The sequence below is a fragment of the Microcebus murinus genome, chromosome 2 (genome assembly GCF_040939455.1).
Source record: "Microcebus murinus isolate Inina chromosome 2, M.murinus_Inina_mat1.0, whole genome shotgun sequence".
Lineage (NCBI taxonomy): Eukaryota > Metazoa > Chordata > Mammalia > Primates > Cheirogaleidae > Microcebus > Microcebus murinus.
The window spans coordinates 94,422,921-94,490,045 of NC_134105.1; the positions used below are offsets into that span (position 1 = coordinate 94,422,921).

At 46.6% G+C, this 67,125-nt stretch overlaps 2 long non-coding RNA genes and 2 pseudogenes across 2 annotated transcripts; 1 reads left to right on the plus strand and 3 right to left on the minus strand.

Annotated features, from left to right (window-relative positions):
- Window positions 1-2,636: 2,636 nt before the first annotated feature.
- Window positions 2,637-2,723, minus strand: LOC142869733 (uncharacterized; annotated as a pseudogene).
- Window positions 2,724-12,332: 9,609 nt separating this feature from the next.
- Window positions 12,333-60,192, minus strand: LOC142869563 (uncharacterized). Its single transcript, XR_012918140.1, has 3 exons — window positions 59,981-60,192; window positions 16,848-16,966; window positions 12,333-12,522 (listed from the first exon to the last, which is right to left on the minus strand). It is a non-coding gene; the product is annotated as an uncharacterized LOC142869563 (long non-coding RNA).
- LOC105869845 (metallothionein-2 pseudogene) lies at window positions 29,405-29,590 on the plus strand (annotated as a pseudogene).
- LOC142876886 (uncharacterized) lies at window positions 39,622-54,448 on the minus strand. The gene is made up of 3 exons (XR_012923737.1): window positions 54,316-54,448; window positions 40,691-40,938; window positions 39,622-39,957 (listed from the first exon to the last, which is right to left on the minus strand). It is a non-coding gene; the product is annotated as an uncharacterized LOC142876886 (long non-coding RNA).
- Window positions 60,193-67,125: the final 6,933 nt, after the last annotated feature.

Sequence of the window (67,125 nt, forward strand, 5' to 3'; positions counted from 1 at the left end):
CCTTTTTAGGGACATAAAAGCACCCTATGTTGCCACTGGAGTAAAAACATACCCGAAAGCCAGAGACTCCCACACAACTAACATAAGCTCACGGATTCTTGTGAGTCCATACGCTTGGGCAGGCAGCTAGGTATACTTAGTCCAAAGCGGTAGTTAGTAGGTAGGTATCAGCAGCAACTCACTAGTTGTTCAATGAGCCCAACACCCTTTTCTTCCTGAGCACCCAGCATGACCACATTTCCCACCCTCCCCATGGAGGTGCAGCCATGTGACTATTCTCAGAGACGGAATGTGGCCTGACCTGACATATACATCCCTTCCAGGCCTGGCTTATAAACCCTTCCACATAAAATCAGTGTCTGTCTGCATCCACCACTGAATGGGGGAGGAAACAGTAAGGCCCTAAAGCAGTGGCTGTCATCCTTGGCTGCACGCTGAAATCACACATGGAGCTTTGAACATCCCCGTGCCCAGGACACATCCTAGACCCGTTAAATCAGAACCACTGGAAGCGGGACCTAGGCATCAGGATTTATTAAAGCTCCCCAAATGACTCCAATGTGCCACCAAGTTTAAGAACCATCGCTTTAGAGCAGTGGCTCTCAAAAGGTGTCCTCCCAACTAGCAATATCAACAATGTCTGGGAACTTGTTAGAAAATGCACATTCTCAGGCCCCATCCAGCTCTACTCAGTCAGAAACTCTGGAGAATTGCATTTTAAGCTCTCCAGGTGATTCTGATGCACACTGAAGTTTGAGAACCACTGGCCCAGAGGAAGGTAAGTAAGTAACAGGACTGCAGGAGCCTGGGTCCTAAGTTGCTGCTTGGAGGAGGCCATGCGGGACAGCCACTGTGTCAGGAGTATCCATGCTGGACTACTGGGTGAGCAGTCAGCTTTGATTGTGTTAAGCCATTCAGTAGGTAAGTATTTGGGTGGCTTCAGAGAGAATATGAAATATGAGAAGGTGGGAACGCAGGAACTGGCTATACCAGCTCATTTGTTAAATTCTCATGAATTTTGCAATCCAGTTGACGTCACATCAGTAACTTGAAATTGGCCAACGTTGGAATAGTTACACCATGGAAGTTGTCAAATGCTACAAACCAGGGCTTGTTTTCACGGAGAGCCAGTTGTTAAACATTAACCAGCACACGACTGGGACTAGGCGCGGGAGGGTGGAGAGGCAGGATGGTGCAACGGCCCTGGACTGTAATCAGCCAGCAAAGGAAATGCCACCACGTGAGACTCCCCAGGCCCGGCCAGCACTCAGGCTTCTCTTGACAATATCCTGTTTTTGCCAAGTCCTTGTATTTCAAAATTCCGGAAGCTGGGAGAGGAGGACTGTAAGAAGCAGAGTGTGTGAATGGTCAGCACTATCTTGCAAGTTAAGAATGATTGATAGGTTTACAGCAGGGTTTCTCAACCTTCCACTGTTAACATTTGGGTTGGGCAATTCTTTGTTTTGGGGTGCCATCTGGGCATTGTGCATTGTGGCATGTTTAATAGCATTCCCGGCCTCTACCCATTAGATGCCATTAGTCACTCTTCCCCCTCCAGTTATAACAACAAAAAGTGTCTCCAGACATTGCCAAATGTCCACTGGAGGGCAAAGTCATGCCCAGTTGTGAACCATTGATGAAAACTGCCTAGAAGGGGAAGAGAATCCCCCATGGTGGAGAGCTGGGCCTCAGCCCCATAACAATTTAGGGAAGATGTTTTCAGATTCAGCCACACTCACCTGCTGGCCCCCTGCAGCTGTTTCTATCAATCTCTTATCCTTTGTTCCCTGTCTCTCTGTTCCTGTTCCCTGTCCCTGTTCACTCCCTGCCCTTCTCAACCACGAGGGGCCCAGAGCCTGTACCACCACATTTAGCTCTTGGTTTGGGAGTATCTGATGATGCTGTCAAAGTGCCTTAGGTGTGTCAGCTTCTTTCGTCAACACCACTGGCCTTGATCCCTCCTTCAAGACAGTTCTGTGCAGCGATTGAGGATACTGGTTCTAACAGCAGCTGGTCTGTCTGCATTCTGGCTCTGCCACACTTTTGCTGTGTCACTTTAACCAAGTTTCTTAACCGCTCTGAGAATCCATTTCCTTATTGATCAAATAGGCAATGCACTATTTCCTACTTCATAGACTTGCTATGAGAATAAAATGAGATAATACCCAACAAACATCATCTATTGTTTTCCATTAAATGAATTTCACAGAGCGCACCCAGTGTGGTAGACCATGCCCCACACTGGGGACACAGTATGGAGCAAAACCAACACACAGGCCCACTCCGTTACTCACAGTCTGGAGGGGAAGAATGAGATGAGCAGGTGTTAAGACGACGTGTGATAAGTGTCAGAATAGGAAAAGCCCCCCAGTATGATAAAAAAAAAAAAAAAAAAAAAAGCACAGGAGGAACCTAACCATGCTTGGGGGGTGGGGAGGAGACTCCTTGGGAAGATGAAGATGGGAACTGGGCAGGCCCTGCTGGCTGCCTGCCAAACACCCCCCCACCCACACACACACACTTTGTCCTTACCCAGCCCACAGGTCAACGGCGGTATCCCGATTTTTCTAGGCCTTCCTGATGGAACACCAAATCTTTTCTCTATCTTCTTTTCCCTTTTTTAAATTTTTATTTAAAAAAATATAGAATGCTTCATGAATTTGCATGTCATCCTTGCACAGAGGCCATGCTAATCTTCTCTGTATTGTTCCAATTTCAGTACTCTTTTCCCTTTTTTTCATCATGTCCAGCTCCCATTCCTTTCTTCTGCCCCAGAGGCAACCACTTCAATGCTTATCTTTTTATTATATTTCCATGTTCTTGCAACATGGGTATTGTATGCGTGTGTGTACGTGTATACACTTTTAAACTATTATGAAAATTCTCTAAGGTACACAAAAGTAGCAATAACAATATAACAAACCTCCACATAGCCATCACCTAATTTGAACAATTACCAACACTTTGCCAATTTGGTTTCATCTCATCTCTCCCCTCCATCCCCACTTCTTTCTTTCAGTGTTTAAGATGATCTTAGACACTGAGTCATTTCATTCATTAAACATCTCAGAATGCATCTCCAACAGAAAATGACCTTTCATAAAACTCATAACCACCAAATAGTTTCTTTCTCTCTCTCTCTCTCTCTTTTTTTTTTTTTTTTAGCAAAACACTTTGTTTTTTAGGATCCACCCATATTGCTGCTGGTACTCCCAACCCACTGCTTCTAGACAGCAGTCTAGTGTGTTGTGCACTTCACTACATTGGCCAGTTCTTTTTTTTTTGAGACAGAGTCTCATTTTTTTGCCCAGGCTAGACTGAGTGCCATGGTGTCAGCCTAGCTCACAGCAACCTCAATCTCCTGGGCTCAAGTAATCCTGCTGCCTCAGCCTCCCGAGTAGCTGGGACTACAGGCATGCGCCACCATGCCTGGCTAATTTTTTCTATATATATTAGTTGGCCAATTAATTTCTTTTCTATTTATAGTAGAGACGGGGTCTTGCTCTTGCTCAGGCTGGTTTCGAATCCCTGACCTCGAGCAATCCACCCGCCTTGGCCTCCCAGGGTGCTAGGATTACAGGCGTGAGCCACCTCAGCCCAGCCTGACCAGTTCTTTTTCACAGTAACGGACACCTAGGTGGTGGGCAACTCCCTTCCCCCACAAATAAAGCTATATAATCATCCTCACATCTGGGGAGAATGTCCCAGGGGCAGAATTGCAGGTCACATGGTCTATGCATTTACATAATTTCATCAGTAAGGCCAGACTGCCCTTCAGAATGGCTGCACCAGTCTACAGACCCATCAGCACTGTGTGAGGGTTCCCATTAAAATTCATCTTTCTTTGGTGATTAACAATGGTTTTGAGTATTTAGTCATATTTTTGTAAAATTTTATAAATTGCATGATCATGTTTCTCACCCATTTTTCTACTGAGGTTGCTGTCTTTTTCCTGATTTGTAGGAATTCCTTGCACATTGTAGATATTAGTCAGTTTTAGACATTGCAAGCATCTTCTCCCATTCTGCCATTGTGTCCTTTCCATGGTCAGAACTTTCCTTTTGATCAGGTATCCACCCCTATCTCCCATCTCCAGCCCCAGAGGGATCTCTGTTCAGTCTCTTCTACTCGTGGGACTTATATAAAGCCGTGCCACTGATGAGTTTAGGAATGGTGTTGTGGCCGATTCTCCACTGAGATAGGGAAATCAGCCAGAGGACTTCCAGGAAATATTTTCTCACTCCTCAGAGACACAAGAAGATCTAATCTCTCCTCCCCTCCCCATCCCAGGTGGATATAACTCAGAGCTTCTGTGGCCATCTTGCTGCCAACCAGAGGATAAAATCCACCATGAAGTCTCCATATTCTTGGTGGCATGGTTGAGCCACTGTATCAGTGACCCTGCTGGACTTCCTTTTAAATGAGATAATAAATGTCCTTGTCTAAACTAGATTGAGCCAGTGTTTCTGATACTTGCAATGAGAAGGATATGGATAGATACAGCCTCTAAGTCAGAGATCTCTAAGCCAAATTTGGCTTTCAAATTTTTCTGAATACAATTACCAGTAAGACTTACTTTTTATATCATGATTCAACACACATAGCTAAAACAACGCTTAAGTTTATTATATCTAATGTGCTCAGATAGCTTCTAGTCTCTCTTTTCATTAAACACTGGATGTGACCTACTAAATTAATTATATAAGCTACTAATGGGTCATGACCCACAGTTTGACAAACACTGCTCTAGGTCTCAGACCCCTGAACTGAGGCCTGAAATTATAATGGGCTTTAGTCAATAAGAAAGGAGTGGTTAGTGAGAGTGGTAGAAAGGGTGTTTTCTAGAAGAGAACACTGTGCAGAGGCCCTCAGTGGGATGGGGCCAATCAGATAACTCCCTGCCCCAAGGGTGACCACAGAGTGAGCTCTTGATAAACCTTGGTTGATTGGCTGTGTCCCCTCCCACAGCTCTCCTCCCAGGAGGCCTTGCTCAGCCTTATTCTGTGAACAGATGAGACTACAGCTCTTATCTCCCCTGTGCCTGGCCCTTGGGACACTGTGGGCCTCGAAGCCTGCTAATTAGAGATGGCTGGGAGGATTACTAGGGCCCTACTCTGGCAGCTGTGCCCACTTCTAAATTCAATACCCAGTGCTCACAGCGTCTGTGAGCCCACAGAGTAAGGGCTCACCTTGATAAGCCCCCGAGACAAAGCAGGGAGACAGACAGGGTTTGTTCTCAACAGAGCACTCACCCGCTGAATACAGTTTTTGTTTAAGCCCCAAGGCTGGGAACATTCCATGGCCTGGCAACTCCCTGTCTCCTCAAGGTCAGTCCTTCCTCAGCATTCCTCTTTGGAAACGTCTCCCACGCTGGCCCTGCTCCTGCCCCCTGGCTTTAGGGGCAGTTATATAACTCTTAGGAAGACCTAGAAATGTGAGCATATGGTGTCCTCAATTCCCGGTACAGACTGGCTGCTTCACATTTTTAGCTGGGACTGAGAGACTGGCTTTCACACACACAGACACACATACACATACACATCCCTGACTCAGAACCACATTTCTGCTGCAGTTCCTGCAGATTTTTCAAAAATTAAATCCAACATCTGGAGCCGCAAAAAGGTGATAGCATAGGACATTTTGTCTCAGTAACAGAGGGGAAAGGGAAGTGCATTCATTAGAATAGGTGGAAAGGCATCTGAGGCAGGATGCAGGAGGCCAATATCATAGCACTACTGCAGAGCTAGAGGTCCTTGTACCCTTGGCCTTGGCTCTGAAAGTTTGCCTGAGCAGCAGGTGGCCTGCAGCTGAATTCCCTAACCAAAGTCTGTCAACCATGATGCCAACTTTACAAATTCAGCATGCATCTATTATGTATTTGTGATGAATACAAGTTTAGGTAAGGAAGCCTGTTTTTTTCTGGAGGGGGGAGGTTATTTAGAAAATATATTTTGCAAAATGCTTTACTAGAGGCCTTGAAAATTAAGATATGGAAAGCATTTTACTTAAGAGAATATTTGCAGAGGAGCACACTATTTAGAGTGTGGGTCAACCCAGATTCCCATTCTGGCTATGCTGCTTACTAGCTGTGACCTTTGACAAATCTCTCTTAACTCTGAGTGTTAGTTTTCCTTTTTTTTTTTTTTTAATTTCTTTTTCTCCTTCTTCTTCTTCTCCTTTTTTTTTTTTTTTTTTACTGAGTACATCTTTTAGACAATAGTTTTCCAATATGTAAAATGGACAGAACATTGTGAGGAGGGTTGTGAGGATTGAGATTACAGAGCATTCAGCACCGTGATTGCAAAGAGAAAGGGCTCTATAAATATAGTTGGTACTACAATTCACTTTAAATGTAAGTTAAATACCTTTCATTTGGACAATGGAATCGACTTAGGTCAATTTTCTTTTCCCTCTTATTTCATAGTCTTATTTCCAGAAGAAAGAAGGAGAGATTGACCTATGCAGGCCCTGAGTGGGCTATTTCCAAGAAGCTAATTTAGAGTGCTCCACTTATCTACAGGTTGCAAGCCCTGCAGCTGCCAGTAGGGCTGGCTTTTAGGGGTGCTACCGCTGGTGGGGGTTGCATTTGTTTTGCTTAGATCAGGACAAGCTGTTCTTTAGCCCCTGGCTTCAGAGCCCAGATGTAGGAACTGATGGGTGCAGCAAACGCAAAGGGCCAGCAGAGAGTAGATTGACTGAAGATGGTCCCGGTACAGTCCTATTGAGGCTTTGCTGGCTGCCTGGGTGTGGCTGGCTCCCCTCTGGCTCTCTGTACTTACACAGTCTCGGCCTTCTCTCCGTTTATCTTCACGCATAAGAAACGTGTGCCAGGGTATGTGTCTACCATAGCTCAATATGTGTATCATTTTAGTGAAGAAAGAATTGCTGCCATTTCTCAAGTCCTAAGTAAATGACAGGTTTGTGAGAGAGTATGTATTTTCTCACTGTATGTGTATTTTCTCACTTAATACTCACGACACACCTAACTCCAGTTTCAAAGGAGGGGACCTACTGGCAGACTGTTGCAGACTTCTAGTTGTGAAGGGCAGTGGTGGTAGAGAAAATGATTCATTTTAGCACCGGCCCCTGTGCTAATCCTTTTAGGGGAAAAAAATCCCATTTAATCCTTTTAACAACCCTGAAGCACCATCCTTATTCTAAAAGGACTTTGTTTCTCTCTGCAAGCCAAAGTATCTCCTGCGCAGTGCAGGAGTGTTGACGGGGACTGTTCCGTGGATGCAGTCTCCTCGACAGGTGTTCACCAGGAAACTCCTCTTTGGGTTGGAAAGGCCCCCACACTCACGGGCTGGCTGCTCACACTGGCATCGGGCACTGTGACAAACACTTTATTACTGCATATGCGCGATTTCATCCCGTCCTCACACAGCCCGCGAGGTAGGCACCGTTATGTCCTCTCTCACAAAGGAGGTGGCCAAGCCCCACAGGCACCCAGGATGTGCCGCTCAGGTGGGTCTCTTTGCGCAGCGCCCGCGACGCGGGGATTGGTCTCCGCGCTACGGCGGCTGCCGAGGGTCATCCCGCAGAGCCCAGCGCTTCGCGGCGGGTCCCCGGCTTGAGGCTGCCTGTAGCTGCCTGTAGCTGACCTTGACTTCAAACCCAGCCAGGCCAGGGCTGGCAGGGAGAGCAAAGGACCTCCTAGGCCGGCGAGATTGCCACCCCGCCCCGTGCCCTCAGGTCATTCCTGAGGGCTCCTGCCCGGGGCCCACGCACCTGGTCTTGGGCGCGGCTCCCAAATCTGCACCTGGGAGTCATCCAGGAACCGGCTCTGCTCTTCATAGCAGAAGTGTGACAGTCATCACACGACATTTTGAAAATACAAAGAATGATAAAATGATTTTAACAGCACTTTTAATTGTATCACCAAACAAGCCTTTGCTACCATTTGCATTTATTTCACTTCATTCTAATTCTCTGTATGGATTTTACATGGCTGTGATAAAAATGCCCTGCTAATGTGAATCCAGGGTCGTTTTCCACTTTGTAACATCAACATTTCACTATATTATTACAATTTCTTCCTAACTGTAATTTCTAATGACAGGATATTTTTTCATTGGGTGGATGAATATCTTCTGAATGTTTAACATTCAAGTGGTTTCTAAAGTTTCACCAATATAAATTATTCTGTCATAAACATTCTTGTGTGTAAAGTCCTCTCAGTATTTAGACTAATTTCCTTAGATTACATCCACAGGAATGGAATTGCTAGGCCAGAGTGTGAACATTTAAAGGCTTTCGGTATTATTGTCAAACTGCTTTTCATGGGAGACTTAGAGACGGTTTTGGTGCTTGGAATGCTACCACTTACATCTCAACTTTTTTTTTTTCTTCAGAAAAACATCTAAAATGCACTCCCATTGAAAGTATCTGCATTTACATAGGGATCAGAGCTTCAAACTGAAACTTTTGTGCCCTAATGATGGCTTCGGGCATCATAAAGTAGGTATGGAAGGTTTCTGCAGGTTAGGATTTTTCTGGTGACCCTGAGTGGCTGCTTACTCTGTCTATGCTTAAGAGTAACCTTGACTCTCAGCCTCTGTATGGAGTTCTGAGGTAGGCCAAGGGTCACAAGGTGGGTGGGACAGAGTTCACTTTAGGAGGAGTGAAATAGTTCACAAAGCCACAGAATATCGATGATCATATTCCTCCTCTACCAGATGACAAGGTAAAAAGAACAATGAGATGCGATTATGGGAGACAGCCACCATGAGCAGCAGCACCGAGTCCCATAAATACTGCTGATTGACTGTGCTGTCAGTGTGTCAGTTTCTGGGGTGAGAGATCGAGTGGAAGTTCAGTCCAGGTTCTTGTTTGCTCTATGTAAATCCACTTGCTGTCCAGAACCTTCAGGACAAGGTTGCTGCCACTTGTTCTGTCTGCAATTCCCAGTGATGAGTTGGAGGTGACCAGCATGCAGGCTGTCTCCCTACAGACAGGGAGCCTAAGAGTCCTGCTGGGATTGAGGTGTAGGTAGAAAATGAAAAACATTCCTTCTGAATCAATTCCTTCTTTGCCTATTTGGGCAAATCCCTGCATCTCCTCTTTCACACACTCTCTCTGTTCTGGGATACTCCCCTATACCCAAACCTTGGCAAGTTCCCTCCATTTCACTGACAATCACCCTATGCTAGGATCCTTTTGTAGTGGGCATTATGATGCAGCATTCAGACTCCTCTTATCCCCACCAGCTGCTGGGGATTTGCTGGCAGACAGCCCTTTCCAGGAAGTATCTTTGATAAAGAGAGATGCCCACTGAAGGTCACACCCCTCTGCCCAGAACAGTCCACATCCACGGGGGTTTAAAGGTCTGGCTCCCTCTACCCACCTTTAAAGATCCCTGTGGAATCAGCAGAGGCCTTTGTTTACATTGCTTCATAGCCCAAACTGTTGCTCACTTTCCTTCTTTTCCGAAAATCTTGATCCCAAGAGTACTTCCTAACAAATGTCCTGCATGGAAATTTCCATCTCTGGGTCTGCTTCTGGGAAATCCAACCTGTGGCACCAATCCCACATAAAATAATCACTTGCTTCTCTCTGGGTCTCTTGTTTAATAAACATTATCCAGCAATAATACGGGGATAAGGTCATGACTCATAATAGGCTAGTTTATGGCTTCTTCTGTGTCATTTTTTTCTTCCTCATAAGCCCTGTCACATTATGTCTCCTATTTCTAGGTTTGGGACAGAATAATGTCCCCCAGAAATGGCTATATCCTAATTGCCATAACCTGTGGATATGCTAATTACGTGGCCTACGGCTGTGATCCCCAACTCCCCACACCCATTGGTCCATGGCCTTTTAGGAACCTGGTCACACAACAAAGGTGAGCAGTGGATAAGTGAAGGAAGCTTCATCTGTATTTACAGCTGCTCCCCATCACTCACATCACTACCTGAGCTCCACCTCCTGCAGATCAGTGGCAGCATTAGTTCTCATAGGAGCATGAACCCTACTGTAAACTGCGTGTGCCAGGGATCTAGGTTGCACACTCTTTATGAGAATCTAATGCCTGATGATCTGAGGTGGAGCTGAGGCGGTGATGCTAGTGCTGGGGAGCAGCTGCAAATACAGATTATCACCAGCAGAGAGGTTTGACTGCACAGTAAATGTAACGCGCTTGAACCATTTCAAAACCACCTGCTGCCCCCACCCCCTACCCCTAGGCTATGGAAAAATTGTCTTCCATGAAACTGGTCCGTGGTGTTAAAAAGGTTGGGGACCTCTGGCTTAGGTGAATTAAGATTGCAGATAGAATTAAGGTTGATAATCAGATGATCTTAAAATAGGAAGATTTATGTAGTCACAAAGATTCTTAGAAGTGGGAGAGGGAGACGGGAGAGAGTCAAGAGTGAGATGACTACAAAAGAGGATCAGAGAGATGCAATGTGCAAGGTACTCGGTTTGCCATTGCTGTCTTTGAAGATGGAGGAAGGAGCTACAGACCAAGGAATACAGGTGGCTTCCAGAAACTGGAAAAGGTGAGCAGATGGAATCTTTCCTAGAGCCTCCCAAATGGAATGCAGCCTGCCAACACCTTTAATTTTAGCCCAGTGAGACCCGTGTCGTATTTTTAGCCCGCAAGACTGTAAAATAATAAACTTGTATTGTTTTAAGCCACTTAATTTGTGGGAATTTCTTACAGCAGCAATAGGAGACTATCACACCAAGCAAATACACTTCTCTCCCAGGGGCTCACTTTCAGAAGAGGCCTCAGCAGGAACAGTGAGGAGGAAGCAACTGGTACAACCTCTCACATAAATTGCCTTTGACCCTTCTGTCTGGATGCTATTGTCTAAGGAGGAAGAGGGTAATATTTCTCTATAACCTACCTTTATGGGGAGAAATAATAAACATGAGAATTTCAGCAGTGGAAGAGAGCGTACAGTTCATCTGTATCAATGGATTTCAAGCTTTCTTTTAGCAGGAGAATTTTTTTTTAATAGGGAATCATAGACATCCAATATCTAAGACAGGTAAAAGTGAAGCTGTCCTGATTGTCGCCAAGTCCCATTGTCTTTCACCTCACCCGAGGAACTCCATCTCTGAGGACAAAGAGTAAAGGCCACAGACCTAGGTCCCTGGGCCCCTGGGCTGGAGAGCAGCAAAGCAAAAACCAGAACCGAAGTTTCCAGACTTAGCCCAGAGCCCATGCAAAGAGATTGACTGTAGGCTATTCTCAGAACACTCATGTGACAGTCTTTCTCTACCTTCTCTGGTCAATAAAACCTGCGCAGCATTACAGAACACCTGTGCATTTCCTATAGGCAGATCAACACCTGTATTTACATGTTTTTTTTGTGTATGTTTCATTTCGTCATGCACTGGATCGTCACAATCATAGCCAGTCCCACCCATAGCCAGTCGCACCAAGTAGGTGCGACTGTGGGGCAACCAAAATACCATCTGTCCCCAAACCCCTCTCCCCACCAGCCTGCTAAGATGCCTGATGCTCCACCATTGGAGTCCCTAAGGCATTGCTTCCAAAAGGCTCCCTTCAAAATCCAACTACATTTAATCGATTCTAAGGCTCACCTTATGTTATTTTTAGACATCTTTAAAATCAAAGCCTAACAAAATCTCTGGATTCTTGCAATTATAATTTTTTTTATGGCATATGAACTAATGTAGCATCTTGCAATCAATGTCATCTTAGATTTGGAGAAATATGGCATGTGGGAAATAAACTAAGCCATTAGCACCCTTGCAGGCTGAAGGAGAGATCAGAGTCCTTAGAGAATAGAAATAGTGTGTGTGCACATGTGTGTGCAAGATGGAGGCTCCACAGTGTGAAGGATTCAAGCAGCCAAGAACAAGCATGAGGGGGAGGGATGGGGACATGGGAGGGGCTTTGTTGGGTTATGTAAAGTTTATATTCTGACATAAGAAATTGAATAAATTAACATCTTCATTTGTTTTAGAAGCAAATGAGATTCCAAAATGGTTCCTGGAGTTATGTCACAATGACATCCCTTATTTCAGAGTCTATAATCAATTAAGTAAATATAAAATATATAGTGTCAGGAATAAATGTCACTCATTCTACAAATGGAAGTGCTCATCAATTCTGTGTACTGGCTAGATTAGGTGGCAGCTAACATGAACCATAATGGGTAACCACTGGTCAACTGGACTTCTGTTTGTTCTTCCAGTCCATTTGGTTAAATGAACTATGAATTCATTAAACCAGAGAGACTTCTGCCCTAATCAAAGTTCAGCAGCACAAAGGTATTTGCCAATTCCAGGATGACATTTAAGATCTAAAACATAAAAATGTACTTTAAGAATACGGACATACTTTCATTAACTAATAATTATGATTAAGACAGACGTTTATTATTTAAACAATTTTATTTGGGAACAGAAGGAGAAATCAAAATTGCAATCCAGGGACTTGTTATTTTGTCTTCTCTGCAACAAAAATTAGCTATCACTTGGTGTCCAGCCAAGGCCATGAAGTCCCACTTTGCTTGCCTTTCATTATAAATTTGGAGATGTGCTCCTCTGGAAAACAAATTGGCACTAACACATAATAAAATTCTGTGCAAAAGGACAACAGACCTCTACAAATCACACAGAGGAAAAAACAACAGTTTTCTGCTAAAAGATTCATCGTGTTACTCTGTGCAATTCACAAACATGGGTGCAAATGGTTGGAATATTTTTATATTTGGCAGAAAAGATAAAGGTCTAAAGAAGAAATATCACTGATGGCTTAACTGAACGGAACATAATGAACTGAAAATCTCTCAGTTTTAGCAACTCCCTCTCCAGCCCTTTGAGCACTTCCAGTCACGACGCGAAGTCTGCTCCCAGGGCACTCTGCAGAAATGGCTGGCATTTAGCAATGTGCCAGCTAATCTGAAGGAAGGAACAGGGAGATACTGAGATGTCGGAGTTGACCACTGAATGCAGCCTTCAGTGCACAGTCGGAATGAGGGAGCTGAAAATCCTGCAAACAGGTACAGCTGTGAAATCAGTTCCCTGAATTTCAAACTGATTCATGGTGAATTCCCATATGCTGAGTTCCTGCAGAACACAGCCAACCTGGTTAGAAGAACGCTTCTATCGTAATTCAGCTGGCATTTCCTGAGGACATGCTATGTTCCAGACCTTGTGTGGGAGCCCCAAGGAGGATCCATACTGGCATCATACAGCATCCCTGCCCTCAAGGAGCTCACCATCCATGGGAGGGACAGAGCGTCCACAATAGGAAGATGGGCAGGGTGGCAGTGCTGTCACCCAGCCACAGAGGATAATGGGTGGGGTGGGAGTCACGGAAGAGGGAGAAACACATCCTGACGCCAGGTGGCAGGAGGAATGAAGACGGTGTGGAAACACATGGTAGGTGAAGGGAGGTGCATTTGGTCCAGATCTTTAAAAAAGAGAAGAGTTTTAACAAGGAATGATGGAGAAAGGGCATGTAAGGCAGAGGGCACAGTGGGAACAAAGAGATGATGGCAGGAAAATGCAAGCGTGTTTAGAGGAAGGGTGAGTGGCATTGGATGGCAGTGCTAGAGAAAGGAGGCTGCATCTGCTGGGTGGCCCAGATATCTGCAGGACTGAGGCACCCGGGAGGCTGTGGAGCAGAGGGTTATTCTATCAGGTCTTTGCCACCAGTGCCACACTTCGAGGGCCTTGAAGAGGGAGGAGCAGTTGCCTACTGCAGCCTGGTTTGCCGGCAATTACAGGGTTCACTGCCCTGCATGTGATTCCTCATGCTTTAGCCTTCATCTGCAAAAACCAAGACTTTGTTGCAGTCTAGTAGCCACTGCAACAAGCCCACCTGGAGTCAGGACACCCCTGGGCCAGCAGCCAAAGGGAGCACTGAGGGCAGAGCCCAGCCAACCAACTGATGCTGCCATTCCCCCAACGTGGAGTCGGATCCACGGAGGTGAGAACCTCATTTGCCTTTGTCCTACAATTAAGTTTAGAACATTTTCATCATCCCTCCAAAATCCTATTCTCCTTAGCCCCTCAGCCCTTTCTGCCACCACCTCCTTGCCCCTAGGCAACCACTCATATACTGTCTACAGAAATCTATAAAGACTCGCCCCTTCTGAGCATCCCACGTAAGTGGAATCACACAGTGAGACCTGTTGCTTCTGGCTTCTTTCACTAAACAGAACATTTTCAAGGTTTGTCCAAGCTGCACCATGTGTCAGTACTTTCTTCTTGATGGCTGAATAATATTCCATTATGGATACACCATATTTTATTTAGCCATTCATCAGTTGATGGACATTTGGGTTGTTTCCACTTTTTTGTCCATTATGAATAATGGTGCAAGAACACTTGCATACAAGTTTTGTGTGGACGTATGTTTTCAGTTATCTTGGGCACATACGTAGGAGTGGAACTGCGGGTCTTTTCTTATTCACCCCATTTCTCCTAGCACCTAACATGAATAAATGTCTGTTGAATGAATGAATAAAAGACATCTCGTTTTCTTAGAAAAATTTTGAGAGGTTGCAACAAAATATACCAACATTGACAACTACTGTCGGTGGTTAAACCTTGCCGCAGTTCTCTTCGTGGCTTATTTGGGTTAAGGAGAGCCTGGGGTCCATCATCTGGCCTGCCTGATCTTTCTCGGAAGCTGGGGTGGGCAGGCAGGGTGAACGTGCCCCTCCCCGAGTCACCCAGGAAGACAGAGGCTTGTCCTGACTCAGCAGGTTCTCAGATGAGGGAAGGCCCCACAATAGGGCTGATTCACTCTGGGAGATGGAGCTGCCAGGAGCCCGGTTAGCCCAGATGGGGCTTCGCATGGATGGCATCTCCAAACAGGGCTGTGGGATGAGGACAGGAGGGGACAGGAGCTGGGTTCCCACTGACCCGCCCATCTAAGGGATGCACAAGGGCCTGGCCGTGTGTATGTGGAGGGTGGGGTGGTGGGCTGGGGCACGCACATCCCTATGTGCACTTACTATTCCTGTAAGCCTGCTGCTCCCATGATCCACGTGTTCATATCAGCAGGAAAGAGCCAAACGGGGACGAGCAGCAGATGCCACGGTGAGGCCTCGGCACTCAGCCCACGCCTTCTGCACCACCCACGCTCCTGCCCTGGCCGGCAAGGGGCTGCACAGCAGGGCAGCAGTGCATGTGCAGCTGCAAACCACATCTATTAAGGGAGTGGGCAGCTGGACAGGTGCCCTCCCAGCTGGGGCCAGGCGAGCTGTGCCCTTGCACAGGAGCCCCTGTGATACGCCAGGCTGGCCCAGGCTCCTCGCAGATGGTCTGGCAACGCGTGGCCTGACACAGCACACAGCTTCCGGGGTTCTTTGGTCTGAGCAGAGTTACAACAGGCGGCTTGGATTTCTAGGGACGGAGCAGAAGGAAGCTCCTCCTGCCGCCCAGGCAGGGGTCTGCCCGCCCCCTCCCTCCTCCCACTGACTTTCCATCTGCCCGTCAAGGGCCAGCTGCCCACACACAACCCTCACCTCTCGTCACTGTGGGGCCCACGGGGACATCCCCTCCTTTCTGTGCTCTCTTTAATTTAATGGGCTCTTTTCTTCCCAGAAAGACTAAAATCCTCCAGGAAGAGAATAGTTCTTCATAACAGCTTTCCTAAAACCTTCAGAACATGGCCCTCAATTCAGAAATCAGCAAAAATGTTTTCTCTGCCTCATCAAGTCACGGTCATGTCTAATAGTCATACCGATCGGCCTGGCCCTGACTCAGCACCTCCATGAGCTGTTTAGCATGCAGCCAATACTTCATGCCTAAATTATATTTGCGTGTGTGTGTGTGTGTGTGTGTGTGTGTTTGTGATTTCAAAAGTAGCACATGTTCAATGTAGAAAATACAATAGCATTCAAAAAGAAATAAAAACCACCCACAACCCCACCCCCCGAAGTGAATTCCTACAAAATTTTGGTGTATATTCTCCTGTTATTTTTCTATTTATGTTTATTACTTTTTGCAAAATTGTGATCATTGTGTGCATGCTGTTTTAAAACCTGTTGTAGCACGTTATGAATATATCATACTGCTATTATATCATTTTTAGCAGTTTCAATGGCTGTATGATATTCTATCACATGGACTTAATGTATTTTATTTAATCAGTCGCTAGTTGTTCCTTATACTGATTGCTTTCAAGTTTTAAATTTATAAATCATGCCATGATAAATAATCTTATATGGAAATAGTTTTGCACACTTCTGAATATTTTCTTAGGCTACAGTTCTAGAAATGGAATTGCAGGCTCAAAAATCATGAACATTTTTAAAGCTTCTTAAACTTGTTGCCTAATTGCCCCTCAGAAGGATTGTAGCAATTTAGATTCCTACTGGATTTGCCTACAACAATTTGTAATAAGTATCTTCTGATCAGAAGCCTCAGAATAAAAAGCAAGAGCAAGGGCAAGGACTAAGCAGGCCCTGGGGGACATGAAAGGTGGAGTAGAAAGAAAGTGACATACAGGCACATTGCTGGGCAGAGTCAAGAGTTCTGTGTTCACAAAAATACCCTTATTCGTCAAGAAAATTTTACACCACCCCACACACTCCCACTCCCAGTGTCCTCTGCTTTGGAAGGCAAGCTATAATGGTATATAATACATTTTAGATAGAGTTCCTTCCAAAGTAGGCACAGAAGCGAGTGTCCTTTCAGTGGCAGTGTAGCAGGGTGGAGCAAGGAGGAGATCAGAGTCTTAAGGCCCAGCTCCCCTGACAACCCCACAGAAACATGTTGAGTCAGTTGTCCTTAGCCCGGGATGAGCCTGACCTTCAGTGCCCCCATCGGAAAATGACAAAGCTATGAGAAGCTACGCATTTGATGTGGGCATCAAATATGCCAAAGTACTTTGCAAACAATCAAGTGCTGACCGTATTGCTAAGACTGGGGGGGGGTGCTGACGGGGTAAGCGTTGTTCTACTCAAGAGGAAGAGGCTGTTCCCTGGAGATGCTGGGAGGACAGAGAGGTGCTACAACGTCCCTGCAGCACCTAAGGACACAGGGGCTGACCATTAGCAACTCCTTTCACATTGCAGAGACTGAGCGAACTAGTTTCTGTAAGTCACAGGAGGAGAGAGGGAAAGACCTTTGCCTAGTTAAATTCCAGCCCACACTGTTTTGCTCTAGACCTGGCCAACTCAAGGCTTTTCTTGGTCTTTCACATCAGGGGGGTTTAGCTGCTCTACATTTGCAGAAAGCTTAATTGGCTCTGTTGCTAGAGGATCTGCTTCTGCCATTTTCCTTTGCATTCGTGGCAGGCCTCAGAGGAGAAGCTGGAAATAATAATGTCCCAAGGTGAAATGAGGTGACATGCTGGAAATTGCTTGGAAGAATATAAAGTGCTATGCAAAGGTGAGGTCTAATTCTCATTCGCCGGCAGTGAAAGCACGGGCATGTGACTTACAGTATCAGGTCAGCGTGGTATTGGGGTCCTGGCTTTGTCCCCTACTAAATGTGTGACCTTGGGCACATTATTTACCCCACCAAAACCTCATTTTCTCCTCTTTCCCAGCACCTTTAGTTCTCTGAAATTGTCATCTTTATCCAGGTATTCAATGACTCCCTCCCTAACTAGAAGGAAGCCCTGTGAGGGCTTGTTTATGGTGGGTCCCAAGTCAAGGACGAGTGCCTACCTCCAAAAGTATTTATCAAGTGAACGAGTGACTCTGGCCATCCCATAGGACACCATCCCTAGGAATTCTGCTTTGTCCCTTCAGCCACTTCAAGGGTGGCTTGATGTCTGGAATAAGGGTGACGATCAGGGGTGTCGGTGGCGAGAGGAGGGGAAAGGAGGGGGGTGTCAGTGGAAAAAGAATTAACCTCCATGAGCAGCAACTTCCTTTAGGAAACTTGACCCACTCCTGTTTTCAAACATCAGAGCTGCTGAAAAGATTGTGACTTTAGCATGTTCTGAGTCCCAGTGGGCAATACTCATTCCTAAAAGGACTGTTAATTTTAGATTAAAAAACAATCCTTGCCTTTGAAATACTTACACTCAATAAAGATCATTGTTTTGCCCCTATAAAAAAAAAAAAAAAGGTGAAAAGACTAACTCAAAGCCAAAAAAGCTTAATCCATCTAGCCCAGTCCTCTATGCGGCCTCGTACAATCCTCTATGTGGTTCTCTCTGCCAGGGCAGTGCTTCCTCCTCCGTGCCTTCCCTAGATAGACCCTCCCTCACTCCCCGCACCCTGGCAGAAGACAGCCAGCTGTGGCCGGGCAGGGTGCCGAGCAGCCAGCTTCTCCTGATGGAAATGCCGGGGCTGCAAGTGCTAAGGGAGACCAGGCCCCGCTTCCTGGCCAGGCTTCCACACTAACCAGCAACTCTGGGGGCAGAGGAGGGCCGGGGGCTGGTTCAGCTCTGCATCCTCATTCCCAGCCACACACGCTGAGTGAACGAGGAAGGAGAAGCAGCCAGCTGGAATGAATGTGGAATGAATGCGCGAATGAATGAATGCGTGGATGCATGAACGTGTGGATGAATGAATGCATGTATATTGAGGGCCATCCCCGTGCCAAGTGCGGTAGCAGGCGCTGCTGCCTATTTCTCCAGTATCGTCACAGCAAGTCTGCGGAGCTGGACAATCACTACGATCACTCCTATTCCAGGTGAGGAAACTCAGGCAGTTTGCCAAAGAACTAACCTGGCACTCAACTTGTATTTGGAGCCACCAGATTGGCTAATAAAAGCTCAATTTTTGGCTTAATATGCCGAGAGTTTTTAAGTGGTAGGAGGCGATGAGTTTCAGCACTACTACCCTAACCTAGAGAGCGTCTCTCAGCGTCACCTTCCCGGCCCTGAGCTAGGCAATATCAGGAGTGAAGACTTAGAGTACATGTTATAAGATCTGCAGTTGAAGAACTTGAGAGAGCTAGGTACTATTAATATATTAACAGAAAGGACAAGGATCCAGCAGATCTTAAGGTTTGAACAAGAAGCTGAAAGTAAAATAGTGTTCCCCTCCCCCAATTTTTTCAATTACGAAAATCAAACCAATTCACTTAAAGTCCTACCGGATTCATAAACCCAACTTTGTAAGGAGGGAGGGGGAAAGCTTGCTCAGTAGTGAGTCATGTAATTAACTGGCTGTGTTATAGCACTCACCCTGTTTAGTGTAGTTAGTTACTGGAGGGTGGGGGTAGGGGCAGGAAATGGCTAGGTACAAGATAACAGACTTGGCCTGGCTATGGGGCAGTCCCCAAGGCCAGCAGGCCAAATGACAGCATCCTGCCCACTTACTAGGTGCCTGAGGAAATTGCAGGAGCTGTATGGTAATTGCAGCTCCTACCAGATAATAACTGTTCCTATCTTATAAATATAATATCTTATATCTTATAAACAGCTGATGTGGTGAGGATTATATAAAATAGCAAATATAAAGAACTTAATAGTGCCTGGTACATAATAAATAATAAATATTAATCATTGGTATTTTTTTTCAAATTTTCCATATTATAAATTTCTGTGATGTGCCTTTTCATTTACATGAAGTGTTTTCCTCTTCAGGTTTATTTTCCTTAGTTAAACTCTCAAAAGTGGGATTCCAAAATCAAAGGGCTTAAACATCCTTAGATCTCTTCATACTTCATACATATTGCCAAATTATTTTCCCAACTAATTATAACAATATGTATCATGACCGGTCACAAGGAGACCATCACTAGCACTAGGCATTATGGTTGATTTTTATAATAATTGGATTGATTTCTACAGTTGATCTTTCTGCAAATACCCATCCAGAGAAGGAGTGGACTGGGTTTAGCTGGGTACAGGGCAGGGCCAGGCAACCCAGGGAGAAGGAAACGAAAGGCAAGAAAGGTCGAGGAGGACAGAGATAAGGAAACCAACCCAGCATGAACGTTCCCAGGTGCCCACGGCAGGAAGGAGTGGGGCTGTCAGATGCACATTGACCGCCCAGGTCAATGCTGCAGATAAGCACGGATAAGACAAGAAATCTGAGGCCCGAGTAGCCTGTGCCATGAAGAAAGAAAGGACGGTGGCAGGCAAGGAAAGCTCATGCAAGCCCAGCCCAAAAGGAAGGGTCCCCACATCGCACCTTGCCACAGAGTGATTAGGAGAAGCCTGTCGGGAGACTCAGAGACCCAACACCTAATAAGGACTTTGCTCGGTTAGTGTACTTTGGTAGGCAGGAGCAAGAAGGCCATACCCTCCGGCCCCTTCGTTCCTGCCCTCAGCTCTTATTTCTCTTCCTTTTTCACCTCCTCAGTACAACTGGCCTCCTACTCTGCAGAGACACCAGGCACACGGCCACCTCGGAGACTCTGCAGGGCTGCTCCCTCTGCCTGGAACCTTCTTCCCCCAATTCTGCCTGGCTGCCTCCCTCACCTCTTTCGAGTCTCCACATAAACATCACCTTCTCAGTAACGCTTTTCCTGATCACTTCTTTTTTTTTTTTTTTTTTTTTGAGACATAGTCTCACTCTATTGCCTGGGCTAGAGTGCTGTGGCATCAGCTTAGCTCACAGCAACCTCAAACTCCTGGGCTCAAGCGATCCTCCTGCCTCAGCCTCCCAAGTAGCTGGGACTACAAGCATGTGCTGCCATGCGCAGCTAATTTTTTCTATATATTTTTTTAGTTGTCCAGCTAATTTCTTTCCATTTTTAGTAGAGACAGGGTCTCGCTCTTGCTCAGGCTGATCTCGAACTCTTGAGCTCAAATGATCCTCCTGCCTCGGCCTCCCAGAGTGCTAGGATTAAAGGTGTGAGTCACCACGCCCAGCCCTGACCACTTCTTAAATATCGGACCTTTCTCACTCCCCCCTTCTGGCTCCTCTTGCCCTGCTCTGCCCTGTTCCTGGCCGCCCTTATCACCTTGTAGCATGCTATGTACTTTTCTTGTTTTTTACCTGTATTGTCTCCTGTCTGTCTCCTGCATTAGAAGTTGCATTCCACGAAGACAGGAATTTTTGTCTGTTTGTTCACTGATTTCTCCCAAGTGTCTAGCGCAGGGTCTGATGCATATAGAAGGCACTCAGTAACTGATGGACAAATGAATGATGCTGAGCAGCTGATGCAGGGTGTGTGTGCATGTTGTGCGTGTGTGTGCTGTTTAAGTGCTTGTTATATGTCCACCCCATGCTAAGCATTGCTTCAATACCCGTGGAAAGCTCTTAACAACTCTCTGGGGGTAATAACCATTATTCTCATTTTACATAACTGGGGAAACTAACAGTCACAGAGGCTAAGCACCTAGCCTACGCTACTTCTGTAACCCAGAATGCTGGAGTCCATATTCACAGCCCAAGCTTTCTGATCCTGATGCCACACTGGCTCCCTGATGGGCATTGGCAGGGACTCTGTCCAGCAGAACGTCCCTTGCCCGGTTTCCTAGGGATCAGGGTGGTGGGCCAGGGCAGCTGCTGCTCTGATGCCTGAGCGAAGTGTTTCTAGGGTGACTTGCACCGCGGCTGGCCGTGGCCCATCTGGTAATCGCTCAGGCCTCTGGGTTTGGCTCCCCGAGGATGTGCAGGGTCCAGATCATCCTAGATCTGCCACTCACACGTGTGCCTGGGAGGGCAAGAGAAAGGGAAGACGAGAGAGGGCACTAAATGAGGGCAGGGAGCAGCAGGCTATTGAATTCTAGGCTCACCAGGAGCCAAGTGGGCCGGGAGGCCCGTCTTACTGGCTGGGCTCAGCGGGCACCCAGTGGGCAGAAGTCCCGTTGCCCAGTTCTCCCGGGGCGGGGGTTGAAGGGCAGACTGTAACTGTGTAGTTGTATTGTAACGGCGAAGGAGGGAACAAGAGCAGCTGATCCGGCCTGGATCCGGGGTGCCCACGTGCGCACAGATAGGCCTTTGTGTCCTGGACCCAGACAACAGGCTGCATTCTTCCCCTACCTCGGTGACGTCCTTCATGGACATGTCCCCAGAGCACATTTTCAAAGGATTAATCAGCTACGCATCAGATGACACGTCATTCCCTCTGTTGCCCACTCTTTGCCTGGGCTGTGCCCTCTCTTGTCTCAGAGCACAGAGCGGATGGCCAGTGCCAGCCCTGCTCTTGGGGTGCTTACGGTGGTCCCCCAGGCCTCAGTGATCTCAGGTGTCGGAATCTCAAAACACATTTGCTGGTAGAACTAGTCTGGCCAAGGTATTTTACTGGCGAGGTATGGAGTTAGTGATAGAGCCAGCACTGGGCCAAGGGGGCCCACGCTCCCACAGCAGTGGCCTTTCTGGTGGGAGGGCTCAGCTGGCCCAGAGTCTGGCCCCACCGAAGGACCTAGACCACCCCTCAGCAAACCTGAGGGAGATGGGGCCTTTGTGAAGGTAGACTTAACTCTCACTAGGTTGCTTCCCAGGCTAGCCTGATTGGTTTCCAAAGCAAATGGCTTTACTTGCACATGCCAAGTGCAGGAGAGAGGAAGCACCCAGAGATGCTGCTGGCTGTCCTGCCTAGCCACTGTGGGACCCCCGAGGGATCAGCTACAGGTGAAGTGCTTCTTTCTCTCCCTTGAACACTAAGATGGTCACCCTCCCTGGCTTTTCTGGGTCATGCTTTCAGAATTAGAAGACCTGGCTCCTGCTTCCAGGCATGGCAACTTCAAACTGCAAGATCATGGAAAAGGAGCTACCCTCTCTAACCCTTCATGTGCTCACCATAAAATGGGCCTTATGATCTCTGCCCTCTGCCCCTCACAGGTGACTGCAAAGATCAAATGAAATAATGCACGTGAAACACGATGTGATGGCAACTATGGCCATGACTGTCACTACCATGATTATTGCTGCCGCTGTCACCACTGCTGCTGCTATCGTCACTGCTGCTACTACCAACAATCAGTGCTAAGCAGCTACGTAATGTTCCAGACCTTGTCTACCTCATCTCCAATATTTTCAAGTATAAAGATCCTTTATACTTTATACCTTCAAATATAGACCCTCCACATGCAAAAAATTTTATATTTACTCTTTCCATAGATCAAAAAAATACATGAAAGGATAAAACTAACTTTATGTTTTTTATTTTATTGATCACAATGATGTTTAAGTGTATTTTTTTTTATTTTGGCATATTATGGGGGTACAGATTTTAAGGTTTCAATAAATGCCCATTTCCCCCCCTCCCCCCAAAAGTCTGAGTCTCCATCATGACCATCCCCCAGATGGTGCACATCTCACTCATTATGTATGTATATACCCGCCCCCCTCCCCCCTCCCACCTCCCCAATACCCTATTACTGTAGCACCTATGGGTCCACTTAGGTGCTACTCAGTTAATACCAGTTTGCTGGAGAATATATCTGGTGCTTGTTTTTCCATTCTTGGGATACTTCACTTAGTAGTATGGGTTCCAGCTCTAACCAGGAAAATATAAGATGTGCTATATCACCATTGTTTCTTAGAGCTGAATAGTACTCCATGGTATACATATACCACATTTTATTAATCCATTGTTGGATTGATGGGCACTTGGGCTGTTTCCACAGCCTTGCAATTATGAATTGTGCTGCTATAAACATTCGAGTGCAGGTGTCTTTTTTGTAGAGTGTCACTGGATCATTTGGGTAGATGCCCAGCAATGGGATTGCTAGATCAAATGGTAGATTCACTTGTATCGCTTTAAGGTATCTCCATATTGCTTTCCACAGAGGTTGAACTAGTTTGCAGTCCCACCAGCAGTGTAGGAGTGTTCCTCTCTCTCCGCAACCACGCCAGCATTTATTGTTTGGAGATTTTTTGATAAAGGCCATTCTCACTGGGGTTAAGTGATATCTCATTGTGGTTTTGATTTGCATTTCCCTGATGATTAGAGATGTTGAGCATTTCTTCATATGTTTGTTGGCCATTCTTCTGTCTTCTTTAGAAAAATTTCTGTTCAAGTCCTTTGCCCACTTTTTAATGGGGTTATTTGATTTTTTCTTCCTAATTTTCATGAGTTCTAAGTATATTCTAGTTATCAGTCCCTTATCGGATGCATAGGATGCAAAAATTTTCTCCCATTCTGTAGGTTGTCTGTTTACTTTCATGACTATTTCTTTGGCTGTGCAGAAGCTTTGTAGTTTGATCATGTCCCATTTATTTATTTTTGTTGCTGCTGTGATTGCCTTTGGGGACTTCTTCATAAACTCTTTGCCCAGGCCGATGTCTAGGAGAGTGTTTCCAACTTTTTCCTCTAGAGTTCTAATAGTTTCATATCTTAGGTTTAAGTCTGTTATCCAGCGTGAGTTGGTTTTTGTGAGGGGTGAAAGGTGTGGGTCCTGTTTTAGCCTCCTACAGGTGGCTATCCAGTTTTCCCAGCACCATTTATTGAAGAGAGATTCTTTTCCCCAGCGTATGTTTTTGTCTGCTTTTAAGTGTATTTTTAAAGTATTCATACAACTATGCTTAAAGCATATAATTTATTTTCTCCAAAAAATGGTTGGCATCTTTATGGATTTGCAGGCCTCTTACAATAACTGTAGGGTCTCTCATTTGATTTAAGCCTCAAAAGCACCCTGTGAAGTGGTTAATATTCCCATTTTACAGATGAAAACAATGAAGATCAACAAGAGCACACATCTTGTAAATGGTGGAGTAAAGGTGGAGCCAAGATACAATACCAAACCTTCTGATTCCAAAGTTTATGTTCTTTTCAGTGCACTACACTGAATGTCTTCCAAACCTATAAAGGCTTAGGCAAATTTAAATTTAAGTTTGGTCATTATAATCCAACCAAACTCACCCAATCTCTGTAAAAAAAAAAAAAAACAACAAGCTGGGTATATTATTAATAATTTCTCTTTATTTTATTTTTTAATGACCATACATTAAAATTGCCTCTCTTTTTGGTGTAGAGGTCTGGGAGTTGAAATACAAGTATAGATTCATGCAGCCATCACCACAAGCAGGATGCAGAACAGTCCCATCATCCCGGCAAAACTGCCTCACACTCATGCCTTTATAGTCACACTCACCCACTCCTAACCCCCCATGACCACTGATCTGTTTTCCATCTCCACAGTTCTGTTCTTTTCAAGAATGTCGTCTACGTGGGATGATTTCGTATGTAATCATTTTTTACCTTAAAATTTGTATTTTGAAATAAATATGGATTATGCAGTGGTAATGAATAATCTAGAGATTCCAGGTACCCTTTGCTCTATTTCCCCTAATGGTAATACCTTGCAAAACGATAGAGTGAAGATTCAGAACCTTTCCAACACCACCAGGACTCCTCGAGTTGACCTTTATGGCCACACTCACTTCCCTCCCACCTCTGCCTGCTCCTTAACCCCTGGCAATCAGGGAGACTAATCTAGTCTCGATTTCTAAAATGTTGTCCTCTCAAGAATGTTACACTTAAGGAATCGTATATGTGCAACCTTTTGTGATTGGTATTTTTTCACTCAGCATAATTCTCCAGAGATGCAACCAGGTTCCTGTGAGTATTAACTGGCCATTCCTTTTTACCGCTGAGGGTTATTGTATGGTATGGATGTAATGGACATGCCACCGCCTATTTAACCATTGGCCCATTGAAGGACATCTGGGCTGTTTCCAGGTTTTGGCTATTGTGAACAAAGCTGCTACAAACACCAGTGTACGGGGTTTTGTGTGAACATTTGTCTTCATTTCTCTGGGATTAGTGCCCAGGAGTGTAATTCCTGGGTCATAAGGTAGTTACATGTTTAGTTTTTTAAGAAACTGTCAAATTGTTTTCAGAGTGGCTGTTAACATTTTACTTTCCCTTCAGCAAGACATGACAGATTCAGTTTCTCCACATCATCACCAGCATTTAGTGTTATCACTATTTTTTTTAGTCATTCTGATAGGTATGTGGTGATAAAAGTTTTCTATTTTGCCAGGATGCCCCTTCCCTAACCATTTGCTAGAGAGCAGGCTTCTGTTGGAGCTTTTTAAAAAATCTGTATCCTTCTGCATTTCTGGGTTGCCAGCTTCTCCAGCTTCCATTCTTGGATATATAAGGCAAAAGGAAACTCAGGGAGTCCAGCCCCTATTGTTTTTTCAAGACTTGAAGTCCCTAACTAGTCTGGCTGCTTTTCTCAACTCTTAAGAGTTATCTTATGTTTGCTTTGTATATAAATTCCTGGCTACTTATCTTGAGAAACAGGAAGAAGTACATCTACTTTATCTTCATGGAACAAGAAGTCACTATGTAGCCTTTGGTACCGGCTTCTTCCACTCAGCATAATGCCTTTGAGACTCATCTATGATATTGCGTGTGTTCATAGTTTATTCCTTTTAACTGCTCAGTATTCCATTGTATATTCCTGCTTGTTTATATATTCATCTATTGAAGGAGATTTTAGTTGCTTCCAATTTGGAGGATTATGAATAAAGGTGCAATAAATATTCTTAGGTTTTTGCATGAACGCAATTTTTCATTTCTCTACAGTAAGTACCCAGGAGTAGAATTACTGGATAGTGTCATGAGCGTATGTTTAAACTTTATAAAAAACTGCTAAACTGTTTTCCAGAATGGCTATATCATTTTGCATTCTCACCAGCAGTATGTGACAGTTCCTGATGCTCCATATCCTTGCCCACACATGGCATTTTTAGTATTTTTATTTTAGCCACACTAATAGATATGTAATGGTATTTCATTGTGGTTTTATCTGCATTTCCCTAAGAGCTAATTATGTTTAACACCTTTTCAAGTGCTTGATTGCCCCTATCCATATAGCCTCTTTGGAGAAGTGTCTGTTCAAGTTTCAGTGCATTTCTTCATTTGCCTATTGTTTTGATTGGCCTGTTTGCTGTCTTCCTGTTGAGTTTTTTTTTTTTTTTTTTTTTTTTTTTTGAGACAGAGTCTCGCTTTCTTGCCTAGGCTAGAGTGAGTGCCGTGGCGTCAGCCTAGCTCACAGCAACCTCAAACTCCTGGGCTTAAGCAATCCTACTGCCTCAGCCTCCCGAGTTGCTGGGACTACAGGGACGAGCCACCATGCCCGGCTAATTTATATATATATATATATATATTAGATGGCCAATTAATTTCTTTCTATTTTTATAGTAGAGACGGGGTCTCGCTCAGGCTGGTTTTGAACTCCTGACCTTGAGCAATCCGCCCGCCTCCGCCTCCCAGAGTGCTAGGATTACAAGCGTGAGCCACCGCGCCTGGCCTTCCTGTTGAGTTTTGAGTGTTCTTTATATGTTCTGAACACTTTAACAACTTTTTAATCTTATAAAACTAAAGCAAAGATAGAGAAAGAGTGCAAAAGTAAAGCAGTCTAATACAATCAGCTGTTATTGCATTAGCAATGTGTCTGCTAATAGTTCCTCCTGAGGTTCAAACAGGTAGCCTTGGCCACATGAAGACTGCACTCCCACCAACAGAAGTCACAGCCCACTTAAAGAGCAGGCTCCAAAAGTTAGAGATTTTTTTCCACTATTCCATTCTTTCTATGACTTGGAAAATCTAGTAAAGTAGACTTGACTTGGGCATTTGATGAATTTGTTTTCAATGGTGAACTCCTAGAGAGCAGAGACTATGTGTACTTCATTTCATTTTTCCTAGGACCTACCACTTTAACGTATTCATCCCGAGAATATTTATATATTTCCTATTATCTGCCAGGCACTGCACTCCATGCTGAGAATATAATGATGAACAAATAGAAATTGTTCATGGACTCATGGAGCTTACAGATTGGGCCTAGTATACAGCAGGTACCCAAGCCAGGCTGATTTTTAACATCCTTTCATGTTAAAAAAATTTCCCCCTAGAATAAATTGCCTTTTAAAATCTTTTAGTCTATCTCTCTATTTCCATATTGCTTCTTTTAATGAAGTCTTCAAATAATCATACCGAATTCCTATCAATATTTTTTATGTGCTCAAACACATCTGTTCCATTTTTTTCCCTGGATACCTCCTAGTGTTATTGAAAGTCCTCTGTATTCTTTTCTGAACTGGACTAGTGCTCCCCAAAACCATGACATGGCTGCCTTTCTGGGACTTTCAATGTTCCTCTATGTGATAGCCCAGGTTCCTAGACACCAAGATCTTTTCTTTTTAATTTGTTCCTCATTTTTCTGGAGCATATTCTCCAGTAGCTTCTTTAAAAAGTATACATGCAAAGTTATTTTTAAATTCATATATGCCCAAACAGGAATTATTCTGTTTTCATATTTGATTAATAGTTTAGCTGGCTATAGAACTCTAGGTTGAAAATAATTTCCTCTCTGAGTTTTCAGTGCATTTCTTCATTGGATTGTAGCTTATAGCATTCCTACTGAGGAATCTGGTAACTTTCTGAGCCTTGATCCTTAGTATGGACCTCTTTTTCTCTTAAAAAGATTATGTGTTCTTCTTTTTATCCATAGTGTTCGGAAATTTAACAATGAAGTGCGTTGGTATGGGATTTGGGGCATTTATTATAGTAGAGCTCTATGGCCTCTCTTGTTCTGAAGATATGTGCTTTGGTTTGGGGAAATGTTCTTGCATTATTTTTCACAATAGCCTCTGCCCTGGCTTCACTCTTCTTTCTTTCGGAAGCTCCTATTAGGCTGATGTTAGTTAGACCTTTTGTGTGGATTCTCTACATTGCCGACATTTCCTCCTGTTTTCTATTTCTTTGTCCTTTTGTTCATTTGAGTTCCTGTGAGATAACCTTGACTTTATACTCTAATTTTTCTAGCAAATTTTAAAATTTATAATGTTGTATTTTTGATTTGCAAGAGTTTTTCTTTCTATCATCTTACTCTTTTTTCCATGCTTATAAAATTTCCTCTAATTCTCCTGAGAAGGTTAGTTAACTATTTTATATGTTTCATTCTGGTTTCTATATTGTATCCATTTCTTCCACCTCTCTGGACTTAGAACCAGTTTTTGTCTAACTCTCCCTACTGCCGTATACGCAAGGATCATGACCCGCTAGCTTCTGGGGGTTTTCGCCTGTCAGATCAGCTTGCAACTCTGATGAGTAACCAAGAAGAATGAAGTCCAGCATGGCTTTGGTCCAGATTAGATGTGTGGAGGAGCCAGGAGACAGGTGCCAAGACAGGGAGCAACTGAGGAATGGTAAAGGACCCCAAGGAAATCCACACACTTGGCAGCATTCCTTTAGCACCAGCCTTCTCTGCTGCTGGCCTGGGGGAGGTAACCATCTCCTGCTAGCTCTGGGACAAACCCAGTGCCTGGGGCTCCCCAGACTGCCGCTGGACTCCCAAGGACACAGGCCATGTCACTCATGCTCATGGGCTTGATTGTGGTTCAATGACGTTCGTATTTATCTGTCTCCAAAGAGCTCTTCTTTTGCACTTGTGTTCCCACGGAAGCTCTGCTTGTGAGACTCCTGGAACTGGATGTGCCATTGCCAACCACATCTCAGAGATCACCTGCCACAGCAGGCGTGCCATCTTGTCCCCATTTTTTCCCAAGCAAGAAAACCCTGAGCCAGACCACTCCCCGAACTCCTAAATCTCCCGCGTGCTGCTGTGTCCGGACTCCGTCAACTCCAGCTTACCATGGATCCCAACTGCTCCTGCGCCACCAGCGAATCCTGCACCTGCGCCGGCTCCTGCCAATGCAAAGAGTGCAAATGCACCTCCTGCAAGAAGAGCTGCTGCTCCTGCTGCCCCGCAGGCTGCGCCAAGTGAGCCCAGGGCTGCGTCTACAAAGGGGCATCGGACAAGTGCAGCTGCTGCGCCTGATGCCAGGAGAGCCCAGCTCCCAGATGTAAATAGAGCCACGTGTACAAACCTGGATTTTTTTTTTCATACCGCCTTGACCTGTTTGCTACATTCCTTTTTCTATGAAACATGAATGATAATAAAACACTTTCGACTTGAAAAAAAAACAAACCCTGAGCCATTTAGCACTCACGATCGTCCTTCACACCTCAGCCCAAACATCCTTTTTCTCAATCACTTCACTTATTTTTTTTTATCAGTACTGGAAAATTCTCAGCCATTATATCCTTGATTTATCCCCTTGCCGATTCTCTTCTCTCTGAACTCCGGACAGTTGAGTGCAGGAGGAGGCGCACAGGGCCCTCTGCTCTCTCTGTGGGGAACACTCAGGGCACACAGGGACAACCTGGGTGTTCAGGCCTCTCGTGTCCTCAGGGCAACCTTCCACCATGCAAGGACAAGACCCCTGGGTAAATGCTCCTGTCCCCCCATCTTCTGGTGGGACAACTCTGAGGTTCATTCTACAGTTCCTCAGAAGGTCCCCAGCAAGACTGAGCCCACGGTAGCAACTCGCTCATTAAATACTGTATTTGATCTTTTCCCTGCCCTGCCCCACTTTCTCCCCTCCCTCACGTTTGCTTCCTGGGATCACGTCCCAGATAAACTATCCACACCCAAGCCCTTGTCTCTGGCTCTGCTTTCAGGGCCATGCAAACCCGGTTACTTCCTCTTCTGTTCTCAGACACCGATACTTCTGGAGTTTGAACTAAACAGAATTACTTTGTGTTTATTAAATACAGCACACTCCCTTCACCTCACTGAGCCTTTTCTTCAGGCTGGCATGCCTTCCACACTTCCATTTCCCTCTGTCTGGCCAAACGATCGCTATCCTTCAAGACCCACTCAAGTATCGCCTTTTCTGGAAGGCTCCCCCATGTCCCAACTAGGCTGCAAGCTAGAGGGGCTGCCCATTTCCTACTCATCTCTGAAGCCCCCACTGTATCAAAATGAATGTATGTTAAATGAATGAGTTCTCCCAGGTATCCACAGAGCACCATGTACTTCTGCCCTATTTTTTCACAAGGTAATAATAAAGAAGGTGATAACCATAACTCCCATCACTGTCTAGCACTCTAGAGTTTACAAAGGTATTTAACATGCAATATTTTATTTGATCTTAGCAACCCTGTAGGAGAGGCAAGGAAATTACTATCATCTCCGTTTTATTACTGAGAAAACTAGGGCTCAGAGAAGAGAACTGACTTTCTCAGGGCTGCACAGCACTAGAACCCAGCACTCTCAACTACTGGCCCGGCACTCCTTCTAGATACCTTGCGGTCCAGGCCCATGGTGCCTGCCCTGTGCCTCGGAGCGAGCCCCTGTGCTCCCCTGGCCACTTCCCGTCCACCATCTGCTGCATTCTCTGGCCATTCATTCCTGACAGGCAGATTTGCTCAGTGTCCCCACAAACCATCTCCCAAATGTTCTGCAGTTCTCTCTGAGCTTCGTCCAGGCCGTGGTCCTAGACTACCCCTGCTCCCCTGCTCCCTAAACCCTTTCTATACTTTCCCAGGCAGTTGCTTGGGCCGCCCCCTTCTGCTTGGAAGCCGTCTGTGCCGACTCTGAGGCAGTCTCCTCCACAGTCCGCATTGCCCCCCTGTTCTGACTCATCCCAGGGGTCCCAGCTTGAATGTCACTTGAATGTCACCTAGGTGTAGTTCTCCACCCTGACTTTCCAAACTTTATTAGATCACCCTAGCAGGCCACACTTTCTCTTCACAGCTATTATCACAGCATTTAGCTGCTTGAGGGCAGGATCTGAGCATGCCCAGCACCTGCTCACGCCCCCCCCCCATGGGCCCTGCAGATGTGCAGGACTGAATGAACAGATCAAAGAAGGAAGAAAACATGAGCTTTTGTGCAATGGCGTTTGCTCCTGTTGTCTTTCTTCCTATGGAGAGCAAACAATATTGTGCTATGAAGCTTCGTTTAACCAACCAGGCCAGGAAATCCAAATGGCTTCTCCAGGCTGCTTTCATGCCTGCGTTCCCACAGCCAGGAGTCGGCTCTGCGCAGCCCCGCGGCGCTCCGTGGGGCTCTCGGTCCACCGAGCCAGTAGCAGCTCTTCTGATCTCATCCTGTGTAAACACTGTAGCCCAAAAGGGTTCCCGTGGGATCACCAAGTTGGCATTTGCTCACTGTCTTCTATTATTGCTTAGCTGGAGAAAACATTTCACTGCTCCAGGCAAGTCATAACAACAATTTTTTCTAACGGCTTATGGGACCAGGAGGGGTTCCTGTGGCCACTTCTGAGCTAAAAGCAGACTCACCGCTTGGGAACTGGGATGTGCCCACCATTCCTGCATCCTTCTCTACCTTCACCCCTCCCTTGTGTCCCCTCGGGTCCCACTTCCTGCAGGGACCCGGGTTCTACGGCTGTTTGCCTCTCTTCCTGCTGGCAAGACCAGCTGTTGGGATCTGGCTCAGTGTGTGTACATGGGTGAGGCCGAAGTAGCTCTGGTATAGTGAAAAGAGCTCAGGCTTCAAACCATAAAATCCAGGTCTCTAGTCTATGACTTTCACCTACTGTCCTTGGAGAAGTCACTCCAACTCTTGACTTCTTCCTTCTCCTTTCATGTAAACCGAGATAAGCACCAGGCGTACGCCATGGATTGCTATGAGCAGTCACAATGAGACGAACCAGCGCGAATGACTTGCGTACTGTAAACTTCTGCACAAATATAAAAAGTATCACACTATCATGAACAGAAGGCCTCATTTTCATGGGGAAGTTGCATTTTAAACCTCACATCCCAAAGGAATTTCAAGCTTGGGGGCAAGTGCAGGTCAGGTGGCCTTCTGATAAGAGCCCTTCAGGAAAGAAGGAAATAGAAATTTGTGGAAGGTCACTCACCTCCTGCAGGGAGCTGTATTTCCACACCTTGAGCTTCCTGTCTCACTGGTTTTCAACACGCCCATCCCTGAGGTCACAGGAGCCTTCACTGTATCTTAAGGTCTACTCCTCGCGGCACTGAGGCTCCGGGCGCATTGAGTGGACACAATTATGGCGCACCCCACCTGCTGTTCCTTTGGAGGAATGCCAAAATTCCCTGCAAACATCTGCACCACAGGTGCTCAAGCAAAGCCAGATGGGCAGGAAAACACACACACATCCGTCAACAGGTCATATCATTGGACTCGGATGGTGAAGGTGAGGTTTGGGAGGCCATTCATAGCTAAGGACCTCCAGCTCATCAAAGAGAAAGAACAAAAAGCTAAAATACTAACACCTGATTTAACAGTCTTAACACAGGATTCTCTGGGCTTCCTTTTGAGTTACCCATTATAGGGTGTATATGCCCAAGGAATCCCAGGTGAGACTGTAGTGCAATTGCGTAAGAATATATATATGAAGGCGTGAGGGCTGAGATGCACTCCTGTGAAGTGAGCGAGTTCGTCCCTTAAGCATCTAGAGGGGAAACACATGTTCAATGTGGATGTCGACAGCCACTGACCCAGCACCGTTAACACGGTGGCTGTGAGGATGGGCTTTGCTGTTTGACAGGCTTGGGATGGAGTCCTGGTTCTGCTACTTTTTCACCCTGGGACCTGGTGACGCTTGGAAAAGTTAGAGTCAAGTACCACCAACTCAATTTCTTTATCTGTAAAATAAGAATTAAAATGCCTACTCATAGTGGTGCTTTGTGCATTAAAGAGAAATGATGTGTGCAAAGTGCTCACCAACGACTGGCAGGTAGAAACTCAATAGTTATTTTAATATCCTGCTTTGGAACTAATTTTCTAGCAAGTGGTCCTTTACGTAAGGACCCAGACTGGCACAAGCATAATTCAATCCCATTTCCATCCTCCCAAGATCTATTAGGAAAGAAAGGAAGTCTACTCACACGAAAGAAAGGTATATTAAAGGATAGGGCTTCTTATTCAGGGCATGGTACAAGCTGGAGGTGTCTTTAGGGTTTATTGTGATAGCTTTTGAGTCTCACCCAAGAAAATCAGATCCTTCCAAGTGGGGGAAAAACAGAACTTCCAAAGATGAGTTCAAGCTAAGTATCCCACACCAAGTAGAAAGATGTCTAAAGCTTCAGCCTATCCCAAAAAACAGCCACATTCGCTGTCTCTTACGGGACTGGCTGGGTATCATTTTGATCAGTCATTCGGGGACTGGGCTGCCCATGCACAAGTAACTCCTTGAACTTTCAAAAACATTTAGCTAAAAGAAAATTAGCCTCTTACACTTCAACCGTGGCATAGGCACCTAATCCAGCATACCAAATCATAATCACTTTGTACCATTCAGTTCCACATTTATGCTTAAAATTTTAACTACTTTAAGGGACAATCAAGTAACAAAGAAAGACAGTCACTTCATCAGGTGACCTCTGTTAAGGAGCTTCCAGCCCAGAAAAGGGATTATTCTGCCAAGACCCTATTATAGCATGTAGTCCATAAATGTTTATTGAGCAATTGGCTGATTCATTGATTCATTAATTCATTTATTTAACAAATGCATACCGGGCACTTACTCTTGCAAGTCTCAAAGGCCTGAGATGATTGAGACACAGTTTCTTATCTAAAGAAATGTAAAATCTACTGAAAGAGTATAAAAAAGCTGACTGTCATATCAGAAAGAACGAGATAAGCGCTTTACATGAGCTGCAAGTGAAGTGCTGTTGGAATTCAGACGGAGGAATGGTTGCCCAGCGTTGAGGAAACACTCAAGAACTTTCTGGTAAAGGAAGGCTGATGGATCTGGTGAACGATTGGCTAAAGGCGAAATGCTGGCCCCACACAGGCTCTGCAAAGCCTCCTCCTGGCCTACTCCACTTCTGCACCTCTGCCCCCCACAGATGCTCACCTGAGGCTCTGCCATGGGCTCTGTCCTTAGCAGGGCAGGACTGGCTCTCAGCATTCCCAGCTCTGCCTCTCTCCACTGAACTTAGGCCAAGCATTGATCTTTCACATTGTCAACATGCCACATCACTTTGCAAAGCCTGCATCTTATGGGTTTAGCTAACAACCCCCAAGGGATCTCCTAGGCAGGAGGTTTAGTCTGCAGAAAAAATCGGTTCCGTTCTGAGCCCTGCTGTGAGTAATTTAGTCCACCTTTTATTCAATGGGGATCCTGTCAATTTGGGGGCTTCTTTTGCTCTACCTAGGAACAGAATAGAGCGAGGAACAAGAAGGGCAAAAGAGGAAGGAGTGAGATATATAGCAGCATCAGGAATTTTGTCAAGAGACATAGAAATGCCCAGCAGTCGACAGTCTCTCTGCTATACAAATAGGAGCAGCCTGATGACATAATACAATGATTCCCAGTGGGACTCTGTGATGTTTCATAATCATAATGTCTGGGACTTACTTGTCAGTTTTGAGGTTCCCAAGACGTTAGTCTTAGTCTAATCACAAAGTAGAACCAAAGTGGAGCCTTTGAAAGATGGGGCTGCTGTGAGTCAGGGAACATGGCAGCCTCCCAGGGGACAGTGCGAGGAGCAGCCACGAGGCACCAGCAGAGACGGGGGACTGGCTGGGTCTGCAGGGGAGACCTGGACTTGGGTCCTGGCTCTCTACAAACCAAACATAAAGCCTTATGTAAATCCCTTCACTTTTGTGAACCTCAGTTTTCTCATCTTTGAAATGGGAGCATTAGCTGGTCCGAGTGCAGTGGTGTTTACAACTAATTGAGCACAACCAGTCACAGATTTGTCACTTCTCACTCCCTCTGCTTCACTTGACTAGACTTTTAAAAAGTGGGAGTCTTAATATCTACTCTGACAAGATGGTCTAGAGTCTTAAACACTGTGAAATCCTTTCCCAGAAAACAGAAATCAGTGCAAGGGAGATTTAAACACAGTGAATTTATAGACCAAAGACTACAAATCTAGAGTAGGGGTAACATACATTAAGACACTCGTTTTTCTTTTCCTCTTTTTTTGAGAATTGACTATTTCTTATCTCTTGAGACTTCTAGTTCCCCAAAATGACAATTAATTATAATTATCATAACTATGTATTGAGCACGTGGTCTGTGCCAGACTAGCTCTGTGCTAATCTCTTTGTAGACATTCACCCCTGTAATCCGCATAACATTCTTACAAGATGGGAATTTTACAGATAAAGAAGGAAAGAGTCAGACAGGGAAGTAATTTTCCCAAAGTCACACAGGGAGGGGCAGAACTAAATTGTCTTCAGGGTTGGTATTGGTTTTGAGAACAAAGGCAGGAGATTGGCTAATTCTGAACAGTGTAACTTTCCTAGACCATAAGGAATAGAATCCGACAATGCTGGAGCTCAGGAGTTCGAGACCAGACTGAGCAAGAGTGAGACCACGTCTCTACTTAAAATAGAAAAATAAGCTGGGCATTGTGACACTTGCCTGTAGTCCCAGCTACTTGGGAGGCTGAGACAAGGGAGTTGCTTGAGCCCAGGAGTTTGAGATTGCTGTGAGCTATGATGATGCCACTGTACTCTGGCTGGGTGGCAGAGTGAGACTCTGTTTCAAAAAAAAAAAAAAAGAATAGAATCGGAAAATCTCTCCTCTCCTTTTCTTACCCTCTTCCTGGGACCCTTGCCAGGGTAGCAGTGGAGGAAAACCAGAGTTTCAAGATTATAGGTTCCAGTCCCTTAAGTGATGCCATAGCCCAGCACTACCCTGGCAGCCAGCGATAAACATGAATATTATTCCAGGAGCCACATTTATCAAGCAGCTGCTAACTCTGCTCAGCATTTAACCCTCATCTCAACCTGTCTGTCTTGATCTAAAACTTCCCACACTTCACAAGTGGGTAAAGGGATGGATCAATGGAGACTGAAATCCACACGCTGGGGCTTGCACTGTCATGTGACTTGGCCCCTCCTGCCCCTGCAGTGGTGGCCTCGAGACTGAGAGCCCATTAACTGTGCAAACATTGTCTGTCCGGCCCACCCAGTGCCAAGGCTATGGCCAGTGGAAGAGGACTGGTTTCTGGGCAGCCTGCATCTATCTCTCTTTCAAGTTGTTTTGAGCTGAGCTGAATTTAGATCCCTCCCCTGGCGTGATTGTGGTGGTGGGAGAGAGAGGAACAGAAGAGGAGGAGAGAGCAATGGTTTTCTCCCACCTAGGAGTGGGAGGAATGACGGTGGCTGTGCAGACGGGGAGGCTCCACTGAGTGCTTTCAGGGCAGAGAAGCATCTCTTCCCTCAGGACAGACTCGCTCTGCGGCAGATTCCTGAGATTCCACAGGGCTCTGCTGTGACCTCTGGCCCAGACTGCCCAAGGGCAGCCACTGCCCCCACAGAGGAGCCAGGTCTCAGTCAAGGCCACTGAGCTCACTCTCTTTGCTGCTTGTTTAGGCCCAGGCCTCAGTGTGGGCAGACAGCATAGTAGGTACTGAGGGGAGGAAGGGAAGAGAGGGAGAAAGAAGGGAAGGAGGGAGACAGAAGAGAAAGGGAAGGAGGAAGGGGGCAGGAGAGGGCTTTGGAAGGGGTGGGGACGTGAAGGGAGGTCAGGCAGCAGAAGCAGAGGTGCATGGAGATGTCTAGTATCCCACCCCGAACAAGGCCAGAGTCTAGGCCCTGCCGTGCTTCTCTGGGGCCCAGGCTAGACATGAGAACGAGCAGGCCTGGTTTGGGGGTGAAACTTAGGCAATTCCAGAGGGCTGAGACTTTAATATAGTCAGAAATGAAACTAGTAGGCCTAGACCAAAGCACCAGGTCCAGACAGGGCAGGACCAGATGCTCAAGCCGAGATTCTAAGCTGCAGGAGTCGGCGTGTGGGGAAGGGAAGGATGAGGTGGAGAGGGCTGGTTAGGAAGAAACCGAGGCAGAAACTTCCCCTGAGATATTCTTCCTGTGGAACTGAGCGCTGGGCAGAGCTGTGCCCTCAGGGGGAAGGAGCAGGTGCTCTCCCTGTCCCTCTCCCACTCCGGCCCCCTCCCTCCCCAGAGCAGCCCACCCGGCCTGCTCCAGAGTAGAGTCTCCAGTGCTACCCGACTCCTTCCTCCCCACGCTGACCACTGACCAAGGAGCCCACTTCAGCCCTCCCTAGCGCTCCTGCAGCAGAGCTCGGAGAGGCTCCTTCTTTGGCCCCAACCCCAGTGTGGACGCCAGCTCGCCGGGGCTGTCTCAGAAGAACACCCAGAGCCATGCTGATATGGCCACGCACCAGCAATCACATAGATGGCCTGGTGTTTCCTCTCTCACTCATGCTCAATCAAACAGAAATAAAGTTAGTTCCTGGAGCCATGGGAACACAAACAAACAAACAAACAAACTCCAAACTCCAGAAGCTGGTTATTTTAGTCCGAACAAACAATCCTTGTTTACTGCTCACAGAACAAGGCCCCATCTCAGCCAAATGGTGAAGGTTCTGCCCGGCCTCATACCCTCCCGCCCAACCTCAACACACAGACACACCCCTGGCAGCCCTCACTTCCAGCTGCACCCCCACGCTCGCTGCCCCCCGCACTCCAGACTTCCCAACCCCCAACCGCTCCCCCAGGATTAACCCACGACCCCCACACCTGTTCCAACAGCCCCGCTGTGCGTCTTTCAGGAGAAAAGAACACGGACTAGTTGAGCCCCTGCCACATTCCAGCCATTGGAATAAGCACCTTTCAACTGTTATTAATATATCATCGATCTGCACACCAGCCTTTCAGGGATTTGTTGGAAGTAAGAACCTGAAGCTCAGAGAGATTAAATAATGTGCCTAAGTACCAGTGCCAATATCTCAAAACATTGTTTTCATTCAGTTTCTCCAGTGTTTTAGGTTTTTCTAAAGTGCATACTAAGTTCAGATGGGGATGAGCTTTATTCAATTTTGTATGCTCAGGACCTGGCCTGGTGCCCAGCAGGTAACAGGTACAGAAAGCATGTTGGGGCCAGGTGCCGTGGCTCATGCCTGTAATCCTAACACTCTGGGAGGCTGAGGTGGGTGGGTCATTTGAGCTCAGGAGTTCGAGACCAGCATGAGCAAGAGTGAGACCCCTGTCTCTACCAAAAATAGAAAAAATTAGCCGGGCATGCTGGCACATGCCTGTAGTCCCAGCTACCTGGGAGGCTGAGGCAGGAGGATCGCTGGAGCCCAGGAGTTTGAGGTTGTTATGAGCTAGGCTGACACCATGGCACTCTAGCAAGGGAAACAGAATGAAACTCTGTCTCAAAGAAAAAAAACAAAAACAACCAGGCTGGCGTGGTGGCTCACGCCAGTAATCCTAGCACTCTGGGAGGCCGAGGCAGGCGGATTGCTCAAGGTCAGGAGTTCCAAACCAGCCTGAGCAAGAGTGAGACCCTGTCTCTACTATAAATAGAAAGAAATTTATTGGCCAACTAAAAATATATAGAAAATTAATTAGCCGGGCCTGGTGGCGCATGCCTGTAGTCCCAGCTACTCAGGAGGCTGAGGCAGGAGGATCACTTGAGCCCAGGAGTTTGAGGTTGCTGTGAGCTAGGCTGATGCCACGGCACTCACTCTAGCCTGGGCAATAAAGCGAGACTCTGTCTCAAAAAACAACAACAACAAAAAGCATGTTGAATTAATGAATAAATGAATGAATAAGAGAAAATGGGTATGTTGAAATGAACTTTGATGATATAAATCAAGGTGTTAGTCTTCTCAGATAATATCCTTGTGTATTTGTATTCTGAAGCCATGGTCCCATTTTACTTGTGCCTTCCTTACCAGTTCTAGAAAAACTGGAGCAAGCTCAGAGGGAAGTATCAGGATGGAAAGGAGCCCCACAATAATTTATCCCGGGGAATAGTTGTTGGGACTGCCAGAGAATAGTATACTCTGTGTTCAAATATTCAGAAGCTGGGCAGGGGGTACAGGAAGAGGAAGTGGCTTGTTCCAGCCATTAGAGCCAGGATCAAAAAGTGAGACTGCAGTGGGGCTGATTTTTCATCAGCATATTGCATTTCACACATTCATTCAACAAACACTTTTTAGGTACCTCCTGCAGGTGAGGCTTAATTGAAGGTAACTGAAGAAGGAACACTATGTAAATTATGATGCTTCTTTAAGAAAAAGGATACAAAGTCACAAGGGCTCTTCTTAGGACCTTGAAAAAGGTCTTTATGGGTAAGGGGCCCTGAGGCTTAGGCTTTATTACCTTGATAATCAATTCACCTCTGTCCTGTTCACTCCCTCCCCCAGCAGTAAATCTTTTATGTAAATTTTATCAGAAAACAACCAAATATGTGTAAACATTTCATCCCCTTTTCTTACATAAAAGATAAAATACTATATACGTTTTTCTTCCAACTTGAGTTAATATAGCCTGGAGACAAATGCAGAGCAGCATACGGAATTATTCCTCACTCCTTTTCACAGCTGCACGATACTCCGTAATGTTGATATACCATCGCTTATTCAGCCATCGGCCATCTCCCTGTTGATGAGCATTTGATTAATTTCCAGTCGACAATTCAATGCACAACTTTGAGCATCATCTTTTTATATTCGTGCCAAGATGTCTTTAGGATAGATTCCTAGATGTGAGATGGCTGAGTCAAGGACCCATCCACATGTAAGTTTTGCTAGATATTGCCAAATTCCCCTGCACAGGGGCTGTAGTTCAGATCTCTCTTAATACCAGTCTCTCCTCCTCCCACCTGCTGCTGCTCCCACCAGAAGTGTGGTCCCACGACCACGCTTGTTGCCAGTGTCCAGGGACGCCCCCTGAGGGAGCATCACAGATTCATACAATGGCAGGCTGAGATGGGCCCCGAAGTGCAGACACCTGGAATACAGGAGAATTTCTAAACCACCCCCGTCCAGGGCTGCCTGGAGTCCATAGACCTTCATGATGTGTCTCTGAGTTGGGAGATGATTAATAGCAATGGTAATATTAATAATGGGAAGGAGCAGAGGTAACTGAGGAGAGTTGGTAGGGCAAGCATCTGTGCCAGATGTGTCGCAGCACCCCAGTGGGAGTTGGGGACGGGGCCTCCAGACCCCGGGCCCAGAAGAAGGGCCCTCCAGGGAGATGCCAGGCATCCCTCTCAGCCAGTGTGTTCACACCCAAAAATAAAGTCAGGGAACTGGCCCGCGGCTGCCCAGGGCTTAGCTTACCTACTACAGCACAAACTACAAACATGTCCCCGATCCCACCCTGCCCTCACCCTTGCGAAGAGAACAGCCCGGCCGGCCGGACTGCATCTCCATCTGTGGCTCTGTTTCCACAACAAATGCTTCGCAGCTGTGTGTCTTCTGTCGGCTCCGTCCGCCGCTGGCTCTTGAGCCGATGGCATCCAGGGTGCAGCTGGGGCAGGGCCGGTGGAATCTCAACCCTCTGTTGGGAAGGGAACCTTATCTCTTCTCAGCAACGGCTTGACAACAGGACAGCCCTTGGAGGTCACCCCGCATGCTCCTGAAAGAATAAAGACCAAAGCGCCTGCAGCAGTGGGGTACGCATGTCTCGGGGGTATCCCCAGCAGGCCCCTCTGTCCCTCCCCACAGTCTGCAATGGAAGCCTCCCTCGATGCTTTCAGGCCGTAAGTGCAGCCGGGAGCGTCAAGTCCCCACTGAGAACAGAAGCATCAGGAACACAGGGTAGGCGCGCTTCAAAATAAGCCTCTGTCCATGGACAACTCAGAGGACAAATGTTACCTCTGCTATTGCCAGGTCAATGGTATTGCTTTCACATTGCTTTTACAGCACACCACTGAACTGTACACTTAAATTGGTTTAAATGGTAAATTATATGTTATAGGTATTTATCCCATTCAAAATAAAATTTTTTTAGTCGTCGGTCGATACCAAAGGTCATTTAAAAGGTACACTTGCTTTAAAGGTTACTTAAAGTAACAATGGTTTTGAAATGGTTTTAGGGTCACATTCCAACTCACGCAGGCAGCAAGGGAGCCCCACCTTCTGGGTGCTCCTCCTCTCCCTTCGGACTCCAGGTCCGACCCAGGGTGGCTTGGGTTGCTTTGCCCAAAGGCCAAGGAGAATCAGCTAGTCAGGGAGGATTTCAGCATGTTGCTGATGAGAAAGGGTGTGAAGAAACTACCCCTGCCCCTGGAACATGGCCTGCCAGCGGCAGCTCCTCTGCCAGTGTGATGGAGACCCGGGGAGGAGGAGGAGCTTTTAAAGCTCCCCTTCCTCATCTGCACCCCGGTGTTCACAGCAGCACCTTCACAACTGCCAAGAGGTGGAAGCAACCCACATGACTGTCAACAAGTGAATGGATAATCAAAGCACGGTAGACGCACACGATGGGATGCTGTTCAGCCTTACGAAGGAAGGAAATTCTGGTGCATGTCACAGCATAGAAGAAGCTTGAGGACATGGTGCCGAGTGAAACAAGCCAGACACGAAAGGGCAATTACCGCGTGATCCCACTCACAGGCAGTACCTGGAGTAGTCAGACACGTAGAGGCAGAAAATAGAGAGGTGGGTGTTGGGGCTGGGGTGGGGGAGGAAGGGGAGTTTGTTGAATGAGTACAGAGTTTCAGTTTGGGAAAATGAGAACGTTCTGGAATAGATGATGGTGATGGCTGCACAACAATGTGAATGTACTTAACACCTCTGAACTGTACACTTAAAGTGGTTAAAATGATATATATGTTATATGTATTTATATCATTCAAAAATAAAATTTTTTTTAGTCGGTCCATACCAAAGTTCATTTAAAAGGTACGCTTGCTTTAAAGGTTAGTTAAAGTAACAATGATTTTAAAATAATCATGTGATTTATTCAAAAGAAAGGTGGCTTTTCAAAGGAATCCTAAGGCAAAAGTTAAGAAAATCAGGACAGGCCAGGCACAGTGGCTCACTCCTGTAATCCTAGCACTCTGGGAGGCCAAGGCAGGAGGACTATTTGAGCTCAGGAGTTCAAGACCAGCCTGAGCAAGAAGGAGACCCGGTCTCTACCACAAATAGAAATAAATTAGCCAAAACAACTAAAAATAGAAAAAAATTAGCTGAGCATGGTGGCACATGCCTGTAGTTCCAGCTACCTGGGAAGCTGAGGCAGGAGGATTGCTTGAGCCCAGGAGTTTGAGGTTGCTGTGAGCTAAGCAGATGCCACGGCACTCTAGCCTAGGCAAGAGAGTGAGACACTGTCGAAAGAAAAAGAAAGAAAGAAAGAAAGAAAGAAAGAAAGAAAGAAAGAAAGAAAGAAAGAAAGAAAGAAAGAAAGAAAGAAAGAAAGAAAGAAAGAAAGAAAGAAAGAAAGGAAGGAAGGAAGGAAGGAAGGAAGGAAGGAAAAGAAAAGAAAGAAAGAAAAGAAAAGAAAAGAAAAGAAAAGAAAAGAAAAGAAAAGAAAAGAAAAGAAAAGAAAAGAAAAGAAAAGAAAAGAAAAGAAAAGAAAAGAAAAGAAAAGAAAACCAGGACAGATGAGGGTGGCTCTGGGCAAGAAGGAATAACCTGACCCTCAGGAGAAAATCAAGGGAAGGAAGGTTGACCATAAAGTGGGGCTGCATTTGAAGTAGTCTGGAGAAGTCAGTAAAACAATATCCCCTTCCTTTAGTACAATAGACTTTGGGGCACCCAGACCTGGCTTGAGGGTTTTGATAGCTACAGTTGGGATGTGAGGCCCAGGTAACCATTCTCGTCCTTTCAGTGGCTGGGCCATGGGTTGATCTCAGGCTGATTACGGGCTCTCTCTGCAGAGAGCTCAGCTGACCCTCCGGGGAGTCATACCAGCCTGGAAGAGGAAACTGTCTCTTGACCCTCAGCCCACTTGGGGTTTGCTCTCCTCTCCTGGTTCTCAGATTCCTGATTTCATACCCAGGGTCCTTTATCTGCACTGGCTCCTTTGATTTGGCAAATCCCCCAATTCTAGTCTTTTGGGATTCTTACAAGATCTTAGCTCAACTCATGAAACTCCTTATTCTCCCAGTGAAGGCAGCTTCTCCACCCCCACAGCTCAGCTCCCCTCATCCCCCTGCCCAAAAGGCAGAGAAGAGCCAGCCCTCGGGTCCTTTTGCAAAGAGACCTGTGCACTGAGGTGTTGGAGCACAGTCTTGGCCCTTCAGACCCAGAGGCTCTAAGATCAGGAGCTAACTGGAATCTTAGCTCTGCAGTGAAAACTTCAGGGCATCCCTGATGGCAGCTGCTCCCTGCCTCTGTCGTCACACCTCTTCTCTTCCAGACCCCTCTCAGGGCCAGGGGCTCCCTTGGCCTTCGAGCAGCCACCCTCTGGCCCTGCTGTGTCTCCCCCTGTTCCATGTTAGAAATGTTGCACGTCAGAGTCTCAGGAACATCAAGTCTCAAACAGACCCAGGGACTCCGACCCGCTGGCCTCTGGGTGACAACCCTGGCCCAGGCACTGCTAATTGTCCTCAATGGAAAATGAACTTTAGCCAAGCCCTCTATGGTTACTGAAGATCACTTACTCCACTGAGGGTCTGATTTTTCTTAGGCCTCCCAAGCTAAGCCCATGACTGTTGTCTACTTGGCAATACAGAGCTGCTCAGGCCCCTGCAAGAGAGAGATACCCCATCAGATCCCTCCCGCCTTTGTCTACAGCTAACCCACTGAAAGAGTCTTCCCTTGACAGCTGAACAGCTACAAACCAGAGGTCATACATGTATACATTCTCATATATACACATATGCATATGTGTATGAGAATATATATGCATGTATATATTTATTTCATATGTATTTATATATATTATATATATGAAATCCAGACATTGAGTGCCTACCATAGGCCAGGCTCTGTTCTACACACTTGACAAATGTTAGCTCCTTTAATCCTCATAACAACCTTGTGAGGTAGGCGCTAATCATATCTTTATTTGTGATGGGAACACTGAGTCACAAACAGATGAAGTAAAATTTCCAAGGTCATTCAGTTAGGAAATGGTAGAATCAGGATTCAAACCCAGGCAGTTTGGCCTACCCACTATGCCAAGGAAAGCACTTGAGGTACAAGTGCTTTACTATGGTGAAGCACTTGAGGTACAATAAGTGCTTGGTAAATGGTAGCAGGATTGGTGTTGTTACCTCACCACAGCCTTAAGTCTCCTACTTTTTTTCTGCATAACTCCGGAGAATGACTGCATCAGCTCCTTTGGTAAATGGGCAGTTCCAGTCAAGTCAGGGAGACAGGACTGCACAAAGCAATTCCATGTCCATGCTCTTTGGCATTCCTGTGTTCAATATTAGCTGGTTTGTCTGAAGATCTATAAATGATAGTGCTTTCTAATTTTGCTGAGGCATAAATCTGAGTCATGTGTACTGTTCAGAAACGAGTTCATGGGCACTGGGCTTGTCAGCAACTGAGCCACACCAGCTGCTTGGCATCTGCATCACATCATATGTTTATTATCCTCTATTTGCTGTCATTCAGGAGAAACTTGTGAATGACAAAAACTCACATGTCTTTATGGAAAATGGATGCCATAAGTATGACAACTGCCGGTACTGGTGATGGAAGCAAAGAGATCTAAAAAAATAATAATAATAATAATCATTCATTCCTCAAAATAGGAGTCTTAAACAAATCAAAGGTAGAACATCCAATTGGCAGTGACTCAGATCTGTGCCATGAATGTGTCTACCATGAGCTCTGTGCAAAACCTCAGAAAAAGCAGTTTGTGAATTTCGACAAATATCTATCTAGAAATTGTGTGAAATCTGAAAGGGTAGATCCTTGAGGTATGAGAAAATATAAAGGGAACAGGAGACCCGACAGAAATGATGTTCTATAGATGTCTTTGCCATTTTGAGAATTTACCAAGGTCTGGGTATCTAAGCTTCGTGAATGCAAAGGATTTGCTCTGCCTAAGTGCATGGCTTGGCAGGGGCTTGGATATAGAGATCCCTTTCTCTCTCTCTCTCTCTCTCTTTTTTTTCGGGGAAGAAAGAAATGGGAGCATCTGGGACCATGAGGGTCTCAGGAAGGAGCGAACTGGGGTAGGATTCCCCATGGCCCATCCCTGGCCACATCCCCTCCCCACACCCCAGCCTCCCACAGCCCCAGATAGCCAGGCCCCTCCTTCACCACTGGCAGGTTCAAATATGATCGCCTGACGTGTGGCCTCGTTTCCTCACTGCCCTGCCCTCCTCTGTCCTCTGCTCTCCCACCTTCGGTGTCTCTACAGGCACTCTGAATGCAGAAGGGGGCTCATCAGACCAGCTTCGATTCAGGGCTGATATTTAACTTGCTGGGGAGCCAACATTTGTGACATTAAGAAGGAACGGTAAGAGCAAAGGCATCGCTGAAAATAAAGACAACCAATGGGCTCTTTTTTGCACAAATGGTCCTTTGCCATTCTCATCAAGCAGAAAACAAATATCTTGAAACTATTGAGCAGCATCCAATCAAGTTGAATATCTAATTAAAAGAGAACTGGAGCTGTTGTAAAATCAAACACTTCCAACACTTGCCAATCAGAACATGATGAAATTGAGGGTTTTAATTAATTAGCAGGAGCAAATAAAATATGTATAGAGCTAAGCAGTAATAAATGCACAGATTCTCATTTTCAGGAAAAACGCACCTATTGCTATCTCACATCCATCCTGGTGAATACCGGATGCCTCTGAGTTAGAGAAGGTGCAAGGAGCATAGACTGCAGGGGAAGCATCATTGGTCAGGAAATGGGATAGCACCCACCCAGTGCTGCCAGATGTGATCATTTCTAATGGAACAAGGTGAATGCTGTGAGTGGAATTCAAATAGGGTAGCTCAATGAAGTACAGGAATGATGAATTATCTTTTTAATGTAAGTATGTCCCAAATATTGCATGAGATACACTAAAATGTTATCTCTTATTTATCTAAAATTCAAATTTAACTGGGCATCCTATTTTTTTATTTGCTAAATCTGATAACTCTAAAGCTAAGATTTGCAAGTAATCCCCATGACCGGAGAGCGTAACTGGTTGACCAGCCGAAGAGAAATCTGGAATGACTCATGTGTTGTGAGGGTGTCCTATGAAAACCTGAGCCTCTGTTTCCTCATCTGCCCAGTAGGGAGAATGATGCTGTGCAGAGCTGTTGCTCTAAGGATTATCAGTGAAGTCACAAAGCTCCTTACTGTCACGTGTCATGCACTCAGGAAATAGTAGTCATTGTTGGTATGTAGAGGTCTGTGGCCAGTGAGCAGCACACAGTGAGCCCCTAACATGAGTGAGTTAGTTCTTACCTCTAAAGCAAGGAGAGCTGTTAGGTAAGAGTAGCCACTGTTTATGAGCACCCACTGTATACGAAGCACTTCAGAACACTGTCTCATTTAAGACTCATAATAATCCTACAAAATAGGTATAATTGTCTTTTCATAGGTATAGACACTGAAGCTCAGGCTTTATTTTACCTGACATTATAATACCTGTTAGAAGCAGAGCTGGGGTGCAAATCTGCTTAACTCCAAACCTTGTACTCTTTTTACTGCATCAGCCTGTACCCCATCATTTGATTCCAGGCAGGTAGAATCTTGCTAGAATAATAGATTGTCGTGTTTTCCATCTAATTGACTTTACTTAACCTCTTCTAATGACACATTTTCATCTCCAATTATTGGGGAATTTTCTTTCCCTGTGAGAACATATCTGTGGTCTCTCATAAAGTCAATGGAAAAACGGATTTTGCATTTTAGAAGCCCATCTTATTGTCAACCTCTGTGATGTGCCTATTTTGTGTAAAATAACAGATTATCATAAAGTTTTAAAATAGGAAAAAAAATAATAATTCCTTTGTACAACAGGCAACATGCTAAATGATCACTGCAGATTCTTTCTGAGCCTCTTTTTTGTCTCAGTCATCCTCACTACGGCCACTCCCATTTTTTTTTTTTTTTTTTTTTTTTTTTGAGACAGAGTCTCACTTTGTTGCCCAGGCTAGAGTGAGTGCCCTGGCATCAGCCTCGCTCACAGCAACCTCAAACTCCTGGGCTCAAGCGACCCTTCTGCTTCAGCCTCCCAAGTAGCTAGCACTACAGGCATGTGCCACCATGCCCGGCTAACTTTTTCTATATATTTTTATCTTTCCAATTAACTTCTTTCTAATTTTGGTAGAGATAGATCTCACTCTTGCTCAGGCTAGTGTCGAACTTCTGAGCTCAAACGATCCTCCCACCTCAGCCCCCCAGAATGCTAGGATTACAGGCGTAAGCCACAGTGCCTGATCTACCACTCCCATTTTTTAAAAACAGACTCAGATAAGCCTGCTGCTCTTTCCCCTGTGGACTGGGCTGGTGAGAAAAGGAAATAGAATGGGGGACAGGAAGGCTGCCAACCTAGAAAAAGAGAATTTTTGGAGGGCACTTAGAAGTCAGTATCTCTTTTTATAGTGACACTAGGAACCCTAGTTGGGATCCCATCCCGGAAGGAAAAAGCCCTCCTTTGAAGGAAAGCACACTGTGGGGAGAACACAACTAAATGTTATTTCTTGCAGGATTGAAGGCGTCAGGGACACTTGGGGGAAGACACAGGGGCAAGTGTCCTGCCAACCATGCCTAGAAGGGGAAGTCAAGACAGAAAGCCAGGACAATCCATTGAAAAGAGAAACTCCCACCAATGATATTTAAAACACTTCCCCCCTCTGGCTTGGTTAGTCGTCTAAAAAAATGTCAAAAGGGGGAGACATGCCTTCAGTTCTGGCCAAGTGTTTGCAGATGCATGTTCCCAGTAAGGCTTTATCTTGAATTTTTAAAAAATTGATTAAAATGCCCCAGCACCTTGGGATCTTTCCCTAATCCTACTTAATTTTTTCCCTAATATCTTTCATGTTGGTAAAATACATATAAAATCTACCATCTTAACCATTTCTAAGTGTCTCATTCAGCAGTATTAAGTGTATCAATGACGTCGTGAAACCATCACTAGAAACTTAATTTTGAATTGTAATTTTGAACAGGGAAAACAAAGAACTTTGCCCCTCGCCCCTGGCAACAATAAATTCCTTGAAAAGCACTCGACTCGCTTGGCTCTGTACTGAACCTTGCCCTGTACCTCCTTTCCTTCTCTCTCCCTGCCCAATCTCTTTCCCTTTCGCTCTCCTTTTACTTCGTCAGCAACACTTGTCTTGACTGGAGCAATCCCAGAGCGTCTATTGATCGTGCATTCCCTTTCAAGCCGCTCAGAGCTGGTTTCACACCTGTTCGCCTCATCTGCCTTCCTTCTTTCCAACTGCTTGCTGGGAAGTCCACTAATGAATCACCCTGGACCCCTTCTCCGGGCCCTGTTTCTCCAGCGCAAGTTCAGCCCCTGCCCCCCTCTGGACTCGTGGATCTGAAATTGGCTGTTTCATCCCAAGTTTGTGTCTGAATGTCAGCTGCAGAGCTGTTTACCTGTCTGTAGGCCCCTGAGGGCTTATTTGCACAGTGCACTTACCCAAGCAGAGCTGGTTACAAGCCCTGGAGGCCCCAGGAGGGCTCCCCAAGCCTCCCCAGCAAGGGCGCAATTAGGGAGCCATGGAGGACCATTGTTGCCGAAGTCGGTTTTCAGCTTCCAAAAACAAGTGTTCTGACTTGCTACCGAGCCTCTCCCCTTATTTACGTCAGCAGATTCTTGAGTCTGAGATCTCCCCGTGGGGCTAAAGCCTTCCGTATCCGTCCTGTGTTTGTGTGTGAGGCAGATTCCTAGCCGCCTATTAGATACTGTCTCTGAACTCCCACCAGGGCCAGAAGTGAGAGACACCAATCAGCCCCTGATGTCTGGGGTTTATCAGAAGCTTCTTGCTTTCTTTCTTTCTTCTAACCTGGTGACTCTGTAACTTCAGAGGCTGTCCCAAGGGTGCATGAAGAAAGCTGAGCTCCCTCTATGTCTGTTTTATGTCTGCTTTCAGTTTAAAGGATTTCTGAAGCATCAACGATTTGGTACATGGTTGTGTTTTGCAAAGGTTGGAGTGAGGAATTATGGCTCTGTTTTTGTTTCTATGTTGGCGTAATCAATCCAGTTTATGCTCTCCAAAGTGTGGCTGATATAAAAAGAACTATCTATACATGTGTTTTCCTTCTGTTAAAAGAAACAAAAAAAAAAAAAAAAAAATAAAAAGAACTATCTAGCACAGAGTGTTCTTTGGGATGGAAATAAGGTTGATGAACAACACTAAATACACGATTCTCAATTCTTTCCCATAACAAAGTGATGGGGCCAGAAGGTGGTGGTAGTCATGGTAACAGGGATGATGGTAAAGATGGTGGTGATGGTGGTGACAGGAATGACAGTGGTGTTGGTGATAATGGCAGTGATGGTGAAAGTGGTCATGGTGATGGTAGTGGTGGTGGCTGAGATGATGGGGATGGGTTGGCAGTGGAGGAAGAAGAAGATGATGGTGAAGAGCAAAGGGGATAGAGAGGTAGAGGGAAGGGACATATTTCCATTATCAGGACTTCTGGATCTCAGCTTGAAAGATTGCCCAGATAGCATCCCCTTCCACTAGCCACCTCATTAACTCCGTCCTTACTCGCATTAAAAAGCATTAAGTTCTTGTAGACAATGGTGGGATCTGAAATGAGAACAATACAATAATTTCCCACAGAGCTTCCCAGCATGAAGGTTGCTTGGAGAGAGTTTGATCATCGGTATGAGTTATTACTTGCTAGCTCACCTCGCCAATCTGCACATACAGAAAGAAAATCCCAATGATGACCACAGCACTTTGCACCCATACTCACTTGAGAAGAAAAAACAGGGACTTTGGAGTCATATAGATGAGGGTTCAAATTCCAGGTTTTTCATTTCCTAGTAGCTTGTACTCTTTCACCCTGACTTTCCTCATCCATGAAATGGAAGTAATAACACATACTTGACAAGGCCGGGCAAATTAAACGAGACAGGGCTTGGCACATAGCTCTCGATGAACGTCAGTTTCTTTGGTGCTCGCACCATTCCCAGGGTAGGATCCAAGGCAAGAGAATGGTGCTCGAGGCAGTTTTATGCTAACATCGGGGGTCTTCTCCTCAACTAGATCTCAGCCAGGACCAGCAGGTACTTCCTACCCTAAACATTTTTCATGAGCCACATTTTTATTTATGAAGAATCGTTTTGATTCCTAGTACTTAGGATAACAAAACTTCAGACATCAAAACAACAGTTAAAAAGAGAGAGAGAGAATGTAACCACTCAATTGATTGTTTTTTTTCAAATGCTGCCCAACTGGTTTTTTCCACTGAATGGACTGATATTTTGGTTCACTTACCCATGTGAAATGATTCTAGAACATTTTTTTAAACTATCAGGATGTTTTCCTTGATAACTGGCCCCAGTTCTCTTTGCTTTTGTCATTTCATTACTCCTACGTATGCTGTCTGGTACCTGAATAAAACATCTACAGTCTACCATTTGAATTTGTTCTTTTCAAATATTTATAAACTATAGTCATGAATTCATACAGTCAACTCTATACATATTTAATTTTTCTTTATAAACAAGTCCTTCTTTCCCTAAATCATTTATTTCCTCTTCTGAAATATTTCCAAAGTTCTGTCAGCCTTAAGAGGAAGCGATGCCCCTAAGTGGATTGTTACCAGGCAGAGTCTAAAAAGTAGTTGTTCTGGAGCCTGGGGTATGTATTAAAGTTCAGATTCCCCACCCTCGTCACCAGTGGTTCTGGGGAGTGGGGCCCAGGGTTGTGCACTCTAACACCCCTCACTCCCCCATATACAACCTGCAGGTAATTTTGGTGTGGCTTCCCTATAGCACACGATTGGAGGCCCAGTATCACATCACAGTTGCCACAGTTGTCATGGTACAGCAAAATAGAAGCCACTGGCTTCCTGCTTTCTAATTTGCAATGACATTCAGGCCTGTCTTCCTGAGATTACAGCAAGACCAACTTGATCACAGTGTTGAGTGTTTCCAAACCCTTCAGTCGAATATTTACATTGTCTTGGTTTCCTATGGCAGGTGGCTAAGCTCAGCTTCCAGAAGGCTCTCCCATTTCCCAGCTCTTTAGTCTTTAGGTCTGGGTTGGTGGAGGGGAAGGGGATGTAGAAGGACATTTTCACTGCCACCCATGTACCCAGAAATCTGGCAATTTTGCATCCTGTATGATTACTATTCATGTCTTCTTTTTTGTAAGAATATGATGACTCAGTTAATAACAATAATAATTCTTCATATTTGCATAGCACTTTGTGGTTCACAAAACACCTTCACTTCTTTGTGTCATTTGATCTTCACTACAACTCTGGTGAAGTAAGTAGGCTAGGCATTACTTCTTCTATTTTACAAGTGAAAAAATGCTCAGAGAGAATGAGTAACTTCCTCAGAAACTTATAAAAGGTAAATAGATTTACAGAGGTGATTCTTCATCACCTCTGGCTTAAGGTTATACATTTCTAGACTGTTGTCTTATAAAACCTATAGGCCTTGAATATTGTAGATTAATAGAATAATACATTGTTTCATTAAAGTGTCTATTACTTAACATAACTGTTTGGAATAGGCAGGAAATATTTAAGTAGGATATTTTTAAACTATCCTTTGATTACTGTATTGATGTTATCCATGATTATATAATATAGTTTTTAATTCCTCTAAGTTTTATTTTGAAAGCTAAACATCAAAGGCAGTGGCAATTTATCATGTTGTGAAGAATACAGCTATTAATCTCATGGGTTCATCCCACAAGTAATGATTTTCCAGATGGACCCTGTTGGTAGGAGAGGGAAGAAGAGACGTCACCCAGTTCTTAGATAAGGCCTAGGCTATGCATCTAGTTTTCCCAGTTGATGGATCATAATTCATTAAAATTATTTATTAGACACTGGTTATATCCAGAATCCACTCATTAGGTAATATTAAAAGAATGTAAAAGGAATATAAGTGAATCTAGGTGCTGATTTGTGAATCCTTGAACTTATTGCTTTTACCTCCATTTATTTATTTATTCATTCATTGAATAAATATTCTATTGAGCACTTACTGTGAACCACATGCTGGGCTGGATTCTGGGGCTACATCAGTGGACAAGAGAGGCTCATCTCTGCATCATGAACTGACAACCTAACGGGGGACACAGATGAGGATGCAGCAACTACAGACAGAGTGAGAAATGCTGCAGGCAGGAAAGTCAGGGTGTTACTTATGCACCCACAAGGGGCGTTCAGCAGCTGGGACTGAGCAGCCCTTGCCAGGAAGCTGTACTTGCATACTAGGCCAATTGCTTTTACATAGATTCTCGATTTACTTGGAATGGTCTGTTGGGAGTGTGCTGAGGACATGGCCCTATCACCCCTTGGTGCACTGAGGGCAGTAGGGAGTCATTGCTGTACACGTCTAGTTGCCTCTGTTTGAAACATTTTCCTCCTCTCCTCTCTTAGCTACATTCTAGTGCCCACACGTCCCCCTGCATTGGGAGCATGCCAGATATTCCACCCCTGCGCACTGCAATGTCCTGTGAAAATCCCCTAACATCATCCTTATCACCCCCACTGTCCCTCAAATGTCTCTTTCATCAGGCTTTGAGCACTTCTAGGTCAGGGCCTATATCATTCACCTCTGTATTCCCTATGCCAAGCAAATGCCTGCACACAATAGGAGCTTGATAAACATTTGTTGAATGCAAGAATGAATGAATGCTCCTAGTTTTCCATATCTGGTTGATGAGAAGGTAGGAAGCTGAACTTATACAAATGAAACCATTTGCAAACAATTAATCCTAGGTCAATATTTCAATGTATAAAATCATGTAGCACATCTTCCCAATATTGCACTTGCTTTACCCAGCATGCATATTCCTGAGGGTTGCAGACTGCCCTCACCAGGGATGAAATGTACTGTGTATACTTAGTTTTCTCTAACAAAGAAAGGATCAGAGGATTACTTGGAATCACTAATGGCATTACCCCACCCCATCGCAACCTAATAAAGGGTAAGTCACTTTGGAGTTACTATGTGCCCCCATGAAATTTGAACGTGCCCCCAAAATTCATGTGTTGGAAACAATCCTCAGTGCGACAGTGTTGAGTGGTGGGACCTTTAGGAGGTGATTAGGCCATGAGGCCAAGTGTCAGGGGTTACTCGGACTCCCTCTGCAAGAGCTTGACCAAGGCTATCACCAGGGCTGAGTTGCCAATATGTAGGGCTCACTCTGCTCGCCTGGGTCTCCTCCCATCTTCCTGCAGCAGCTCGAGCATTCTGCACAGCGCTCTCCCCAGCCCGCTCTGTCTCCCTCCTCCCCTTCCTTCCACCAGGACTGACTTGCTTTATAACGGAAGAAGCTTTTTAATGCTTGCCATGAAATCCTGTCATTTGGGCAGGAGAGCACAAGCTCCCTGGCTGAATCATCAAGAAGATAGCTCCCCCATGGAATAAGGCTCCAAATCCTCTGCAGATCTTTTCTTGTTTTGTTCCCTCAAAAGTGTCCCCTAGGCCCTGCAAAGAGGTTGTAGAACCAGAACACCAGCTGGCTGCCTGCCCTGGCTGACTGCTGGGGCAGTGGCTTCCCACCCACTGTGCCCTGTGCACACACTCAAATCCATGACCTCTGATAATTCCCACATGCGCCTGTCCTGCTCCCATGAGACAGACAGACAAACAGAGGCCTTGGTACATTAAGTCACATGGATCAATCACATGGCCAATCACGGCAAAGCAGAGATTAAACTGAAGTGTTTTAATGCTCAGTCTTGTGTCCATCCCATTATTCCATGAACACCCCCCTCTGCCACACCCTACTACCCCCTCACCCGCTCACCCCTGCAAAGTCACTTGATTGCTGGATTAATTATCATGGGCCAGCATTAGTGTTTTGAAACAGCACAGTTTAAGGCTTAAAAAAGTCAAGATAATCTTTAGGTCCCCAAGGACATTTGCCAACAACTGGTAGAAAAATCCTCCCCTACGTTTTCCCTTCTAGCCTGAATGTATCCAGCAGCGCCTTTCACCAATTCCCGCTGGCAACCGCCGAAGGATGACCAGCTGGCTGCCCTCTTGGCCAGACGGCTGCTGTGGGCTTCAAAAACAGACACCGCACCGGAGAGCGTGTGCGTGTGTTGCATTTCTCAAATGAGCCTCCTCAGAAGCTGGGGACGGCCGTTCTCCAGTCCAGCACGTGGGATCTGTGGCCCGGAGCCTACGGGAGGGTGACGTCCTGTAGAGAGGCCATTGTTTTCCTTGCCTTTGCTGATCACATGAGGTCAGCCGATGATGGTGGCAGGGCTCAAAGAGCAAGAAAAAGAGCAACTAGGGGTACAGGAATGGGAAGCAGTAAATCATAGGAGATATTTGTGTTCTTGACAACAATTATGCCTCTTCTGGGAAACACATGAAGCACTGAATGCTGCAGTGCCTAATGGGTTTTGAGGCCCCAGTAAGTTTGTGTGGTTGGGTGTCGGGAGCAAGCATCATTGCAACTGCAAGCCACCTCAATCCATATCCGAGAGCCACACGGAGCATGGCTGGAAAGGCTGCTTGGTCTGGGAACCCTAAAGCAACGGGACCCGGGAGGCCCCGGGGAAGGCCACCCTCAGTGCTCTCCGGGAGGCGTACTTACTTACGGTGTAACCTGTGGTCAACACTGATGTAGGTGCTTTACAGAGATCATGTCAGGGAATCCTCGCCACAGCAGTAATGGCGTATGTGTTAGCATGCTCTTATTTTGAAGATGGAGGAAATGAGATGCAGAGAAGTTAAGATCATGCAGCTATTAAGAGGTAGATCAAAATCCAAGCTCAGTTTTGTCTGATTCCAAAGCAAATGCTCTTATGTGCCCTGCTCTATCGCCGTCAGAGCTCTTGGGCACCAATTACCCCACACATCCCTAGCTAGGAGGCACTGTTCATCCACCCGTACATTCATTTAGCAATATTTAATTAGCATCTCCATTGTGCCTGGCCTTTAGCCAGGCACTGGGGCTTCGCTGATGAAGAGGCAGGGACCTGGACCTCATGGGACTTGGACTCTAATGGGTGAGTGCCAGGGTCTGGAATGGGAGTTAAGGTCTCACCTGAGGTTGGGCAGGCTGTACCCCGCACAAAGGCTCCTAGCCAAAGGGGCGAGTGGGTGCTGAAACCCACCGCACATTTCTCATAAACTATGTGCCTACAGAGCTGCATCCTCCAGAGGAAGTAATTTTAAAATTTTTCCCCAAAGCATTATATGCACTATCTCTGGAAGTGCCCACCTCCCGTAACTTTTCAAGCCACTGCCACCCTGAAAGACATCCCTGTGCACAACCTGCAGAGCACGGGGAGCATGAATCTGTGGCGGGGCAGATTCTGGATAGTAAGGAGGTCGGCAGCAGGTCCAGGAAAGTGCAGCCGGGTCCATTTGGCCTTTTCAGTGGGTTCCACACCGGCTTTCAGGGAATCCTGGCCAATCAACCATGACTGAAACCCGTCTACCCCACCCCTGCAAAGTGTCTGCATAGGTCAAACTTCCGACGATTCCCAAAGACAGCACCCCCATCTCAGCAGAGAGCGGAGCCCCTGCTGGGGCCGGACCTGCAGGCTTCTGCCCCTGACTCTCAGACCCCAGAGGCACTGAAAGGAAGGCTCGTGGAGACACTTGCTGCAGAGGACAAGGGTAAAGAAAAGGCAACGGATGCCAAGTCCCAGACCCCAATATCTAAAAGGAGAGTGTCCCCAGTCACAGAGACAGAGACTGAGGGTTCTTTGGGAAGAGGGATGAGTTCTTTGTGTGTGCTGACTTTCAAGTTTTAAACACACGATGGCTCATGTTTAGGGAGCCTTCATCTATGGGGCACTGTAGTGCTTACAAAAGCCCTAACACGGTTTCGTTTTCATAGATGAAGACATTGATACTCAGAGACACCCAATAATTTGGCTTAGGTCGCACGACTAGGAAGTGGCCAAGGTGGGTCCTCTTCATTCAAAAGATAAGCGGTCAACTTGTAGTCTAGCTTGGAAGGCCTCGGCCCTGAGATACAGATAAAGGACGAGCGGTAAAGGGAGTGAGAGCAGGACACAGCGGGGCAGAGGGAGGGAAGGGAAGGGAACATCAAGGCAGCACAAGGCAAACCCATCGGTAACAAGGAAATGTGCTGCGTAGCCAGCTGTGAATGGAGCCGTTGGTCTCAGCATCCCACGCAGAGAATGTTGGAGCAGCAAGGGACGTCTGTGTGCTCCTCTAGCCCCCTCATTTGATAGCCAAGGAAACAGAAGCCCCGAGACTTCCTCAAGTTTCTAGCGGCTTCCTCAAGTTTCCTCAGGCGGGTGTGGAGGCAGAGCCACGGCCAGCCCTGGTCTGCTGGCACTCAGGCCTGATGACTGCCCCCCACCCCCCTTCCCCCCACACTGCCCCTCTGAGGCTCCCACCGAGGAGGCGAGTGGTGCTGTCAACAGCTGTGCTCCCGCCAGTCCCCGAGCACCAGCCTCCCTGGCAGCCATCTTGGGTTGGGACTTGAGGGAAACGCTGCCCTGGTCATGTGAGCACAAGACGAATGGAAAATTCCAGGTCGGTGAACAACTCCCCCTCCAGGTACCCTTCTTTGTCAGCCCTGCCTTCAAAGGCTCCCAGGCCCTTTTGTCCCCCCACCGGTTAATATTTCACTTCAGTGAGACTGTAGGGAACAAAGAACACGAGGCTGGCCTTGAGGGGCCAAAGGTAGGCGGCCCACAGCTCGATGCGGCTCATAAATAAGAACAGCGCTAACGTACTTTGGATAAGAGCACGGCTCAGCCTCCCGCGGAACAGCTGGGGAAGCTATTCATAGGAAAGTGTGCTATTTGCGGCTGCCTGGCATTTGAACTGGGCTCACCTAACTGCGCCTGCCTTCCCCGCAAATGTGAGTCACGCTCCTCATTCATGAGTAAGGAGTGGCCGGGGGCAAAGGAGAATTGCTTCTCCAGGCTAGCTGAGCGGCACGTGCGGCCAGGAGTGGCACTTCTCAAGATATCTCCTCCTCAGTAGGAAAGGCTTAGGGTTGGGGCAGCTCACTTAGTACTACTGTCAGTGTGATTCGCCTCCTCACAGGACAGGCGCCTCCTTGGACCCTTTCTAACTTCCCCCTTTGTCCAGGCTCTTGGTCAAGCAGGGGGGGGACAATCCACAGCCTTTCCTCACTGGTGGCTTTGGCTGCCCTCTCACACCTGAGTACCACCATGGAAGGGCAGCTCCAATGTCACCCACACCCCCAGCACTAGCTGGCCCCCAACTGCTACCTGGTCCCTGGCCATCACATTGTGGCACTCACGTGCTGTGACCTGCCCACCTACGGGACCTCATTCACCACCACCCCTGCCTCCCGGGGAGTCCAGCGTGCTTCTGGCCAGGTTCTGAGCTGAGCACATGCCAGAAGCAAGGCCCACTGTGGGCCAAAGTAGGCCCAGGGAGTCAGGCCCAGGCCTGGACCCCTTCGTCCAAGGAGCCCTGGGTCAGGGACTCCCACAGAGGGTCAGCTCCATCCCACAGTGGCTCTGGCAGTTCGGATCAGCATCAAGCCCCAGAGAAAAACTCCGGCTCTGCACCCAAGCAAGGTGGCCCCTCGAGTCCATCGGACTTCATGCACTGGGGAAAGGCGGGGCCTTTCTCCCACTGGGGGCTCCTTCTTCCTCACACTGTATTCTTCCTCCAGCTCTCATGAACCTGTGGGCCCGTGACGCCGGGGGCCACAGTCAAAGGTGTCTCTATGCACCTAGCACAAACTGTGGCTGGGGTTTTTATCAATGAATGACTTGACTCCCCAGCTGGACCACAAGCTTCTCAAGGAAATGAGCTGTACTTTGTCTCTGTGTCCCCACTGTGGCAGCACCCAGCCGGCACACACAGGCCTGCACGAGCACTTGCCACTCGGCCCTGTCTCTTGGCTACTAGACTCTGTCCCTTGTGGATGGGGACTCCTTAACTCTGCATTTCCAAGGGGACTAGTGCCGGCTCTGGCATAGGGTAGGTATGTAATCAATGTTGATTCGAATTGTCCAATTTTGAGTAAAGACTTTCTATATGAGTCAATGTTATGACATAATGGACAAAGATGAGGCAAGAATCCTATCATAATAAAATCAGATGCATTTAAAATTTACACTGGTGGACATATGATGGTAGATGGGGTAACTACATGAACTGATGCAACTTCCACCTTCAAGAAACTAATAACCTGGTAAGAAATTATACTTTCTGCTTCATGGGCAAAGATGACCCATGCTGGAGGACATGGCGTTTAAGCCACCTTCCCAGTGGAAAGGGTGGGCCTCCTGCTAAACCATTCTTTCATTCAATATTTATGGGCACCTACTGTGTGCCAGGCACTGCACTATGTGCTGAGCATTCAAAGAAAAATAAAACAGCTGGGCATAGTGGCACAGGACTGTAGTCCCTGCCACTCGGGAGGCTGAGGCAGGAGGGTTGCTTGAGCCCAGGAGTTCAAAAGCAGCCTAGGCAACATCGTGAGACCTCTTCTCTAGGAAAAAAAAAAAGGAAGGAAAGAAGGAAGGAAGGAAGAGAGAGAGAGAGAGAGAGAGAGAGAGAGAGAGAGAGAGAGAGAGAGAGAGAGAGAGAGAGAAGAAAGAAAGAAAGAAAGAAAGAAAGAAAGAAAGAAAGAAAGAAAGAAAGAAAGAAAGAAAGAAAGAAAGAGCACAGGTGAACCTTGCATAGAGAGCTGACAGTCTAGTGGAGCAAAAGCACTTTTTCAAGAACTCATTATGCTGGGATATGTGCTGCTTGGCCTAAACTCTGTGGGAGAGAGAAGTGAGCAGATGAATTCTTCCGGAGGCCAGGAAGGGAGGACAAAATTAGGAAGGGCCTCCCAGAGCATGGTGTGTTTGAAGTGTGGACAAATCCAAATGAACAGTAGAATATGTATTTCTGGGCCGGACGGTATGAACTAAAGCACCGAGCCCCATCAGTTCTCTGGGAATGGAACAGCCTCCCCTGCTCTCCCTGCGGCTGGGGACCTGCAAACAGACCAAGGTCAGGGCAACACCTTTGGCCACGCAATGGGGCATTTGCTTCTCTCTAAGCAGGCTTATCCCAAGGGCTCTTTCTGTCTGAAAATAGCTGCCTGGGTTCATGTCCCCTATCTGTCCCAGAGGCCAGCGACGGGTGAGCGCGCTTTCTCCACTTGCAGGGCAGAAATTGTAGCTGGAGAGCTGGACCCACAGCACAGCGGACCCCCTGGGGAGCCTGGCAAGAGGCCATGCCTGACCATACCTTGAGATCTGACCCGCTAATTTTGGACAGACCCTGTCTAGTTCTTTCCTCTGCATGTGACTAACAATCTTATCATAATGAAAGCTGTAAAAATGTCAAACTTTAACCTTATTAAAGTCACACTGTTCTGGTCTTGGCAACCCTATTAGGATTTTACAACTCGGCCTCTCCGAGTGGAGTCCTTAGGTCCAGCCCAAGGTCCATTAGGGTCCGTGATGGGTGACTAATGCCTTCCAGGATCGGAGGCCACCCACATTCCCACCTCCCCTGTGTCCATCTACCACCTGGGCTCGCCGTGGACTTCCATATGGCCTCCTGTTTTGTTACTCATAGACATTGAGAAATTTCCACTGTCCTGGACCCCAGGAAGAATATATGAGGGTACCCTGCAGCACTCACCAGCTGACATGGTATTTTCCCCTGGATTAATGGAGCGCAGTGGAATTTTTAGCTGTTGTTGTAATGATTAATATGTCAAATCCATACTGCCGGAGAGGCAAGTCGGAAAGGGAAGTGGGAGCACAGGAAGAGGGAAGAGAAAAGATGGGAAGGAAAAAGGGAGAGGGAAGGAAAGAACGAGGGAAGGCCAAAGCGGAGGTGGGGAGGGGCCCTGCTACTCTCAGGCGGTTGGATCAAGCAGGCCTGACACAGGGAGGGGAGTCCCCTGCCTAGGGCCACATGGTGGGCAGGTGGTCAAGTCACTTCCTGAGGGAAGGTCTCCCTGGGCAGTTACTAGCATAAGGTGCTGCATATTGAGAATCATGGACCTGGAAAATTCGAGGAAAGATATGTGTTGTTTTTTTTTTTCCCCCCCCAGAAAAATAGATACAAAGAGAAATTTTGCATCCAGTCTTACGGAGTTCACTAAACCCCTAGACCTTAGTAAAAAAACAAAAACAAAACACCCCTGTGTTCAGCACATGGTGTTTCTGCAGCTGGGACTGTGTCACCTCTGTCAGCAACCCCTCTGCAATGTGATACTTTTTGGAAACAAGTTTGGGAAGGTGACAATGTGTCAGCCATAGCATGCGTCTTCTCTGCTGAGCCCCTGCATTGCCCTGAGTGCCCAATCACCTCCTCCCACCCACAGGCCCACCCAATGCGACTTCCAGAAGGAGATCATGCTTACTGTCCAGGTAAGTCAACTCCAGGCAGTCCCAGTGCTCCTATGGGAAGGGGTGAACATGTTCTGGGGGCTTGAGACCATTACGCAGATGGACAGAGGGATGACTGGCCACGACATCAAGGGGGAAGACATTTGCAATGCAAATGAGTCCTCCAAAGCCAAGCGTTCGCCTTTCCTGCTAATTATTTTTATCTGGTTGTATTAGAATGATTTCATAGTCTACAGAATTGGAAGCCAGCTCAATGTCAGTATTATTATCTCTATTGAAATCACCTGTCAGTGCAAGAGGGCACTGAATTTCCTTTCCTATTTCTTGCTCTAAGTCTGGAAATATGCCATGGGCCCGGGTAATTAAAGCCCTGGACACCATGTACAATCCCCTGGATTATCACACATGTGGCTGCTCTAAAAGCAGAAAGGAAAAAATCAGGTTCCATATGTCCTGTGAAGGTCAAATTATCTCTGTGATGGGAAATTGTAAAAAGGTCAACGAGAAACACTACTTCACATACTCAGCAGGGGAAAGAATTATCCAATTCATAAATTTTATTTCTGATTATAATTTTTAAATATTTTATTTTGAAATAATTATAAATTCACAGAAGGTTGCAAAAACATGTACGAGGACTACAGTAGCTAAAAGGTGGAAACAACTCAAATGTCCTTTAGTGGATGAATGGATAAATAAAATGGAGTGCAGTCGGCCCTCACTATCTTGGGGGTTAGGTTCCAAGCCCCCCATTGAGTGCCTGAAACCTCCTATACTACTGAACTCGACTGCTGTGGATCAGAATACGTTTCTGTTCATGTCTTCCACCCACCAATTTAATGCCTTTCCTGTCTTAACTAAGCACTTATCAGCCCTGTGGCTGTAACTTTTGCTGTTTGAGGTGCGACAGCAAAACTAGCATGAACTTCTTTTTCCTTCTTCACAATTTCACAGCTAGAAGATTTGTTCTTATGTAGATCACAACAACCTTAGCGTTCGGCTTTTTTTCTTTCCTTAGGAACTTTCACCTTCATTTACAGGAAGCACCCTACAGCTTCTCTTTGGTGTCTCTGAATTGCCGATATCACTACTCTTGTGCTTTGAGGCCATTGTTAAGTAAAATAATGGCGACTCTGAACACATGCACTGCAACAGGAGACCTGACAATTGAGATGGCTGTTAAGTGACTGACCAGTGGGTAGCATCTATGGTGTGTATCCACTGGACAAAGGGACAATTCACTTCCCAGGGGGGACAGAGTGAGATGGCGTGAGATTTCATCTCACTACTCAGAACAGCGTGCAATTTAAAACTTATGAATTGCTTATTTCTGGAATTCTACATTTAATATTTTCATAGTGTAGTAAGTGAAACTGTGTAAAGTAAAACCATGGATAAGGAGGACTACTGCATAGGCACACCATAGAATATTATTCAGCCTTAAAAAGAAAGGAAATTCTAGCATGCTACTACAACATGGATGAACGCTATAAACATTGTGCTAAGTGAAATAAGCCAGTCACAAAAAGACAAAAACGGTGTGATTCCACTTGTACGAGATACCTACAGTAGTCAAATTCAAAGAGATGGAAATTACAATGGTGGTTGTCAGGGGCTGGGTGGAGGTGGATCTGGAGTTGTTTAATGGGTACCGAGTTTCAGTTTGGGAAGATAAACATGTTATGGAGGTGATGGTGGCTGTTATTTCATAATTATGTGAATGTACATAATGCCACCGAAGTGTGCATGTAAAAATAGCTAAAATGGTACATTTTACGTTATATTTTACCACAATAAAAAAGTGTACAAGGAAGCCCTGTGCACACCTCACTCAGCCTCCCCAATGGTAGCACCTCCGCAACTATGATACACCATCAAAACAACCAGGAAATCGACATTGGTACAACGCAGAACTCACTCAGACATCACCAGGTGTACAAGTGCTTGTGTGTGTGTGTGCACATATGCACGTGTGTGGTTCTATGCCATCTTATCACCCGTGTCGCACTGTTCCATCACCACAGCCCCCCCTCCCAACTTCCCCTCTATGGCCACACCTACTCCTTCCCCCATCCCTAATTCCTGACAACCACTAATCTGTTCTTCACGTCTAGACTTTTTTCATTTCACAAATGTTACAAAAATGAAATCATACAGTCTGTAATCTTTTGAGGTTGGCTTTTTTCACTCAACATATAATTGCCTTGAGATCCATCCAAGTTGTTGCATGTGCCGATAGTTTGTTTCTTTTTATTATTGAGTAGTACTCAAGGATATGGATGTGAATTTCTGACTATACGTTTACACATAGAATGAACTAATTATCCCATCTTTTGTCCACGTGAAGACATTGGTAGATGGACTTGACTCGGATGTCACCACTGCCGGAGCAGTCGTCCCGGGAGCTCACCAGGGCAGCCCGGCCTTGCCCCACCCACCACTCTCCCAGGGACCTTTGTCTGGGCCACAGGCTGTGCTCCCTTGGAGAAAGAGGTCCTACAGGGCAAGCCGTCCTGCCTGCTGACTTTCACCCGCGGGGACCCCAGCGGCCAGGCAGCATGATACGACGGGAACACCATCAGGCACCAGAGCTGGCGCGGTCTCAGCCCCTCCCGGCCCACCCTGGGCGCCGACACCGATGCAGGCACATCACGGGAACAGGCAGCTGGGGCTCCTTTAAGAAGGAAAGTAAACTCCAAGAACCATTGTTTAAAAATAGGATGTTGCTTCCAACTCTCAGAAGGGAGCTTTTATATTTCCACCACCCGGTACAGCGCAAGCTCCGCTGTGCTGGGATTCAGCTGTCTCCTTGACAGCTGAGCCTAGGATAGATTAGCGCCCAGCCCCTGCGCTTAGCACAGGGCCTGGTGCCGCGGGCACTCGTAAGTGTTGCTGCAGGTGCCGGTGTTACTGGAGGGAAAAGATCAAGGCCAAGGGGCTGCTAAGGTATAGCTAAATCTGGCACACACGATCTCATTTCATTTCATTTAAAAATTCTGCTATCTCAGCTCTTTGACCACAGGTGTGAGCCAGGGCATGAGAGAGAGGAGCAATGAATAAAGCCCGCCTTTCTTCCTCCTCCTCCTCCTCCTCCCTTCACACCCCTGGTTTCCTCCCAGGCTCTGAGAGAGAACTCGGTGTTCTGTGAGGGGTGGGGCTTCTTACTGAGGAGCAAGCAACAGGGTAGGGGAATGAGTGGGGTGGGTGGTGGCAGTAAGGTCACCCAAAGGGACCTTTCAGCCACCTGGAAATGAAAAAGCAAGATTAAAGTCACCCCCCAAAACAGGACAGAGGGTCTTGGAGCCTTTCCCTCCATCTCACAATCACTACCCCACCCCCCTATATACACACGTTAGCTTTTCAACCTCTGACACTTTGCTATGGGCAACCTGAAAAGTTTGCATTTCTAGATAAATAGATGGAAGAAAAGTAGCCAGGACCCTGGTTCCTGTAACTGCCCTGAGCTTTTCCCAACAGCGCGACTCTTCTTCCTCTGAGAAGGGTGACAGGCTCCGGCCGGAGCTAAATCTGGAAAGCAAGCAGTCGTAGACACGGGCTCTTTGCCAAGAACCAGTGCTATTAAACCTAAGGACTTGGTCCCTCCACCCCCAAGGATCCTGAAGGTGGCTGCTCACAGGTGGCCGAGGTACATCGTTGTCCACGTCAATCACAGCACGGCTTGGTGACGGGCACCAGCTCCTCCTTTGCATGCCTTCTGGGCGTCCCCCGTGGAGCGGCAGAGCCTGGCCTCTGTGGAAAAGTGAGGTCTTCCTCAAGCCCTGGAGATGGAGTAGAGGTTCTTCTTTGACACCCATAAAGGCTCTCACCTTCTCTCAGAACTTTGGAGATTTTCATTCTTGTCTTAATAGCCAGAGTTGCCACGCATTCTGTCCAGGATTTCGTCTACTCGGCAAACTCCATATCGCAAACTCAGTATTTCTTCAATAAACTCAGTATTCATTTACCATTATCTGGTGAGCAAAAGTAGTCCAAACTCTTGGACTTTGTTCTTTAAGGTGAAAGATTGTGCCTCTTGGTGAAAATACCCAGATTCTAAGAGTGAGACCCTGGGGCAAATGCAGGCTCCAGCTAATCCAAGTGTTGGCTGCGAGACAGGAGTCAGCAGGATTTCACCTGGGTGGTCAATTTTTATCTAAAATAGAGCTATGCCTGCATTAATTTGTCACCAATGGAATGAAATTCTAGCCTGCTGAGTATGATAGAGTTTGATGTGAGGAGTGGTCAGTTATACAGAAAATTTGAAACAAAAGCCCACGAGAAGTCTGCATTTCCCAGCACCCATTGACTCCTTCCTAACAGGGTGACAGAGAGCTGGCACTGCCACATGGAATGTGCTCAAATCAAAGCCTCAGTTTCAGCCTCTCACAGAAGCTTCTTGGGCCACCCTATCTAGACCAGACCCTGCCTGCTATTCTTAACCAGGCAGAGGGGACAGGACGGCCTGAGCAAAGACCTGGGGGTGGGAGAAGGCATGGCATTTGAGGGACTGGCAGAGGGCCAGGGTGACGGCCACAGTGAGTGCTGGGGAAAGCGGCGAGGGATAAGGTCGAGAGTCGGCAAGGACCTGTCTGTGCAGAACGGTGGCGAGGAGCCTGCCCTTCCTCCCATGCCCAGGGCAGGGAAGAAGGATTTGCAGATTTCTTACATGTGCCTTGGCTTAAGCAAAGCTTTCTGCCCTCGTTCCAGCCGCAGCACAGAGTGGCGTTTGCCGTGCCTGACTCCCCTGTGGGAGGCGCTGGGGGTAGAAGCACCGTCTGGAGGGGTCAACGGTGACGCGAGTGGATAAGCCACATCACAATGGGGCTTGAGCTACAGGGGGAGAGGAGTGTGCACGTCCCTGCTTGGACGAGGGGGCAGGTTGTGAGGGCTCCGGGGCACCTTGGGCAGATTCTTCCGGCAACTTTAGTCCCGCTGCTACTGTGTGTCTAGCTGAAGAGCCTCCTGGTTGGCCTCATCACCCCCTGCCTGTCTTCTCCACCAGCCCCCGGAACACGGAGTTCTGTGTGCTGGACTCTGGGAGGCCAAGATGTGCTGGGGCAGGTGGGGGGGGAGGGGAGGGAGGGGGAGGGAGGTCACAGATGGGAAGTGAGTGAGTGTGGAGAAGAAAGGGACTGTTCTGAGGTTTCCCCTTTGCACAGCAGCCCTTACCTCTGACAAAAAGCAAAGGGAGCAGGTTTTAAAAATGCAATCAAAACAAATCCTGTCTGCCAGGCTTGGTCAGCCCTTGTAATCCCCGACTCCCCTTCTCCTGCAGTGGAACCCCCGTAGAAAGTGCCTACTGTGTGCCAGGCGGGCACTGCATGAGGAGTGGGCCTTGCAGTCAGGGCGGCCACGAGCCCACTGGCTGGGGACAGGGTTTCCCAGTTCAGGGGACTTCCGGTACTAAAACCAGGACAGTCCTGGGCCAACCGGGACAGCTGGTCACTTAGTAGGAATGGACCGTCCCGTAGAGTCAACAAAGAAGGTGAGTGGCAGTGCAGTGTGGCCTGTGGGTAGTGGCGGGTGGGAATCAAGAGTTCCCCTCCGTGGGACCAGAAACACTGTTCCTGGCACTTAGCCCCCTTCTCACACGAGCCCCAGCCGTCTGTTTCTGAGATGCCACTCCAGGCCAAGCCTACGCCTTAGGATGGGCAAGGAGTGGCCTTGAGACTGTGCTGTCTCTGCTGTTTGCTAAGGTCGCTCTCGTTATATCACGCCGCCAGAGACCGTCCACCCGGCTCACGCAGGCGAAGGTCAGCTAAGGACAGGCCGATTAGCTGGCCCCTCAGGGCTTTTCTCTTCGTGACACAGCCTCTGGCGCAGAACAAAGGCCCCTCATTTTGCGGAGGCCGTGATTGCTGGACGTGAGCGTGCTGCCATCTGCTGGCCGCGGGCGTGCTCAGCCGGGGAGGCTGGGCTGTGGGTGGAGGGCTGCTGCTCCCAAGGCCACAGCACACCTCCCAGCGGCCTGGGCCAGACCTCCAGGGGAAAGCAGGTGGGGACCCCCAACAGGTATGCTTTGAAGGGAAGGCTCCCCGGGGCCAGAGCTCTCTCAGGCTGGACCTGGAGTCCCAGCCAGCACAGGCACGCTCTGCTGCAGTAGGATCCGGGGAGCTGCCTGGACAGGAGTCAGTTATCAAATATTCAGGAATTTTACCAGCTGCAGTGGCAGCTTGAAACTGGTCGTGGTGGGAATATTTACACCTTGGAAATTGGCAAATGCTACAGATTAGAGCTTCCTAGTTGCAGAAGCAACCCAAAAGAGTTTCTGTAAATGGGTCACTGGCCAGTTAAGATGTCCAATATATAAGTTCAGAAAAGGCAGGACTCAAATCTGATTCTAACTACAAACCTGAATTGTCCTCAATTGTGTCGTACCTGATTTGAAGAAAGACTATATTAACGAGATGCAGGTTGCATGGAATCTAG